This window comes from Amblyomma mixtum, chromosome 10 (genome assembly GCF_055824585.1).
Source record: "Amblyomma mixtum isolate Tamu chromosome 10, ASM5582458v1, whole genome shotgun sequence".
Classification (NCBI taxonomy): Eukaryota; Metazoa; Arthropoda; class Arachnida; order Ixodida; family Ixodidae; genus Amblyomma; species Amblyomma mixtum.
In genome coordinates this window covers 124652172-124713119 of record NC_143021.1, presented here as the reverse complement: position 1 = coordinate 124713119, position 60948 = coordinate 124652172, and the positions used below count along the sequence as shown (strand labels likewise).

The window sequence follows — 60948 nt, the reverse complement described above, 5'->3', positions numbered from 1 at the left end:
AAGGCTGTTTATCAATGTTTCGATGTTAGATATTTGGACTTTCATTTCCGAAATATCGTTACGGATAACAGCTTGACCCTCAAGCAACTCTTCAAACATTTCCTTCTGCGTGGGACCTGGGTTCGTTTCAATGTCCCCGCTGAGAAGCAACTTCCACACAAGAAGACATTCATAGTCAAGGTCAAGACACTTCCGTGGGCACGGCAGGACAATAATGCCACGACAATCAGTCCGTAAAGAACTACTGTGGGGACTAACCTGCAGAACGCAGAACTGGGTCCTGGTTAGCGTCATTGCCAATCCGCGTCCACCGTGCCCACAGAAGACGAACTGGTGAGGTGCTGCTTTTATAGTGGTGTTCCAAGGTGACGTCACACTGCGACTACCAGGTGGTGTCGCTAGCAGAGCCAGGTTGCCAGGAAATAAATATTCTGTCATCTGTCCAACATTGCAATCCGGATGAAGTTGATTGACGCCGACGATATCGCTTTCGTACCCGCACGTGTAGCCGCTCGTTGCCGTAGGTGCACCGATCTGGAAAATGCCCTGCAGAACGCAGAACAGAGTCCTGGTTAGCGTCATTGCCAATCCGCGTCCACCGTGCCCACGGCGGAAGCGGCCCCAATTTACGATTGCGTACGTACGCATGGGGCGCGCCTCTTTGGCTGTGGGCTCTATGGTGATGGAGAAGTGATCCGAGCCCCAGAGGAATGGTGCACGACGCCAGGTCACCTCGATGCCGCTGGACGCGTCGATGGTCGATGCGGGAGCCTGGCGATCCACGTCGTCGGTAGGTGGGCTGGCCAGTGTCGAGGGGAGTGAGTCCCAGCTGCGTTGCTGTGTCATGCAGGTCGTCGCCGCGCCGGTCGTTGCGCGCACTGCCCCACGCACAATGATGGGCATTGAAGCCACCAACTATGAGCTGGCGCGAGGCACAACACGACGACACTGCACGAAAACACAGCGCGTTCCACGCCACAGCTAGGCGCACATAAACAGTGGCCACTGATGTGTCAACACCCCCGACGCTCACTGTCCCTGCCACGCACTCCTGAACGTCACTCGTCGCCGCCGCCGTGCCGACGAGCGCGTGCTGGACGTCGCGCCGAACATAAATGGAGGCCCGCGATTTTCCGGGTCGATGGGCTGGGTCCCCGCAAGGGATTGATGCACATGACTCCTCCTCACACTTCGTTGGTGAATGGTAGCCGATGTAGCCGGGCAGCCGCCTTTGGGGCTCCCCATCCCGCAGCCGGACGTAAGTTTCGTGCAGCGCGATCACATCTGGTTGTTCGGATGTTATGCGTGAGCGGAGCTCAGCGTATCGCGCTGCAAGGGAGCGGACGTTCCATTGCAGGACTGTGGGACGGGGTGCTGCCCGGCGACTAGCCATGTTGTTGGCTGTTTAGTGCAGGAGAGCCTGTCGCTTCCTCACAGATGCGCCGACCCTCGGAGCCCTCTGGCAGGAGCACGCTTAGTGCTCGCAGCGCGGCCTGCAGGCGCTCGATTAAGGCATAGCGTGCGTCCAGAGGGGAGCCACCGGAGGTAGTGGGTGCGGGCCTCACTGGTGCGGTGCGGGAACCGGCCTGCTGCTTGGGATGTTGCCCCCGCAGCTTCTGAGGCCGGAGCTGCTGAGAAGGCTGCTGCTGCTGCTTGCTGTGGCCCGCAACCTGCGCATAGCTGCGCTTGCTTGGTTGGTGCTGTGCAGCCTGCGGCGCCGTTCCTTCACGTACAACCGCGCGCACAGCCCGTCTTGAGAGACGCACCTCTGACGAAGCCAAAATCGTGGCGACATGCCTCTCTCGTTGCCAGTGGGGGCATGAAGGGTCCGTGGCAGGGTGTCGACCGCCGCAGTTTGAGCAGCGCTATTTTCCGCTGGTGCACGCTCCAGTGTCGTGTGGTACACCGCAGCGGGCGCAGCGGACAGCAGCTCTGCTGGCCTTGGTGGCATGGCCCAGGCTGGAACAGCGGGAACACTGCAGTGGGCGCGGGCGGCAGGGCCGGACAGCGAGGCGCCGCCTGTAAATGAACACATGCGGCGGCGGGTTCGTGGCCATGCCACTAACTCGCGGGACTGCAGTGCTAAATATCGGCATACCAAGCCAGCCGCCCCTAGGGGCGGGAAATCCAGCGGGACGGGCAGGCAGCCACGTCACCCAAGCAGCGATGCTTCAAAACGAGAGACGCCTACTAGCGGGAAGGACGTCAACAGCTGTCCAGTGCAACCAGCGCCTCCACACGGCGGCCAGGAGAAGCAAGCCCGCTCTGAGGACAAGAATGACGCGGCCGGTTCCTGGGCCAGCGTCGTCAAAAATGGCAAACAGGTGAGCGGTTCAGGCAGGGTTGTCTCCTCCTCCCACCCCCTCTCCCCTCCCCCTCGCTCGGCGGCTGACGCTGAGCTCCACAACCTTGTAGCTTCTCTCCGGGCACAAAACGAGATGCTACTTGCCAAAATTGAAGCCTTAGAAGCTAAAACAACTCCCCCTCCCCCTAGTACCCCCGACGCGGACGCTATGGAGAGCGAGACGGCAGTGGCGCCGGCTCTGGAACCTTCCCTTGCCGAACTCGAAGCCCGTCTTAATGCGAAATTTGACACCCTGTTGGAAACTGCGATGGAACGCCTCATCGCTAGAGTCATGGAGGCCATCCCCTCTATGATCGCTCAACACGTCGCGACTAATACCCGCCTTTCTCGCAGAACCGGTCCTCTTAAGGACGTATCTGGTCGGCCCTCCAGATTGTCCCGCCGAGTAAATGACCTTGACGATGACGAAGACAGCTGCCCACTTCCAGTTGCTGAGCTTCAGCCCCTGGTATCTGGCTCGGGTGCAACCGCACTTCCACCTCTCACCTCTAAATCTGATCATGGCGGGATACCACCGGTGTAGGCGCTCCCCTCTTTCCAAATCGGCTTCCCCCATTACGATTACTCAATGGAACTGTCGGGGGCTCCGGTCCCGTTCCAAGCGGGCCGACCTCCGACTTTTCCTTTCAACCTTTCAGCATTTGCCTGCCGTAGTTGCCCTCCAAGAGCCAGGGAAAGGCGCCGTACTAACAAATTATACGACGTTCCAGCAGGATCCCTCGTCTTCTCTATTAGTCCATAGAAATTATACAGCCAAACAGGTCGACTTAGACATGCAACTTGAATACTCCTATGTAATGGTGACCCTCCTCCCACTCCGCAAACAGGACCCACCGCTACACATACTCAATGTATACTGCAATCCGAAATTGCCGAATGTATCATTTGCGGACCGCTTTAGCCGCGCACTGAGAGTTGCGGGTCTTGACCCCCTCCTGATTGTGGGCGATTTCAACGCTCCCGCTCGGATGTGGGGTTACTGCCGTGAAGAGAAGCGGAGACGCAAGTTGGCGGAGCTTGCGTCAACGCCGGGCCTCACTCTTCACACTGACCCGATCCATCCAACTCGTATATACAACTCCGTGACTAGGGATACATGTCCGGACTTGACCTTCACCCGCAACATTCAATATGCAGACTGGGTCAACACCGAGGAAACCCTCGGCAGCGACCACTGCCTCCTGAATACTACGATTAGGACCCTTCCTTTCGCGCGACCAACAACACAAGCCCGACTCCCAGATTGGACCAAGTTCAGGCAGAATTATAACAATGTCACACCCATACATGAGCAGGGCTACCAGTCTTGGTCACAACAATTGGTCTCTGGCCTTCGCTCCTCCGAAACTCAAATTCAGCTCTCAGAGGCGGTCTCGGACGTGGACAACCACCTCCTCCAGCTCTGGGAGGCCCGGCATTGCCTCGTCCGTCGGTGGCGCCGGCAAAAGCACAACCGGAAACTTAAAGCTCGCATCGCCGAGCTCACTCAACGAGCGGCTGAGTATGCGGCCCAACTCGCCGACTCCAACTCGGTGGCCCTATGCAATACGGCCGCGCGGCAAATGTCCAGCCGGAACACATGGCGACTCTTTCGCGCCCTAATTGACCCAACGCAAACACGCACGGAAACTCAAAAACACCTCCAAAGAGAAATACACAGCTTTCAGGGCAACACAAATCAATTGGCGCACAAGCTCCGGGACCAGTACTTGTGCACAACCCAGGACTCCCGCGGGCCGGCGTACTCTTATGCAGGTTCTGAGAACGTTGAGCTGGATCAACCGTTCCAGCTCCATGACCTGAGGGCGGCCCTGGCAAAAATGAAGCGTGGCACCTCTCCGGGTCGGGACAAAATTACAGTCAAATTGTTAGCCAACCTCCCCGACCCAGCATACCTGTCTTTATTGAATTACCTTAACTCAATCTGGCTTGGGGAAGTGCCACTACCCATCGAGTGGAAGACCGCCCTTCACCTTCATTCCTAAAGCTGGCAAGGCCATCAACACGGACAACCTCCGCCCCATCTCTCTGACTTCCTGTGTGGGCAAACTCATGGAGACGATGGTACGTGACAGGTTGTCCGAGTTCATGGAATCCAAACAACTTTTCGCAGACACCATGTTCGGGTTTCGCCCACACAGATCTGCACAAGATGTCCTGCTACAACTCAATCTGGCTGTCCTCGACCCCGTGGAATACCCTCACAATGACAAGGTCGTACTCGCCTTGGATTTTAAGGGTGCATTCGACAACGTTACCCACGAGATCATTCTCACCCGCCTCTCTGAAACTAACTGCGGCAGAAATGCCTTTCAATACATTCGGCAATTTTTAATTGACAGACAATCTTACATTCTGATCCAGGATAAAGAACATGGCCCTTTTCATTTAGGAACCATGGGTACACCCCAGGGCGCGGTGCTCTCTCCCCTCTTATTCAATTTGGCTATGATGCGCCTACCGGCCCAGCTGGACGCTGTCGCCGGTGTGCAGCATGCGCTGTATGCTGATGACATCACCCTGTGGGCCACGCAGGGTTCCCTTGCAGACATTGAGGCTAACCTGCAGGAGGCGGCGACCATAGTGGACCGTTATGCTCGCCGCTGCGGCCTCCAATGCTCCACCCAAAAGTCTGAATTTGTGCACATACGCCCCTCACCAAAGTGCACAGCCAAAATTTCATTGTCTCCGAGACCGGTCCAATCCCTGAAAATATCGAAGTCCGGGTACTGGGGCTCTTTATACATCAAGACAAACGGTCAGAAACAACATTGGCCAAACTCCGTCAGGTGGGGGACCAGGTGAGCCGCTTGGTCCGCCGGGTTTCTAACAAGCGCGGGGGGTTACGATTTAAGGACGCCTTGCGGCTGGCGCATGCATTTGTAACCAGTCGAATTCTATATTCGACTCCATACCTCCACCTGCGGAAGCAAGACGAGGATTCACTCGAAGTCATCCTCCGCAAAATTATTAAGCGGGCTCTAGGCCTCCCCGTGACCACCTCCAACAAGCGCCTCCTAGGGCTAGGCATGGTGAACACATTTCGGGAGCTCCGGGAAGCCCACTTGACTAACCAATACACACGTCTCTCGAAGACATCATCGGGTCGCCGCCTCCTTGCCCGACTACACATCTAACATACCACTCTGATGGAAGAGCGCGTACGTATTCCATCCCAGTGGAGATGCGCCCTCCACGTGCGCCCTCTTCCCGCGAACATGAACCGTGAGGACCATAATGGCCGGCGCCTGGCGCGGGCGGAAGCCCTGGCCCGCCACTATGGATCGAAACCCAGCGTATTCTACGTGGATGCCTCAGGCCCCCACCATGGGGGATGGTACACAGCCGCAGTCATCCACCAATCCAAAACAGTGAACGGCCTTACTTTCCGAGCCCCTGACATAACACACGCGGAGGAGGTCGCTATTGCGTTGGCTGCATCTGATTCCAATTCAAAAACAATTATTTCCGACTCGCGAGGGGCATGTCGGAACGTTGAGCAGGGCTGGGTACCGTATCTAGCCTACCGCATTCTTCAAAACAGCGTCTACACCGGTGACCCCGCGCACCGGCGTATCGTTTGGGCTCCCGCTCACATGGGCCTTGAGGGAAATGAGGCAGCTGACGCCGCCGCCCGCGCGCTCTCTCACCGGACATTCCCCTCCGACCCTGACGATCAGGAACTCGAATTTATTCCAGCTTACACCTTCAAAGACATCATTTTACTCTATCAATCTGGTCATGGTCTTTATCCCCGCCCGTGTAAAGGTCTGTCAAAGGCGGAGGAGCGGCTTCTGTCCGCCTGTATACTAATACTTTCCTGTGCCCGGCAGCTCTGAAACACTTCGACCCTTCTTTCTCGGGCAGCTGTCCGCACTGTGCGGAGAAGTCTTCGGACATCTAGCACATGGTGTCGGCCTGCCCCTCCAACCCTGCTATCCCCCCTCACCCCAACCCAACCCGGGAGGACTAGTAGGCGACCCTGCTCGGCTGCTCTGACCTGCAGGCCCAACGGGCCTTGGTCGGGCGAGCCTGGGCGGCGGCCGGTGCCACTGGGGTCCCGAACTAGGGACCTCCACCTAATATTTGTAAGTGCTGGCCCCCTCTGGGTCAGCTCATGCCTAACCTCCTGTATTATACCTGTACATAAATGTTTTTCCACCACCACCGAAAATCGGAGAAGCAGCGTGCTTCCCGACAGCGACGCCGACGTCACTGCCACCGCCGACTCCACTACGGCAAGCAGCTGGTCCTCTGAGCGGCGCGCGTCCACGCCGAACAGGAGCCCACTGGACTGGTTGCGAGGGGCTGGCTCCCTGGCGCATACAGCCAGGCCACGGATGACAGTTGTGGCCAGAAGCGAGCCGAAGGTAGCTGCGCAGCCGGTGTCCACCGCCACCACGTTCCGCCGCGTATTAACGCGAACCGCCAGCACGCCTGGGCGCGGGCCCAGCTCCTCAGCAATCTCCCAGCCCCGTTCACTGCTTATGGCCACGCCGCGTTCCGCTAGCCGGAACAGGACTGTCCAGTGGAGCTCCTCATGGACCGCCACAGCAGCAGCAGCTCTCTGCAGGGCAGCCTTTCGCCTTCGCTGTGCTCGGGTTGAAGCCTGGCGCCAGGGAATCAGGCTGGCGGCCTCCGGTGAGCACGAGGATGCCAGGAGGGCGTGGCATTCGTTGCTGTCAGGCACGCTGGCGGCGTGCGCCGCGCTCCGTCTGGGAGCCGTAGCTGCGGCCTCTGGGTCACGTGCCGGGTTTGCTGGCTTCTGGGCCGCGTCAGCCGTTGTCGTCACCGGCAGCTGCTCCCTCAGGGTGGGGGCTTGCGTTCCGGCGAGAGCAGGGGGAAAGCAGCCAGCACTGGCAGACACGCTGTTGTCGGCTGTCACCTCCCTGGCTCTTTGTCCTGTGGTCGCTCCCTCTGGACGCGGAGGGGGAGGTGAGACAGGGGCAGTGAGCTGCAGCGCTTCGCGCTTAGCAGCAGATTCCTCGCCCCCGCTGCCTTTGTTCCCGTCCCCCTCCTCAAAGTGGGTGGAACGGCGACGCTTGCGATGGGTGCTTTGATTCATGGCGTCGTCCCCCTCTTCCTCTTCTACAGCTGCTCCCGCCGCTGCTGGAATGTAGCCGCCGCCGAGTGGTGGCTGCTGGACCGGGCTGGCAATGGCGGCTTCCACGTGTTGGTCCGCGCGCGCCGCCATCGCAGCAGCACGTGGCGGAAGGACCAAGGTGCGTAGCGTTGCCTTCGCCGTCTCCGGAGTCAGGGCAGCGTGCTGTGTTGCGCGTTGCACGCACTCTATCCACCTCTCTAGCAGCGGAGATGATTCCATAGACTGCTCACGGCGTGCGCTCTGCGAACGAAGTCCGTCCGGCACAGTCCTAGGCTTGCGCAGTCCGCGGCCGCGGGCCTCCTGGAGGGGCTCCATAGCCGAGGGCCACGGGAGGTCGTTATCCTAGGTCCAGGTCCGTTGCTTGCGGGTCGTACGTGCAGGCGATGCGGGCCCAACCCGGTTGCTGCACGGCGTAGCTAGGCCAGGCCGAAGTCGAAGGAGCGTCAAAAAACACGTCCGACTCGGTCAAAGGTCAGAACCGGTCTTATGACCAAGCTCCACGTTTCCACGTTTGGGGCCTGACGTTGTCGTTTCCTTGCCTCTTTTCGCCTTCTCAACCACCTATGACGCATCCCCCAAACATTCCGTCATCCTTTGGCTCCTTTCTATCCTCCCTTTTTCCTCAAGTCCTACACAAACGCATTTTGCTCCAGCCGAGCCTCTTTTTTGGAACTGTGCTGGCCCCCACCATGCTAGGAGTTATTTTTTCTTTGTGATTTTGCGTGTACTGACCTTCTCTAACCTGTTTTCCCCTCGAGCCCAGCTACGCGCAGCGCCGCTTATCCACCTCCCTGGATTTCACTCTACCCATTTTCAGCTGCTCTTTCTCTTGCTATAACAAATTCTCCGAAAAATGTAAGGAACCTGACGACCTGACCCATCGTCGTCTTCTCCTCTCCCCGACATTTGCCCAACGAGTATCGCCTGCAGACAGCAAGCGGCGAAAAGCCACACAACCAGCGCGCCGAGGAATGATGTCCGCGCAAGTTGACGACGTTCGTCCTGTCCGCATTCGAAAATCCACATCTGATAGATACTTTGTGACGACTATGACGTAATTCAGTAGCCTGGCCTGCAACATTCTATTTGTGAGTACCACCATACTTTTATCTTGAAATGTGTTCGGAAATGAATATGGTTCTTGGCCTAATTGGTGTTTTGACTCAGTGCCGACCTTTTTTTTTCTCCAGCAGGAAAAGCGAAAGCGGCAAAGCAATGGGGCGACTTCTGTAAGCTGATTTTCATTGCGAAATGTGCAGTGCAGAGGAGTGCACAGAATGGTGAGAAGTTTATTTTTCATACTTGGTGTAATGAATTTACCGCACGCTGACTACCTATTCAGTCAGCGAGGTAGAGTGTCGTGTGGCCCGACCCATGTTGCGTTCATGACGACATTGGTCGTATATCGTTTGTGCAAGATGAGTCTGACAAGCCTTTATTCTTCCATTGCAGCAAGCCTGTCGGAGCATATGTACTATTTCCGTGCCTTTTCCCTTTGTCGTGGCCACTTGCAGGCGTACCAGAAAATGCGGAATTCCTACCCCATGTTGTCTCCAAATTAATCACCCGTGGACTATCGAAGAGTGCTTTCGTGTGGTTTTTCAAGTAAGTGTTCCGTCTCACATGTTATATGCATGCGAATAGCATCGATATTCTGCTTACATATTTTTAAGGTGTGCTCAGTCTTCTGCGTTCAGCGCACTTCGCAAAAATACGCATGCAGTATTTGCGTAGAATATATTCGTCCACACGGAAAAACTTTCTTCGAGCTTCTATTGACGTCCGCAAGGAGATAAAATCTGTGCGATAACTTCTTTTTAACAAAAAGGCAAGAACCCAGCTCGTAATTTCGATGCAGTTTTGATAGTAAATCTAAAGATATAATTATTTGTATTAAACACTGTATCTTATTTTGTGACTTTTAATATGCTTTTCAGGGTGTGGCCCGGCGGATTAGGTTTAGAAATTAGCCATACGGCACAAGGAAAATTTGGTAAATTCGATACCACGTTTTGCAAATAATGTGGCGTATTTATAAGCATTATTTAGAAATTATTCTATAAAGATGTGTTGCGAGTATCTTTTCTCGCACACTCTGCGCCACAAAATTCGCTGTGTTACTTCAGTTATTGCATTTTTCCTGCGGTGGTCCTACTTACACTGATGATCACATTGTGCATCTCTTTGCAGCTTCGATCTACAGTGAAGTCGCCGTGCAAGAGCTTCGCGAGGAATTGGTTTCAAGGCAGCGCAGAAGTTCTCTCAGAATAAGAGTGCAACGATTAGTGCCCATATGACTCATCAGTTCGGTGGCTCCCAGCACAGTGCATCTCAGAATGTACTGGCACCGTAGACGCAATAAATTTGGCTCCTTGAATCCTTATTACTTTCTTTTTTTTGCTTGTATGCTGGCTGCTTACATGTAAAATGTGATATATACAAGCACCGACAGGCGGAATACCAGCAGAATAACTCTGTATTTTCTTTGGCGAGCCCACACATATCAAACGGCTGCTGGCAGTCTTGCATGAAAGCTTGGCTGTTGTGACCAACAACAAATTGCAGAATACACAGAAAAGAGTCTGGAATAAAACTAGCAAGACACGCCATTGCATACACTTTCCACCTGGCCTTGCAATTTATAACCCCCATCTAAATGATATTGGCAGTGCATTAGGGATGAATCTTGAACCAGGGAGGAAAAACTGGCTCATGGGCCTAGTCCTGGCGCGAACTCGAGACCATTATTCAAAGAATGGCTGAGCATGGGCATACCCCTGGCGCCAACGTCATGCCGTTATTATGCGAGGCATATTGCTAGAGCAACCACTCACGCCGTCGGCGTGGCACCCCTAGACGTCACACCACGTGGCACCGTGACGTCACACCACGGGACACCGTGACGTCACACCACATGACACCGTGACGTCACACCACGTGACATCGGATGAGAGAGGCGGCCTCCACCTCGCGCCGTCGCCGTGGGACCCCTAGCCGTCACGCCACGTGACGCCGTGACGTCGTCATGACGATGCCATCGCACAGACGCCGGAATGTCCTCGAGCGGCATTCCCGCGCATTTCGAACGCGCGTTCACACTCGGTGTAGGTGAAACGCTCGCTCCGCCGGGCAGGCAGACGCGGTTTCCGTGGCAATCCAGGCGCTCACCCAACGCGCGTCTCGGGGTTAGTCGGCGTTCCGCTGTAGCCATGCCGTTGTCTTCCCCCACGACGAAGGCTTCTAGTGGTTGTATTAAAATGACCAAGTATGCAACCAAGGAAAGCCATGTATTACCAAGCCTAGCCACCAATATGCTTCGCATCTGACTAGGCTTAACCTTAGCTAAGCCTCAGCCATAATTTTTTGTACACCGGCTGAATATGGGCAAAGTGTCGATGTGAATGGTGTGTCATTATTATTAGACTGGCTGAATGTGGGCACTGTCTTGGCGGAACTTCGGACCTTTGTTGACAAACTGGCTGAACATAGGCTCAGCCCGGGCAAAGACGATGGGCAACTGCCGGTAGTAGACTGGCTGGGCATAGGTGCTATCTTGGCATAAATGACGGGCCATTGCTGGAAAAAGTCTCTTTTTCCCCAAACGCCGATGTAGGACCTATATTAATGTCAATTTTCGCCACTCTTTTTCCACTGTCGGTCCAATCTTGTTGTGCTGCTTGGGATGTTTCATATTCTGTTCTTTTTTATTTTTGCTCCTTTTCTTAAGTTTGTTTTTATTTTTATTTTCATATCTTTATCTTTAATAAATATGCAAGGTCTGACTCCCCAACCACTTTAATGGAGATTAATAAAATTGAACTACTTGAACATCGGCGAAGAAAGCTTAGGTTAGAATTTATTTCTCTCTTATTACATAACAATTTTGGTTTGGATCCCTCATCATACTTAACGCCGGCACCAACCAGACAAACTAGTCAACACCATCCCAGTTCTCTAACCCCTATATCCGCTAGAACAGACACTTAGAAGTTTTCGTTTTTTTCGCGCACAATAACAGATTGGAATCAGCTAGTAAACCATTGTGCCATGAGTTTTAACCAACTTTTACTATATTGGGTTTTTTTGAAATATTACGTTTTTTTCTCTCTTGATTCACTTGTTCGCCCACCCTGCTTGGACTCAGTGTCCGCAGTATTTTGTAAATCAATAAATAAATATCTTATACTTATTCTGTTTTTATTTTTGATCATTTTCTTATTTTTATGTTTCATTTTTCCTTTTCTTGACTTTATTCCTTTTATTTTGTTTACGAAACCCATGCATTCACTGGATGCGCCTTTATTCATGCTCGAACCTTTAGCCTTCGTGCCGGAACGGTAGCGTCTCCGCTTCAAGTGCCAAATGCCCTGGTTCGATGCCCACCCTCGGCGCAGTTTCTTTTGGGACGTTAAACCCCATAAATAAACAAACAATCTTTTTAAGCAGTGACGCCGAAAGGCGGACAAATCTGCCGACACGGCTGCCGATGCGTCTGTCGACACGGCTGTCGACACGGCTGCCGGCGCGTCTGCTAACGATAGTATGAGGCATTAAAGGCGTTCGCCTTAAAAACCAGTGTCTGGAAACCGGACGACACAACGCGCCAGCTTCTGCGCTGTTTTTCAGCATGCGCACTGCGTTTTCAAAGAAGTCAGTAAGCAAGAAAAATTACATACTCTTACTGGTTAACTGTGCACAGGTGCCCTCACTGAGCTGTAGTCAATCAGCATCACATTACAGGCGCTGACTTGTTAGCAAGCAGAACGCAATAATTGCCTATTAAAGTCTCTAGCGTACAGAGCGGCAGCCTTACCTGCTCAGGGTGGTGTTTGTAACCAGAGCAGCCACATACGCGTATGAATCTATGTGGAGGCTTTAGTTACGATAGGGAGTGTGCTCATTGCAAGACTTGCTCTCGCAAAACACCATGGTGCTCTGGTCCGCGAGCGGCAGAATCATTGTTCCATCCCGTGATGGTAGAAATGAGCGACCGCGATATCGCTGCGAGTGCTACGTCGAAGAGCAGTCTTTCCCTGGTAGACTGTAGTGAAGTATTATCCACGTAGCAGCTGCAGTTTACGATATACGAAACGATCTGACACGGTATATGTACACCGCGGCCAGACTAGCTTATATCCGCTTGCCTCGCTATCCTGCACAATGGCGGCGCTGCACAGTGTCGCCAGAGCTCGCCGTCGCTTTTTAAGGCGTTGCTGGAATTTTTGCGACCCGCCTATCACGTCAAAGATTGAAGCAGCGAGATGTATTCCTTCTGAAGCGGGCCAGCAGTGCGCGTCTTCTTCTGAACGCACGCTGTAACGTTTATCCGTGCAGCGCTGTGGTTTGGGGCGTGCGCACGCCCGCTACACCCGGTGGGAGGCGCAGTGTTCTGAGCTGATCATGTATTATCCGCTGAGTCGCTGCGCACGAAAACTCACTGCGTACGTTCAACTAAAAGTGTCTATTAGACGCTTTTAGTTGGCCGTACGTAACGGGCTTACGTACGCAACGCTCACTACGTTGCGTACGGTACGAATGGCGCGTCCATGACACTTTTAGTTAGCCGTACGTTAGCGTCCTTCCTATTGGACGTACCAAACGCATCCTGAAATTATCCGCTGTGCTCTTCCGCGCCATCTGGCGTAAGAAACTAGAACTGATGCTTGAAAAGTTCTTGACAGCAGCCAAGCCAAGCCTCTCGCCAATCTTCCTCCAGCCGTTCTCGCTGTCTTGTTTACTCGTGGTTGTGATCAGGTTGTGATTCTCGTGTGCTCCGCGACTACCGCAGCAGCTTTCGAAATGCCGAGAAGCATTCTTTCGAATCTTTTGGTGATTTCCACGCTGCAGTGGGATGACATTGACGCTTTAATAATGCGCAATGTGGAGCGACGGCTCTTAGGGAGCAGTTTGATATCAGAAGAGATGGGCCATGGAATACGTGAAGAATATTTTAGGTACCGTTCGCGGCACGGGCTGTTTGACATAAACAAGTGTGACCCAACGGTACTCAAGCAGATGTGCCGATTTGAGAAGAGCGACTTCGACGAACTCTGCAACGCCCTGCTGGTGCCGCAAATGCTCACCACTGCCCAAGGTTTAATTGTACCAGGTCAAGAAGCATCGTGCCTGACGTTGCGCAGGTTGGCATACCCCAACAGGTGGTGCGATCTCGAAGAGATTTTTGGCCGGCACTCTTCGGTTATGTCAAGTGCGGCAAGCATAATGCTCAGTCACATTTTGCACAACTTCGACCATCTGCTCAGTGATTGTAATAATCACTTGTGACTTTCGCCTCCTTCGCTGCGGAGCTTTGCAAGGGTAAGTGAAATGTCAGCATGCAACAGGCACGTAGCCAGGAATTTTTTTCTGGAGGGGCCCAAGGTAATTTCTTCTAGGTGGAGGAGGAGGGGGGGGGGAGGGGTTCTTCAGGCCCTCTCTTGGATACGTGCCTTACATGTAACCGTATCCGATGTTCGAAAATAAGCTTTTATTCGTGTTCTGCATTTTTGTGTTCACTCTGTATGCCTGATGATAACCTTTTAGGAGCCAATATTAGCCTAATAAATTTCTATTTCCATCGTAGGCGAATAACAGTCCGTAGTAGATGTTTGTGCTGAGACAGCAATATTTATTAGGCCCTTATTTGTTTACAAGAAGTTCAGGCTGTATTAGACTCCACTGTGAAATGGAAATCTGTATCATTAGCAATATTACCGTCATAGCTATTACTTTCGTGTATTGTAATAGCAGCCATCTGCATTTGGTATATTTGTTTTGGAACTCCCTCACTTGTCTAGTGTGAAGAGTAATAGGCATATGTTGTGAATTACTATAAAAACAAACATGTCATCTTTTTTATGAACAAGTCTTTTACGACTAAATGTTTGCAATGTGCCCATTAATTCATTCAGGCTGATGCGCTGACCGACAGCTTTCTAGCAACACATAGGGCCGGTCTGATTGCAGTACAAATAGGCACTTGTTGCTCTATTTTTCTTTGTGGTGTTGTGGCTTTTCTGACACGTTAGCGTCCACGCATTCGAAATAGGGAACCCTGCCAGTGTTTGCCCGCCGAGGGTACTCCACTGCACCACTACATGAACTGCTCATCAGATTCTCTATGGAAATATTTTGTTACACTTACAGCAAATAGGCTTTTAATCCTATTACAGTTCTGACTACAGTAGTCATATACTTCAACTCGTGCCTTTTTTTTTCTCACAGGCTGTTCAGAGGAAAGGTGCTCCGCTACCAAACTGTTGGGCTTTCATCGATAGGACAGCTCGTCCAATATGCCGGCCTAAAAGAAATCAAAAGTTGTATTTTTCAGGCCATAAAAAGATGCATGTGGCCAAATATCAATCTCTCATGTGCCCAAACGGCATTTTTTGCCAGCTTGACGGGCACTACCCTGGAAGTTACCATGACGCAAGTGAGTCAATATTGCTACAAAACTTCAACTTGCAACTCTCTGAAGCATAAACCATGTGTACCTCAGACAGAAGCTAGCAGACAGGACAAGCTGTAGTGGGGCTCCTGTAGCAATCGTGGGAAGTCCTACGCATTGTAGGGGGTAAGACGAGAAATCTTACTTTCAGAAGGCTTGGAACACTGGGGCTGTGTTACGCTTGGGCTCTAAACTTTAGACAATGGCTCTAGACATATTTGCACTGCTTATCTTAATCCAGAAATTACACACAAAGTTCAAATGTCCATGCATTTTCACAGAAAGCGTAGTGTTGCATTGTGAGATGCTTTTTTATGTATATTCTTGCTTTGAATACAACACACTCATTGAAATAAAAAGGAGGTGGTTATTGCATTGCTTAAAAGTTGGTGCTTTTGTGGCTGTACTTTATGCAGGAATATTCCTAGAGAGCGGCTTGTACTCAAAGCGGAAAAGAGTCGTTGCAAATGAACGCTTGGTGATTTACGGTGACCCAGCTTATCCGCTCCGGCCTCTGCTAAAAAAGCCTTAAGGTGGCTGTCGTCGGATCCCAACCCAAGATGCTTTCAACTGCGGGATGAGCAAAGTCCACCAGGCAGTTGAGTGGGGTTTTGGAAAAGTTGTGGCAGAATTCGCCTTTCTTGACTTAAAAAAAAAAGCAGAAACTTCTGATGTACAAAGTGGCAACAATATTTGCCAACTGCCACACTGCTATGTACGGCAGTCAGGTGTCGGACTACTTTCACCTGGTAACACCCAGCCTACGGGAATACCTAAAGCCGCAGCAAGCGTAATGAACTGTTTGTGCACAATTTTTTTTCTTCATGTTTTAATCGTGTTTGTCTGAAATTGATTTCTTTTCCTTGATTTCTTCTTGCATTTAATATGCGTCTGTATATAGTTTCTTATTATCTTGTTTATCATATGCTTGTATTTTGTTCCTTATTACCTTGTATTTTTTGTGCTTTTGTGCTTTCACTTTTTCACTTTTTGTGCTTGTGCTACTATTTGCGCTTTCACTGTACATGTGCCCCTTTACACAGTGCTCCACCTTGGGAGCCTGTATGTTACACTGAATAATAAATAAGGAAATCATTTTCCACACCAAGCTAATGATTTATTTTTGACAGCAGTCCCTCAATGAGAGCTGTGAATTCCTGCCTTTCCTGTGCACGGGCTTTGCGCTCGACTTCTCTTTCCCTCGCGCGTGCCTGCCGCTCTTCCTCTCTCTCACGGAGTTCCATGAGCGTTCGCTCCTTCTCCCAAGCAAGCTGGCTTTCATCCAGAGCAAGCCGGCGTAATTCAACCTGAGAGGTCTTTTCTTTCATTATCATTTCATGCCTCATCCTCTTCAGCATGAACTCATCATCGGCTTGTTCCTGTTTCCGTTTCCCTGCAAAATGGCAACAAGATTCCCAACATGAGCAAAGCATGCAAAATATGCCATTATTTAGGTAGATTAAAAGATAGTTGTGCCATTTCCAATCATGGCTTACATAATGTTTGATGTGCACTGCAAAAAAAGATATGAGAGGACAGAAAACGTGGGACACAGTGCTAACAACTAGTCTTCATTGTGGTGAATGCATGTACAAAAGAGCAACGCCAAGCAGCAATCTCTGCAATACAGCCCAGGATGACAAAAGAGAACTGGTGGTGTTGGAATTGTAGTCCACAAGCCCAGCGTTCAGGCATGGCGAATATGACCCACAAAGCATGAGTCGCACGTCGAAGAATACAATGCACCAGATTTGACTAACATAATGCAAAGCTCTGCAAGTGCAAACTCGAAGGGATAGAGAGATACGCCTGAGTCAGCTACGCAACGTCAACTAGAGGGCTTTTGTCTGTCCCATTCTTGAAACTTTTGGTCAGTAGGCTGATGCTGTCCTTCACCCTTTGTTTGAGTCGGTACTTTGAGAACCACGAACTTGCCACTTTTGTATGTTGAACCGCTTTAAGTTGTTCTTGGTGCACTGTTTTCACTTTCCAGAAAACATGCCAACAGAATGGCACATCCCCAGCAAGTGACACAGCTTTACACTAGGGGTACTCATAATCTTGTTTTTGTGATGATTTATACTCAAGGTTGTACTCATTAGCCAACATTGCGCCTAATCTGTGTTCTGTGCTCTGGTCCCTGTTCTCTTTGTGTGCTGTATGCACAAAGATACTAAACCAAGCAGCATGATAAAACGCTTCCTCCTGATTTTTTTTTGTTTCCAGGATTAAAATTGTAGAGGCAGCAGCAAGTAGTGCAGGGCTGATATTTAATTATAATTCTGAACTACTTTTTATGATACTATAATAAGGGAGTAATTACTCATTGGCATCCACCCAAGCGCAGCCATACGGCTTCAAAGGAAAGCTATAATCTTTCTCAGAAACTTCGTAGTTAAAGAAAAATTCGTCCTGGTCCGGGGTTCGAACCCGGGACCACTGCTTCACCGGAGCAGTCGCTCTACCAACTGAGCTAACCGGGACGGCAAGCTTATGGTAGGGCGAGAGCGAATTGATCAATAACTCGAAATGGGAACAGTGTTGGTCAAATGTTTAGGGGAATCCCCCAAGGTTGAGTTATACTTATACTGTTCACGTGTACCGTACTGCACAAGCACAAGGGCTAGGTATTGAGGCACTTAATACAACCCGTGAGTATTGGATTTGCAAACTTACCTCGCACTATATACCTTCGAGCTTCTCCACTGCTCGATTCGTCCCCTCTCGGCTGCCCTGTGGGGGTGCTATCTTGCCATATTGAATGCACAGGCTGGTCTTCATCAGGTGTGCTGCATGGCGTGCTTGAACCCTGGTCAGCCGTACCGGCAGCCCCCGACATCATCGAAGCGAACAGTTGCTCGGTAATGGGCGTCATACTAGTGCCTGCAAAGAGGTTATACAACTGCAATCAGGATGGAAAAAAATTGTCAGAGTTTTAACTTGGTTAAACTGATTATAGAGCAAAAAGCATGGACACGTCTTCGACTTCATCATAGTCAACAGATTTTGCCCAGGTCCAAAAGAGTACAATGACCGACACATAGGCAAAACAACTTCAATAAGATCTCTGCAAAGCTGTTTTTTTTTGTGACACTATTTTCCATGAAGAATCAGGTACGTAAGAAACTGGATGTTTGGTCAATTTCACGGAAATAACCATATGTTCCACAAGTGATACGACAAACAGTCGGTGCAACAAACATCAGCAAACCTCTTGCCAAGCATACCTGACAAACTGTGCGTACAAACTGATCCTCCATATCTCGCAAGAAGATGAAGCAGTTAACTACTTGATGCAAGAATGAGTGCAATACAGAAAGGCCACCAGAGAGTTGTGTATCTGACTGGATGAATATGCTGGAGAAAATGACAAATTTGAATTGTTTTAGTGTGATCAGTTGTCTGTAAACCACATCACCTGTCTGATTTGACCAGGGTGTATTTGTTTAGTGAAATAAAGGTATTGAATTAAAAAACTGCGGCGATAGCCTAGTGCTTCTGCGCAGCGTCTTGCGAAGCTGCTTGGTTCGCGTCGCCGCGGGTTCCGCTTCCATACGTGGATATTATTTTTTTTTCGCTGTTGCTAGTCAACAACACCAGATCCAAAGATAAGATTCTTGGCGTCGCTGTTGCTAGGCAACCGCACAAGATGTATAAGTGACAAACTTCGTCGGTGGTGTTGGCGTCGCTGTTGAAAGGGACAAGATCCAAAGATGACATAATTCTTGGTCGCTTTTCGTGAGCGTATAAGTGCTTTTGCACTAAAACACTTATGTGTTGCATAACGGCCATACGTCACAAGTACGGCGTACTTACAGTGATCTCCGAAGTCCGGACCAGCGCTGCCACCACTTGGCTCTGTCGGAGCATAGTGTGCAGCATGACCATCTCTCTCAGAGTTAGCGTCTCTGCGCTCTGCTGCGGCACCACTTGGCACAGGGCACGTAGCCGGGCTGTTCAAACTTTCTTTGCGCCCATTCAGAGCACTTATTTTGTATTCCGTGCCCTGCACCAAGCCCATTACGTCCTGCAACAGCCGGTCCCTTTCAGTGTACTCCTCCTCAATGCCGGACCTATAAGGCAGCATTTCAGCGAGTTAGCTTTTCCACGACAATGCAAGAAACAAAAACTTATTTTTGCAGGTTCTTGCGGTCGTTCGTCGCATATCGCGACACCAGGAAATCGAGGCGTTCGCGCACCCCGCGCGAGCTGCAATTGATGCCCAGCGTTTCCCTCAGCCGCAGGGCTATCAAATCCCACTGCTCCGTGTTGCGGAACGGGTCACTCGCCTGAACTTCGAGCAAAAGCGCAATGTGCATTTGCAGAATGTAAAACACACGGCCGTTGTTTCCGCTGGCACCAGCATCTTCTTTCTTGCGGCTAGCCATGTTAGCGGCCATACTGAAAGACGTTCTGGCCTGACGCGAGATCTCGCGAGACCCTCCCACAAGAGGTCAAAGCGCATCAACGCTGGGTTGCAGAAATTTTCACCCGTAATTACTGGTAACGAAGCTGGCTGCATAGCGAGTCTTTTTTTTTTGTTCCAAGAAAAACTATGCAAGCAGAAGAAAATGAAATAATTGACTAATAGCCCGAGAAGTGCTCCGCCAGGTGTCGTTGCTACGAGGTAAACACGGTTAGGCCTACAGCTTGAAAATCGCCAAATTATCTGAAACACAGGGGCTAGTTATCGCTTATACTTCTGCGTGTGGGCAAGAGTGTGCAAAATAAAAGCGAACCGCTACCATTTGAGCGAGCTATCCCGTCGGAGAATGCAGCGGCAACATGTATTTATTTCGAAGCGGGCGAGCTGGGCTCCGCCATCTTGTCAACGCAACCCGTAACGTAGCCCGTAGCGCGCGCACGCAACGACACCACGCGTGCGTACGTACGTACGCAAGCGGCCCAGCGGTACGGAACGTTCTGCGCATGCGCACTCGCGACCCGCAACGTTCCTGCGTACGTAACGCCGTTCCGTACGGCCAACAAAAAGTGTCTATTGTGAAGTATGCGGCGGCACCGGTCCGTCCAGTTTCAGCACCACGCACATACCTGGTTTCCCGTTCATCGCCCACAAGCATAACGGATGCATAACTCACGGAAGAATCGATGACCTGGAGGTGGGACCTCAGTGCGAGACAACAAGACTCTCTTAGCTGCAGAGCGAGAGGCAGCCTCAGTGTCAGCTTTTGAAATGGTGTACTGTGAAGTTCGCATTGCGAACGCTGGTGGCGGATTATTTATTGATAGAGGCCGCGCAGTTACTGTAAATTGCGCCATGAAGTCGAGAAACTGGTCAGTGATGCCGGCTACTACAAAACAACAGCAAAAAAGAACTCTTCTGAGACGCCAGAGCTGTTTCTCAATCTACCGTCATCATTAACATCTGCAATGCTCTCCTGACGCTCCTGGAGAGCGCATTACGGCGTTACGGAGCAGAGAAGGGAAGAGAACCTGAATGTCGATACTCACTGCCCCGGACCCATTTTCGACGCGCTCTTTTATTTACTTCACCATCCAATGAATATTAGACATGAAAAAAGTCACGCGACTGTCGCCCTGTGCATCCTGCCCTCTTGCACACCCTCTCGCCGGTGTTCTGAACACACAAAGCCTGAACAGCCGGGCGCAGCATCGTCTTTCGTGTATTCTAATTGGCAATGTGGAGCTGCTCCTAGTTTCCGTCACGGCATAAGATACCCATCGGGTCTCACTCTGAACTTAGGACCTGAACAGTATCACTCGTTCGAAGTACTTTTCAGTTTCGCGCAGCAGGAATACTTGCTCCGGATAGCGGACTGGAATACGCTGCCACGCTACCAAGTTCGGAGAACGAGCCACCGGCGTCAAAACTCAAGTCAAACAAAATCTCGCCGCGCCGTCACTGGAGGGATGCAGTTTCGCGCACTGAAAATGGCTGTGCTGCCGACGGCTCCGACTTGAACTGTCCGAGAAAGATGAACGAGGAAAGAATAGCTAACAATCTGAAACCGCACTGTTACACTTGACAAGATCTGTTGGGCTCGACGCGCCGTCTGCAGCGACGACAGTTGGCGCCAGCGGGACTGGGCTACGTGAATAACGGCCGGTTTTAGCACGCTGAGTGTGTGTGTGTGTGTGTGTGTGTGTGTGTGTGTGTGTGTGTGTGTGTGTGTGTGTATTTGTGTACGCGTTTGCTTGCGGTGTCCCGTTCTGGGAATTGTTTTGGTCGCGCACACGTGCGCCCGCCGGTGGCTCCTTACCCTCTCCTTCGAGGTCGAGAAACGGCCGTCGCCCCCTCCTTCACGGCCGAGAGACACTGCTGGCTAACCTTTGCGGCAGCTGTTATTAGCGGCTGCTGCGGGGGGAAGCAGGGCGGCGCAACCAGGGGACGGATGCCTCTAAATCGGCTGTCGGCGGAAACGCGTCTGTTTGGATTCTCAAGTTCGCTCAAAACCGACAGCGGACCGACAGCGAAAGGGAGTCCATCACGGGGCGGAACGGCTCCGACTTGACAGCAAGAATGTGTATATCACCTTAGTTGCCGCCAAAGGACTCCTAATTCCACGGAACGATGGGTGAACAAAATACACAAATCGACCATCTGTGCGTGGGAGGACCGGCGAGAGTGTGAATGTCCCGCCTTTTTTTCCCGGTGGGAGGATCGGCGAGAGGGTGATGTTCCGCCCTTTTGTGGGCGGGCTTCGTCAAGGAATGTGATTGGCGATGTACGAACAACCAAGTTTCCCCAGATAGGTACCTGGGGAATTGAAAATGTATAAAATGTGGCTTCAGTGTGCTTATAAAGGAGAGACTACTGATAACCTGCTATGTAAATAAAATCGTCTATCTTGTCTGGCAGTAACCGGCTGCATCTTATTCCGCACGTTGCTGGAGAGAAGAACAACTTCGGAGACCATCCCGAGGTACGAACCATATTGCACTAACCTATCTGGAGCAGTCGACAGGATCTCCAGCGATGGGCGAATGAGAGCAGCAGCGGTGGACGGCGGACGAGAGTGGTGGCGTGGACGGCGGACCCGAGAACGTCACTGAGGAGCCAGCGGCCTGCCAAAGCGAGTCCCTCCAGTCCTGTGGAAGAAGAGAGCACCGCGGAGCGACTCTTCAGAAGTCAGGCGAGTGCCTCTTGGTTTCCTGTCGGGCGCAGTTGATGACAATGCCATATAACTTGCGAGACAGGGAGGTTAACACCACAGATGCGGAGTCGGACGGGGTTGAAAGCTTGCAGGAGTTGGCGGTGACCAGTGACGCGGTGGGGGATCTGAGTAGCGCCATGGCGGAAACAGCGTCGGAACAGCAGATGAAAATGCTGGAGCTTCGATTTAAAATTGCTGAAGCAGAAAAAGAAAAGCAACGCCTTATTCTGGAGAGCCAGAAGTTGCGAGCCCAAGAGCGGGCTGAGTCCGACGAAGAAGGTAACAGCGGAGCGCTAGCTGTGGATAGGTCAGAGGAGGATAGGCGCCTAAAATATGCATCCTTATTGAAAGGAGTACTAGCACCGATGCCGAGTCGGGAATTCCTAGTGCCCGGGTGGTTTGAGGATATGGAGGCGACTCTTGATTCATATGACGTCCCGTCTGAGTGGCGGGCCGGGCTTGTCTTGCCACAGTTGAGTGAAAGAGCACGCGGATTGCTTTCTACGTTGACAGCCGAAGAAAGAAAGGACTATAAAAAAATGAAGCAAAGTATTCTAGATGGATTGAGGTTGTCAGCAGCAGAATATAGAAGGATGTTTGAGGGGTCGGCAAAAGCAGCAGATGAGACATGGGGCCAATTCGCAATCCGGCTGGGAAACTATTTTGAATACTATACAAAAACCTCGAAGGCTACCACTTTTGCAGAATTAAAGCAGTTAATGGTCACAGACAGGTTGAAGGAGTGCTTAGCAGCTGAGGCACGGGCTCATATTGTTCTCAATGAGAATCAGAGGTTCCTTTCTCCGGGCGAAGTGGCCAAGCTGGCGGAGAGGTTCGACGAAAGCGTGAGATGCAAACCAGGGTCAGCAGCTCATTTCGGAGGCTATCGAAAGAGGCCGAGTGGGGACCAGAAGGAGCGGGCCGGTGCAACACCTCATCAAGGGGAGAATTTTACTTTAAGAGGAATGAAAGGACCGTGCTTTGAGTGCAAGTCACCAAATCACTTCGCTAGAGATTGCCCTCTCAAAAGGACAGGGGATAAGGCAGGCAGACGTGGCCAAGAAAAACCAGGAGACCGCGCCGTGGTGGCTAAAGTGAATGCTCATTTGGAAGAAATAGCTCCCGCGAATGAGGTTGGCATGCAGGAAACAGAGAAGGTAGGTAGGAATTGCCTCGAAACAGTAACATTGAAAAGTTCGGAACAAAGCATTAATGCTGTAATTGATTCCGGGACTGAAATGACTGTTATCAGGCGAGCTCTAGTTTCGAAGTATGAGGCAGCTGGTTCCACAATAAAGCTGAGGGGAGCTTTCGGCGATGAAGTAAGAGCTGAGCTTGCATATGTGCCTCTCAGAGCAACAGAAGGTGCACCGTTTGTCTCGTTCGACAAGGCACAACCAGCTTTGCTATGTGCGCTGACAGACAAACTGTTGTCCGGAATAGACGCGCTCATAACTCCCGCAGACTACAGACAACTCCTTGAAGAAAGGGCAGTTGTAAACGAAGTTGTTTCAGAGGCAGAGATCGAAGGCGGTGAAAAGGAGACGACAGAGCATAAAAATCAGCAGACGGGTGCGTCCTTGGCGGTTACGGGAACAGACGAAGAAGCCGAGAAAAAGCAGAGCGCGCGGCAAGTTTTCCGTGAGGCTCAGGAAAATGACTCGTCGCTGCAGGAGGCATGGAAGCAGGCTAGAGCTGGCACACATGGAATGATAATCCAGGATCAGTTACTCTATCACCAGGAGCACGTAGTGGGACGCATGTGCACACAGATGGTGCTGCCATCGCATAAACGACAGGAAGCACTAGTGAGGGCACACGATTCGCCTTGGGCAGGCCATTTGGGAGAGCGAAAGACTTTGCAGCGCATAAAAATGTCATTTTATTGGCCGACCATGGGCCGGGATGTCAAGGAGCATTGTCAGTCCTGCCACCAGTGCCAAATCAGGGCCCCCATGAAAACACAGGACCGCGTACCCATAACGGCATTGGCCAGGCCTAGTGCACCATTCCAGGTGGTATACATGGATTGTATCGGTCCACTGGATCCACCATCAGCAAGGGGGCATCGCTACGCACTGTGTGTAGTTGATTTGCATACTAGATGGCCTGAGGTTGTTTGTTTGAGGTCCTTAACAGCTAAGGCTACCTGTGACGCGCTCACCCAGATATTTTCCAGAATGGGAGTGCCAGAGACCATATGTTCCGATCAGGGAACAAATTTTACATCAAATTTAACGCAAATTATGCTGCAGAAAATGGGAGGGACTCCCAGATTTTCCACTCCCGATCATCCACAAAGTAATGGACTGGTAGAGCGGTGGAACGGCACTTTTAAAAGGATGCTGTTTCACATTGTAAGCGAGCATGGACGGGAGTGGGATCGAATGGTGCCATTTTTGCTTTGGGCTTATAGAGAGGTGCCACATGCCATCACGGGTAAATCACCGTTCGAGCTTATGTATGGTAGGATGCCTGTCGGACCTCTGGCTATACTGCAAAAGACGTGGTCAGGAGACTGGGTTGTTCCCGACTCACTGGCAGTGCCAGCAGCCGACTATCTCGAGAAATTGAGAAAGGATCTCGAGGAAGCCAGTAGGGAAGCGGCAAAAAGTAGCGAGCTCACGCAGCATGCTTATGTGGGGAGGTACAACTTGAGGACCACCGACAAACAATTTTCTCCAGGTGACCAGGTTCTTTGGCAGGAGTAAGAAAGCGATGGGAAGTTAATGGCACACTGGAAAGGTCCAGTAACAGTTGTGGCAAAGGTGCGGCCATATAGCTATACGATTGAGCTAAGTGATGGCACGCGCCGATCAGTGCATGCAAATAAGCTTAGGCCATACAACGCGAGGGTCAACACTGTAGGTATAGTATCTGAAGGCGACACGGAGTTTGGAGAACTTCCCGCGTGGTCAGATACAACGACAGCAGTTGAGCAGCTGGAACGGGTAACTCTCAGTCATTTAGATCTGCTACAGCAAAGGCAGGTAAAGGAACTAATCGGGAAGCACTGTGGGGTGTTCAGTGATAAACCTGGCCGCTGCAACTGGGGAGTGCACAAAATCAAGCTAAAAGATGGGGCGCAGCTGAAGCGTGCGTACCCTTACAAGGTGCCCATGGCACTAAGAAAGGAAGTTGACCGACAGGTGGCAGAGCTAAGGTCGTGGGGTTTGATATATCCGATAGAAAGCTCCCATGCACATCCCGTGGTGTGCGTTGCTAAGAAAGATGGCAGTGTCAGGTTATGCTGTGACTATCGCAAGCTGAATGAAGCAACGGAGCCTGATGCGTTTCCTATGAACCTGCCAGGTGACCTAATTTACGAGGTAGCGCAGGCAAAGTACATAACCCTGCTCGATATGCTAAGAGGATATTGGCAGATTCCGTTGGACGAAAAATACCAGGAGTACACAGCATTTGTCAACTCATCTGGACAGTACGCTTGGAAGGTTATGCCATTTGGACTGAGAAATTCGGCGAGCACCTACCAAAGAATAATCAATCAGATCCTTGTACCACATCGTGAATATGCGTGCGCATATATAGATGACATGTGCGTCTTCTCGCAGACATGGGAAGAGCACCTCGAACACCTCGGAAGGGTACTGGCTTCGCTAACGGCCGCAGGGCTCACAGTTAATGTCACTAAGTGCCATTTGGCGCAAAAAGAAGTGCGGTTTCTGGGTCATATCGTGGGGTCAGGAAAACACGGCGCAGATCCAGAAAAGCTTAGAGCCATTCAAGAAATTCCTGTACCACAAACAAAAAGGCAGCTGCGTAGCTTTTTGGGGCTAGCAAATTATTACCGGGATTACGTTCCGGAGTATTCAAAGGTGGTGCTACCACTAACGAACCTGACTGGAAAGCGCGTGCCTCAGAAGATACCGTGGAAGGAGGATGCCGAGGGTGCTTTTATAAAGGTGAAGGAGTGTTTGACAAAGGCCGCAGCGTTGAGCGCACCCGATCTGAACAAAGAGTTCATTCTGGCCACTGATGCTTCAGATTATGCCGTCGGAGCATGTCTAGAACAGCTGGATGACGAAAGAAAAGAGCAACCCATTTCATTCCTGAGCAATAAATTAAGCTCGGCCCAGTCACGATGGGCTACAATCGAGAAAGAAGCCTACGCCATCATTTGGGCGCTGGGAAAGCTTGACACGTGGCTGTTCGGTGCACGAATCAGGGTAATTACCGACCACAATCCGTTGAAATTTCTTACTCTGACCACGCCCCTAAGCGCGAAGCTGACAAGGTGGGCGCTGGCTCTCCAGAAGTATAACATTGTAGTGGAGTACAAAAAGGGGTCTCTAAACGCAAATGCCGACGCTATGTCGCGTATGGTCGCCAATGACGAAAGCGAGTAAGATACCGTCGTCCGTTTTCGCGGCCTCGGTTTGCGAGAGGTATGGCATTGTTGGGTGCTGCGTTGGCGGGGGACCGAGGGGTCCTTGTTGACAGATGAAGTGGGAGCAATGCGTCGAGCTCCTGTGATTGTTGTGTGCAGCAAGTTCGAACACTGTGCCGCACAGTTTTGTGGGAGATGTTGGGCTCGACGCGCCGTCTGCAGCGACGACAGTTGGCGCCAGCGGGACTGGGCTACGTGAATAACGGCCGGTTTGAGCACGCTGAGTGTGTGTGTGTGTATTTGTGTACGCGCTTGCTTGCGGTGTCCCGTTCTGGCAATTGTTTTGGTCGCGCACACGTGCGCCCGCCGGTGGCTCCTTACCCTCTCCTTCGAGGTCGAGAAACGGCCGTCGCCCCCTCCTTCACGGCCGAGAGACACTGCTGGCTAACCTTTGCGGCAGCTGTTATCGGCGGCTGCTCCGGGGGGAAGCAGGGCGGCGCAACCAGGGGACGGAGGCCCCTAAATCGGCTGTCGGCGGAAACGCGTCTGTTTGGATTCTCAAGTTCGCTCAAAACCGACAGCGGACCGACAGCGAAAGGGAGTCCATCAGGGGGCGGAACGGCTCCGACTTGACAGCAAGAATGTGTATATCACCTTAGTTGCCGCCAAAGGACTCCTAATTCCACGGAACGATGGGTGAACAAAATACACAAATCGACCATCTGTGCGTGGGAGGACCGGCGAGAGTGTGAATGTCCCGCCTTTTTTTCGCGGTGGGAGGATCGGCGAGAGGGTGATGTTCCGCCCTTTTGTGGGCGGGTTTCGTCAAGGAATGTGATTGGCGATGTACGAACAACCAATTTTCCCCAGATAGGTACCTGGGGAATTGAAAATGTATAAAATGTGGCTTCAGTGTGCTTATAAAGGAGAGACTCCTGATAACCTGCTATGTAAATAAAATCGTCTATCTTGTCTGGCAGTAACCGGCTGCATCTTATTCCGCACGTTGCTGGAGAGAAGAACAACTTCGGAGACCATCCCGAGGTACGAACCATATTGCACTAACCTATCTAGATCTTTTAAAATCCCGGGAAATTTGCCGACAACTTTGACACAAACACCAACTTTCAGCCTGCTAGCCACTCTTTCCACCGCCTCGCCAGGCCGTGGGCGAGAGAGGAGTGAATCATCGCTGTTTATGGGCGTAGGCTTATTTCTCTCAGATATTCAAGAGCCGTGAGGCGGTATTGACGAAAACGGTAGCTACGAGCAGACAGAATCGAATCTTTGTTTTATTTAATGCTGACCTGACCAGGGGCGATCATAAAAACTCTGGAAACATTTAAGTTCACCTCAAGAGTATGAAGCAATCCCGTTAAAGTATCCCTACGCCATCTTGGCGGTTCCCGGCTGCACTGCTTCGCAGACATCGACACGCTTGTTGTCCTCATATGCTCCTTTATTTCACAGATTGTTTCATGTTATTGGTGGCGCTGATCAGGGACCCTAAATAACTTAGTGTTCCTGTAGTGTAAGTCATCAAGCGTGCGATTTGATGTGCCCGTAAAAGGTCTCTATTTATGCCGCTGAGTGAACGTTCCCAACTGCTGCACAGGTGGCGAGTTGGGCTCCTCTCCTAAAGGACCGCGGTTCAATTCCGCTTGACCCCCTCTTTTGTTCCCAGCAAAGCTTATTTCCTACATGAGTACTGCCATGACCATTCAAGATTTTACATCTACAGCGACCGAACAGCAGCCGATCATGTCCTTTAATGATATCGATTCCAAGAAGAAAGATGCTATTTTATGTTGCCTGAGAAATTCTCATCCCTGATTAAGAACAAGGACAGAAGCGCCGTAAGCAATCCAAACACGCTGTCGAGAAACAATGTTCTATTTGTACAATGTTTCATATTTTTACGTGACGGCAAGCCGATGATTACAGCACGATGTGACACATGGCTATGACATTATTTTATGACGGACGGCCTAGCAAGAGTGCTCTAGCCCGCGCCACAGCCCACTTCGTCCTCTTCTAGTCAGTGACTCCACTCCGGGCCACCGAGTGACCGTCCCCTTCGCGCGGACTAGAAGAGCGCAGGCCATCGCAAAAAGGATGAACAGAGAAGAGGAGGAGATGAAGGGCTTCCAGGCACGGCCGATGAGGGTATGAATTCATTACTTTTCCTTTTACGCATTTTTTATTTTGCACAAATTCTAGCTCTACGTCCAAAAATTCTCAAAATACTCCATTCCTTGTACATATGAGGATTTGTATCCGCTATGCACCCTGACCAATCCGCCGCCGTGGGTATGTGCCTTTAAGCCTGAGGACATCGTTACCATAATCTTCATCATGATGATGGGATGAGCCCTGGTATATGAAGCTTTCGGGACTAAAGGGCACACCGCAAGCTTACGGCCGTGGTCGATACAAAAATCAAATGATATGGGCAGGGGGCTTTGTGCTCAGTTGTTTCTGATCTTTGGGCTAATGTTATCACGTAGTAGTGATTGCAGTCTAGTAAGCCTGAAAACAAATTGCTTCCAAACCAACCTCGCTGCTTGGACTGACTTGCTCCCGCAAAGAACTGAATGACTCAGCGGCGGTGTAGCAACAGACGTGCTGGGTGGTCGTCGAACAGAATACCAGCCGCTCTCGGCCCCGCTCAATTTCAAGCTGATACCTAACTTTTGACTTAAAAAGTGAAATTATCTAAAACATTGTGGAACAACGTGTAATTTGTCATATGTGCTCCATCCCAGTCTTCTCCTCCAAGTTATTTCCCTTTCATGATCCAGATCAACGGTCACTACCTGCCCTAATTAAGTGGACATATTCCCTAACTATTTCCTTCCCCTCACTTCCAAGTGTGAATTGCTGTTCTCTTCTAGACTGTCATTACTTTGGTTTTCTGAAAGTTATATTTTAGGCCCACCGTACTCCTCTGCCTGTCTAACTCGTTGATCATGTTTTCAAGTTCATGTCCTGAGTGACTTAGCAACACAATGTCAGTAGCGAATTGTAGATTTCTTAGTTATTCTCCATTAACTCTTATCCCCAACTCTTCCCAATTCAGGCCTCCGAATACCTCCTGTAAACATGCGGCGAATAGAATTAGCGAGATCCTGTCTACCTGCATGACGCCTTTCCTTATTGGAATTTTATTGCTGATTTATGGAGGATTATGATAGCTGTGCAGTTGTTATAGACATTTAGAAATATTCCAATATTAGCACATAACGCTCTTCTACACCATAATTCCGGAGTGCCTGCATGGCAGCTGAGGTTTCCACTGCGTCAAAGGCTTTCTTATTATTAATGAATGCTATATATAGGGGCTTGTTTTATTCTACTTTCTGATGGCCCTCCGCTATTCCTTGCCATTGCTTCACGGCTGCTTTCCTCTGGTCTTTCAGAAACTCACGATCTACCAACAGCCGGACAGTTTGGTGTCTCCTCTACTTATGCTCGGATACGGCGCCGTTTCTTTTGGCCAGGTTCATGTTGCTTCGTCAAGAATTACGTTACCGCTTATGCATATATGTCAACACAGAAAGAAGCCTCCCATATTGCCTGCTGGTCTTCTAAAACCCATTGATGTCCCGCTGGAACCTTTTAACCGTGTTGGCCTCGACATTCTCGGCTCTTTTCCTACTTTTCTCTCCGGCAACAAGTGAATTGCTGTCGCAACGGACTATGCGACTCGGTACGCCATCACATGTGCCTAGCCTACGACCTGCGCTACCGATGTCGCGGACTTTCTCTTGAAAAATGTCATTCTGCAGCATGGCGCTCCTTGCCAACTACTCGCCTATTGCGGCCATACTTTTCTGACCAGAGCCTTCGAGGACATCCTCCCTTCATAATCCACGCAGCACAAGCTCGCCCCAGCATATCACTCACAAACCTATGAGCTTACTAAGCGGCTTAACCGAGCTTTGACCGGCGTCTTGGGTATGTATATCTCCCCCGACCACCGTGGCTGGGACAGCCCCTTGCGTTATGTGGTTTGGTTTATTGGGGTTTAATGTCCCGAAGCAACTCAGGCTATGAGGGACGCCGTAGTGAAGGGCTCCGGAAATTTCGACCACCTGGGGTTCTTTAACGTGCACTGACATCGCACAGTACATGGGCCACTAGAATTTCGCCTTCATCGAAATTCAGCCGCCGTGGCCGGGATCGAACCCGCGTCTTTCGGGTCAGCAGTCGAGCGCCGTAACCACTGAGCCACCGCGGCGGGGTTGCCTTATGTGACCTTCGCATATAATTCTTCACAGCATGACAGCCGCCGCGGTGGCTCAGTGGCTATGGTGCTCGGCTGCTGACCCAAAGGACGCGGGTTCGATCCCGGCCGCGGCGGCTGGAATTTCTTTGGAGGAGAAATTCTAGAGGCCCGTGTACTGTGCGATGTCAGTGCACGTTAAAGAACCCCAGGTGGTCGAAATTTCCGGAGCCCTCCACTACGGTGTCTCTCATGGCCTTAGTCGCTTTGGGACGTTAAACCCCATAAACCATCTTCACAGCATGACACCACGGGCTATTCCCCTTTCTAGATTTTGTCTGGTAGGCACCCCACTTTGCCCTTGGACCCTTCATGCCACCTTCTTCTGTCTCCCCCGCCACCTACGTCCGTAATGCGATCGATCAAGCCACCCAGGCGCGCCAAATAGCCCGCCATCGGGTCCAAGCATCTCAAATGTCCAAGAAGTCTGCCTTCGACCACCGACTCTGTGAAGCTAACTGCGACCCTGGTTCACTCGTCCTTCTGTGGTCGCCGTCTCGTCACGTTGGACTCACCGAGAAACTTCTTTCCCACAACAGTGGCCCTTACCGTGGGGTGCGCAGAGTGACCGAAGTCAGCTATAAAATCGCTGCCCATGCGTCCTCACCGTCGTCCTCTGGCCCTGTCGCCAACATCCTTCCCGTCCGCCGCCTTAAACCCTACCATGCCGCTGACGCCTCGCCCCCCTAACGCCGGGGCGGCGGTTCTGCAGCACGTGGTATTGTAGCGGGCTGGCGTCGACAATGAAGAGCTGCACTATGCCACGAGTTGACGAGGAAAGAAAAGGAGAAAGATCTCTCGCTTGGTCCGGTCGGCGCTGCTCGCATCTATCCCGACTGCTGGTATATGTCCCTGTAGTTACCTGTAAATATATTCTTCTCTGCTACAATATTGTTCTGAAACGTCATCTCGGCAGCATAGAATATCGTATCCGTGTACTTTATCATGAAACGGAAAATAGTAGGAAAAAATCTCTGCCTCTCCCGTAAACGAGAGTAGAGTAAGCATGAAATGTTTACGGGCCTAATGTCATCTCGGTGGACACCCGAACCGCACCGTACAGGAAGGGAGGAACGCCACCACCCGTTCAGCGCGATGCCTTGCCATTTGAACACAAGGTTTTTTGAGGAAAGGAAAATGGCGCAGTAATTCTCTGCCATCTCGGTGGACACCCGAACCGCACCGTAAAGGAAGGGAGGAACGCCACCACCCGTTCGGCGCGATGTCTTGCCCTTTGAACGCAGCGCTTCTCCCCCGGATCACGTATGACAACGAAGTGTAACATGGCATTTATGTGCTTTTTGCACGCGTTATTAGAAATCGGAAATTATAATTCCGTGCATTATCAAACCCACAGCTCCACTGATATCTTGATAAACATTGAGAAGGCACTGGCAGCAGTTATTTTTTGTCTCGTTTGGAGATCAACCGGCGCTTGCATGCCGGTCGCGTATGAGGGCTTAGAGAGTCTCGTTAAATCTCGTTAAGTCTCGTACGGTGCCCGGATGTTCTCGTTTTAGAGCCCGGATGACTGGAATTCAGTGCCCGGATGAGTGGATTTCAGTGCCCGGATGACTGGAATTCAGTGCCCGGATGAGTGGATTTCAGTGCCCGGATGAGTGGATTTCAGTTCCCGGATGAGTGGATTTCAGTGCCCGGATGATGGCTCTCGGTCTCGGCGTGACGTCACTACACTGCCGACAACGGGAGTTAAAAGCATTTCATGCTTAAAACGGCGGCCCAAACCCCGTCCGACAAAATCTCTGCCTCTCCCGTAACCGAGAGTAGAGTAAGTATGAAATGTTTACGGGCATAATGTCATCTCGGTGGACACCCGAACCGCACCGTACAGGAAGGGAGGAACGCCACCACCCGTTCAGCGCGATGCCTTGCCATTTGAACGCAAGGTTTTTTGAGGAAAGGAAATGGCGCAGTAATTCTCTGCCATCTCGGTGGACACCCGAACCGCACCGTAATGGAAGGGAGGAACGCTACCACCCGTTCGCCGCGATGCCTTGCCCTTTGAACGCAGCGCTTCTCCCCCGGGCCCCTGTGCGCCTGCGCGGCTTTGCTTCGATGCGCGAAGCCCCTAAGAGATCACGTATGACAACGAAGTGTATCGTGGCATTTATGTGCTTTTTGCACGCGTTATTAGAAATCGGAAATTATAATTCCGTGCATTATCAAACGCACAGCGACTGATATCTTGATAAACATTGAGAAGGCACTGGCAGCAGTTATTTTTTGTGACTCCTTTGGAGACCAACCGGCGCTTGCATGCCGGTCGCGTAGGAGGGCCTACAGAGTCTGGTTAAATCTCGTTAAGTCTCGTACGGTGCCCGGATGTTCTCGTTTCAGAGCCCGGATGACTGGATTTCAGTGCCCGGATGACTGGATTTCAGTGCCCGGATGACTGGAATTCAGTGCCCGGATGACTGGAATTCAGTGCCCGGATGAGTAGATTTCAATGCCCGGATGAGTAGATTTCAATGCCCGGATGAGTAGATTTCAATGCCCGGATGAGTGGATTTCAATGCCCGGATGAGTGGATTTCAGTGCCCGGATGATGGCTCTCGGTCTCGGCGTGACGTCACCACACTGCCGACAACGGGGGCTAAAAGCATTTCATGCTTAAAAGGAAAACAACACCATGGTAGCGAGTCAGTTGCCTTGCACAAATGACTGCCCTCAAAGTTCTCTCGCATTGCTGCATTACAAGTAGCACTTGTGCAACATGCCGGCCCCACATACGACTATTTCCTTTTATTTTCTGCGTGTCATTAAATAGTGGCAGCGTGATTCTTGCCGCACTTCTCCGTCGAGCGCCGTTCATCGGAAGTAGCTACCCATGACTGCGCTAGGAAACTGGGATGTGAGCATTGACCTTTGCCGCCATGAGGTTCCCAGTTAAAATCATGGTTTCTTGCGCCTGAAGCGCCCGTCCTGAGCACACGTGACTTTCTCAGCCACTAATCGCCTCGAGGGAGAAGGAAAAGCTGGAAAGTTATTTTCGTGCCGGTCAAAAAATGTTGTCCTGTGGCACAGCACGTATCTTCCGGTTGTGTAACTTGCACAAGGCAGCAGCACGCAAAGAACCACTTTTCAGATGTGATATGCTTTTGACAAATCGAATAGACCTGTTCCTCATGCTTGATACCTTTACCGTCCGTTTTCATTCTCGTATATTTTGCCCCTTTGCAAATGCTTTTTCTGCGATAAGTGCTTCGGTATTGTTAAAGAGACAAAACTTGAGAAGAACTGCAGATTGGGCTAGTTGGTGTAGATTCATAGTGATGGTTCAACAGCGCAAACACACACAGACCAAGCGCTGTGTGTGTCTTGTCTCCTTCTTGGTCTGTGTGTGTTAGCGCTGTTGAACCATCACTATAAAACTTGAGAACCACACGTTGCAAAATTATTGAGTGCCGCTGCATAATTTAGTTAGAACACTGTGCAGTGGAAAAGTTTTCTTGCCTTTCATTGAAACATGCCAATGCTAAATACGCTACAATTCAACTAGGATGTTCTGAACCAGCGTTGCCACCTATATTACTTCTGAAGCTACCGAAGCCTCTCCTTTAGTAGCCTGATACTGAAACAACGGTGCTAGTGAACGCCTCATCAATAGGGCTGCGCATTTCCACGCATCGTCGTAATGTCATTTCAGCAAGGCCACTTGTCCATGAACCCTATAGCGGTTGACAAACAGCTTTTAAATCTGCACGTTTTATTGACAGGTTTCAGTCCAGCGCAACTGAACTGTCTCGACGACGAGAACGCGTGGCTACCGCGGCTGCGGGAACTTCCGCCGTCCGACGTCTGCCGTGCCATCTGTCAGGCTGCTCAATCGGCTGTGGACGACGATTACTGCCTCCGGCGAATAGCGTGGCTGCACCGCTGCCTGGTACCACAGCAGTGCCTTGAGATATGGCGGCACTACCGCTTCACGGTTGCGCCGTCTTGGGCGGAGTGTCCCGGACTCATCAGGCGTATTTTAGCCGCGCTGCAGTCTGGTGACCAAGGTGCAGCGGTCGCTTGGAAAGTGCGCAAGGGTGCAGTTATCGTTTGTTTCTTGGTGGAAGAGCCGGAGATTCCCTCCCTGGAGCACAGTGTCGTGTACATCGTCCTCAGGCCAGGGCATCGTTTGCTCGCTGTTCATTGCCTGGGGATCGCCATTCAGCAGTGAGTGATGGGCGCTCTGCGCACGGCACTGGGTTACGACCCTTAGAGTCTACGCAGCGTGCTTGACGACGACATCGACGAAGCCTTCCGCGCCGCAGACCGTGTCCTGTGGGAGCCATTGGCGCGGCTAAACCTCGACAGTCGACTCCGACGGACCCAACATTTTTTGATGGCTGCCCAGTATAGAAGTTCCATGGCTTCTTCGGTCGAAGCAGGTAAGTATACCCTTGACACTGAGATTTCGTTCATCTGGAGGATCTTGCGGTCTTCGAAACTATTTTTTAAAGTAGGTGTTCGAATACATCGCCCTTATTGCTAGAAGCGCGATGAAATCACAATTTTTCGCTCAATTAACATTGCAGTGGCAGTCCATAAACCGCTTATAAACTGTCTGAGAACTGTCCGGTGCAACATTTAAGGCATAAAAGGAACATGAACAGTGGTGAGCAGCCTTGTCTAGAGCGCTTGAGCAGTGCGCACTTGGTAACAAAAACCGAAATTAGAGTGCAGTCCTTCATTACAGGGCAAAGTTTTCGTGCCTGCTTTGTTTACGAGGCTATCTGGCGCTACTTCCGTGCAGGCGTTGCAGCTGGACCCTAGAGGCTGCCACAAAATCTGGATTTGTTTGCAAGGAAGTGCACCGCCCGAGCGTTCTAGACAAGGCTGCTCACCACTGAACGTCCAGTGCTAAATTGTGCACACAGAAGCAGATTTCAAGCTCGTTCCTTCTGCAAACACATAAAAGCTTTATATCTGGGTGGATTCACAAACATCAACCACTATAATTTCTACGAAGCTGAATTTTTTTTCTAACCTTGATAACCATTTGAATACCCGAACATCCAGTAGCTCGTTTTCAGCGTGCAGATTGATGCTCGTTGACGGAGAAAATCGAGATTTTCAAGCCGCCATTGTGAATTGTGGTGACATTTTTTCAACACATGAACTGACTGCATTCGACAAACTCCATCCTGTGACGGCATTCATAGGATAATTAGAGAAAAGGTTCGGATTACAGAATTTCGCCATCATAATTTTTTCAGTAATTAAAAAAAAAGGAACTTGGTGTGAGCTTCTGGATTTTTATATTCTTCGCTGCTGTTCACATTGCTAACTTCTCCTGGTGTTACCCAGTATAAAAAAACGAGAGATCTCTGTCAGAAATCTAACAGAATCTTTGGGAATTTTTTCGTGATAAGGTTTTTCTGTGTTTTTGTCTCTTCTGCAGCAGTGTAGATTTATTTTTGTAGTTCCTTTTTGTGTCTGCAGTTCTGTAGTATCTAGGAGTGTGTGATGAGAGGCTAGTTAGTAAGACATTCTGAAGAAATAAATCTACGCAGGAGACAGGACACAGAAAAGATGCAGACAGGACAAGCGTAGACTAACAACTGATTTATTGGACGAAAAAACGACCTTCCTTCCTGTAGTATCGTTTCGTGATCATTAAACAAATTTCTTTGTTACTACAAGTTCACCCCCGAAAATGTTCAAGAAAATCTGTTGTAATGGCAAAAACTATACTGTTGTTTATCGACCAGACATCAGGTAAGTTACAGAGCTAGAAAAGAGCTTAGCGACTGTGATGAACAGCAGCAGGAGCAGCAAAACAACCACAAATGGTGCCGTGGTGTATGTCCCGAGTACACCGATGGCAAGGTTGTCTCAGTGGTTTCAACATTTAAATAAGAGAACGAGGCGCAGGATAAGAGCGCTATACCGGACAGCCTCACAGCTCTTGCGAATATGCTTTGACGAACAGCAGACTTCGCACAGGATGAGTTGTCGTGCGAGGCTAAGGTTTGTTATTTTGTGAATGCTCAGTATCCCTGGGTTCGAGTGTGTAATGTCTGCTCCTATTACGGTTGTTATACAAAAATGCTTTGCGCTTTGCCGGCGAAACTGGTGAAGCATGCGATTTTAGTCGGCACAGATTTCTTAGATCTGGTATCACTCTTCTAGCTGGCTTAAACATGGTTGCTGGTGTTTAGTTGATGTCTAGCGTTTTTCCTGTCCGTATCTTTTTGCTGTCCCTTGCCTTTTTCTAGCTCTGGTAACCATGTTTCAGCCAGTGAATCGAAAGCACCAACTGTCCCGTCTTTGTTTAATCATGTACTCTTTTCGGTTTGGCGTGTTGTATTCGGGGCGTTACGATGACACACTGAATATAAAAGTAAGCAAGATAAGAATCTGGGTGCACAATCTGACGTGGCCAGAGACAGTACGAGCGCTTCTCGAATGGCTGTCATCTATCAACCTCGCCTCTGCACCGATGATGGGATTCATCGCTAGTCTCGCCGCCAGTATTCATTCTTTGCAATAACGTCTCGTGTCGTCCTGTCTCTGTGCTGATAGGGCGTCAATTGTCCTTATTATTTTCGTGCACTCTGTTATTTGAGCAGTAGCGGGACAGTGTGGGTGATTGCATGGCGCAGTTGTAGAAACTGTCGCGTAAACGGCGTGCGTAGCACAAAAAATTTACATTCGTGCCGAGATGTCTAGAGCGGTAACACGATGCACAGCCAGAAAGTTTTGTGAGTATCTCGAGAACGTGAATCAGATGGTGCGTCAGCGCTTTGTAACGCAACAGAGCGGATAAACATACCAGAATAGGGGCGTTTAAAGAGGGCTCCGTGTTTTCAGGGTCATCTTAAAGGGACCACCCACTTACCAAAACTTGTCATGAGATTACGTCGGGGATGAAAAGACCGTGTCGCGTTTTGTAAGAACTGAGCGTATTGTAAGAATGAAGCCGCCTCTTCATTCGGCTGCCCTGTTATTAGACGAACGCGTGGCCAACGTTTGAGCAGAGTTGTCGGTTGCTCCCGCGCATTCACCACTGAAACATCGAGATAAAAAAAAGTAACGATCGTACGGATCATTTTCGAACTAACATACATTTCTGCATTCAATTCACCTGCAGAGGAAGCCCCAGCGTGCGCACTTGTCATCTGTGAAAACTGCGGCATGGCGTTCTCGTCGCTGCAACAGCTGGACTGGCACCGGTGGACGAAGCATCCTGAGGAAAATTTGCTGGATCGGTGCCATAGTGCTGGGAACGAGCAGTCCTAGTTGAACTGTACTGAGGAGAAACAAGTGCAAAAGGTTTCTCGACGCTTGTATTCAAACTCACTTTAGTATGCCACCAGTCTTTTTTTCCTGAATGTGACGATGATATTTGTCTAATAGCGCTATATTGTCACGTTGTAGTGACGGCAGTCCAGCGGTCAGGAAGACACGAGAAATACTTGCAAACGAAGCTCTTTATTTGGGCTGACTTGCGCCCGCAAACAAACTGAATCACTCAGTGGCGGCGTAGAAAGAGAAGTTTATTTTATCTGTCATAGCATAGAAAATACAACAAAACAGATGAACTTAATTCTCTGATCATTCAAGCACATGCGCAGTGACGCAGCACTGAGCATGTCAGTAATGCAGTAAAAATGCCGATACTCGACCGCCGCGCAGGACGATAAAGTATGTCGACCATTTGCGCAAGAACTCAGCCTCGCTCATTGACAGAGCGTCCATGCATGCTTGTTCAAAGAGGCGCGTGCGCAGGCGCTGCAACATTGGGAACATTGTTCTTTGCGGACGCCCATTTAAGGATGCCACTCCACGCTGCCGCCACAAAACGAACATGCCGACACACAAGAGCATATTTTGAAACACTTCGGGAGAACTAGTGCGCGCTTCCAGGCGGGTTAAAAACATGCGTGACACTAATGTCCAAAAAGTGCGCGCAACTACACACTCAAACATTGCGTGGTGCAAAGTTTCAAGCAGACCGCACTGCGGGCATCGGGCGGAGGGCGCCACGCCCCACGCCGCAAGGCGGTCTCTTGTGGGCAGGACCCGCCAGCCTCGCAGCCAGCCGAAGTCCCTGACATCTGCAGGAAGCGTAGCTGAGGTCAGTTGGCGCCAGCGTGCCCGTCTCGTTTTCTGGAGTTGTTCGCGGGTCAGCGCAGCGACCGTTAGTGCTTCACACATTCTGGAGGGTGGGGTTTCATCAACATCCAGATCGGGAACGCTGGCAGTCAACGACGTCAGTGTGCGACGCACATTAACGAAAAATGCCGGCGGCTGCTCGGCTGTAGGGCCAACCACGTGTTGTGAAAAAAACACGTTACGCGCTGTACCCAGAAAATATGTGAGGAGTGTTCTCCCGGGATAGTCTGGGTTGCGTACAAGATCTCGTACTCCTCGTAAGGCGAGCACATTGCACATCGTGCGGATACAAGGTATACCAAACCCACCCATGTACGATGGAAGGCGCATGAACATTCGTGACACAAGTTCGGTTTTGCCCGCCCAAACGAAAGAGCCACAGGCCGAGGTTAGCCTGCGCGCAAACGTGCGCGGTGGGTTTGCGACGCGGGCGACAAAAAAACATGCGGCTAGGATTGTGGACTTAACTATATAGCAGCGCTCTGCCATTGAAAGGCGGAAAGTTGACGCCACCGAGAGGCGTTTCTCAGCGTTCGTGCGGAGGTTAGTCCAGGTTTCGCGGGCTACTTCTCCGCTGGCGAGGAATACTACTCCCAGGACTTTCACTCCCTGGACCCACTCCACCTCGCCCGCAAGGTTCGGTGTGAAGGTGCCAAACCTTAGTGCCTTGCTTTTTCCCCTGTTCAATAGGGCCCCAGATATCTCGCTGTACTCGAGAAACAGCCGCGAAAAAGCGGCGTAGCTATCCTCGTCCTTGAGGAAAAGCGACACGTCATCGGCGTAGGCCGATACCTTGATTTGGCCCTGGCCAGGCAGAGGGAAGCCGCGTATGGATGGGCTGTCGTTAATGCGCCGGATGAGTGGATCCAGGCACAACACGAAGAATGTTGGGGAGAGAGGGCATCCTTGCCTTATGCCCCTGGTGACTGAGAAGGGAGCGCTCTGGTGGCCGTTTACGGAGAGACGAGCATTCAGGTCTGCGTAAAGTAAGCGCAGCCTGCTGACAATTTGCGGAGGAAATCCGAAGGCTTCAAGGACTCCGAACAGATACGAGTGTTCCACCCGATCGAATGCTTTCGCCTGGTCTAGTGAAACAAAGCACCCGCTGAAGCCCGTCCTGCTGGCAAATGTGAACAGGTCTCTAGTGAGTGCCAATGCATCAAACACAGAGCGGTCAGGCACGCTGCTGGTTTGAGCCCGGTGGATTAGGTGAGGTAGGATCGTCCGCATTCTTGTGTTCAGTAAAGATGTGACTATTTTGTAATCTGCGTTTAAGAGGCTTATGGGCCGCCATGCTTGCGGGTCGGAGGGGTCACCGCCCGCTTTCGGAATGAGTATGATGCGACATTCGCGGAAAGAGTTTGGACGTAACCCATCCGCGAGGAAGCCGTTGACCATCTTCAGGAGCGCTCCTTGGATCTCGTAAAAAAGTTTGAATAAAAACTTGTTGGAATGCCGTCTGGACCGGGGGCAGAGGCTGCATTCATACTCTGCAGGATGGCGTGCAGCTCTTGGCTTGTGGCTGGTGCGCAAAGGTTTTCATGCAACTCTTCAGCTACTCGTGGCAAGTTTCCAAAAAAACTTTGTAGAAGCCCGTCATAACCATCTTGAAGATGTAGCCAACTGTCCGTAGAGAACAGGTTCGAAAAGTGGCTTGCGAAGATCGTGCAGATATCGGCCGTGGTTTTGCTTTGGGTGCCGTCTGGGAGTGTCACGAAAGGCACAGTAGCGGGAGCGAATTCCTCTGCCGTGCCTGCGCGTACGTGTCGTAGCACAGCCGGGTCTGATATCGGCCGCCCGAGCGGGTGTGCACGACTAGCTGCCCGTGATGACTGGCAGAGCAACACGTGGTAACGTGCTTTAAGTAGACTCAGGTAATCGCTCATGGCAAAGGTTAAGGGTGCTCCCCTTTGCACTATACGGATGCGCTTGAGGGTGTCATTCAGTGCATGAGTTACCCGGCGTCTGCGGTCTTGACCGGCCGCCACCTGGGTTGCTTGCCAACGAGCCTTGAGTGTGTCCCATGAATCAGTCGCAACGAAGCTCCTGCACGATGCTGCCAACGCCGTACGCAGCGACGCCACGCTTTCCGGGTCCGCCAGTAGGCTCGTGTCCATGCGCCACGTAACAGTACGTGGGGTGTCCTCACCAAAGTCGAGCCTGACTGACAAGGGGTGGTGATCGGAAATCACCGGCGTGCCTGCAGGGAACGCGAGAACTTCGCAGCTAACGACAAAAGAAGCTAGCTCTGGTGGAAAATAGAATTTGTCTATCCGACTCGCTGACTGTGCTCTCTCAAACGTCGCTCCAAAGGCATCCCCGTGAAGCTGCACCCACGCGTCAGACAAGCGGAACTGAGTCACGAGATCGCGGAGCGCGGGGGCACCGCAATAACGGCGACCGTGACCCTGTCCGCGGACGTCACGGTCGATGTTAAGTACACAATTGAAGTCACCGACGATGAAAGTGGGGTAGGGATCAAGGAGGAATGAGTCGAGGCGCTCAAAAAAATCAGAACTATTAGTCCGCCGTGCTGGCGCATATACAACCAACGCACGCACCCGCCGCTGGTTTAGTGTGAAGTCGACCGCAAGAGTGCGGCCGTCCAGCCCGAAAGTGCAATGAGCACCCGCGCGCAGGCAGGGGTTTACAAAAACGACACCAACACCGCACATATGAAAATCAGTCAACGAAAAATAAGCAAAAAGAGAAAACCGGGTGGTGAAATTCAGCACATCAAGTGAAGTACGGAAGTTGCATTCCTGTAAAAACAGGATGTCGACGCCCCTAGCCCTGGCAAAGTGCATCACCTCTCTCTGTCTGTCTACGGATTGAAATCCCCGAACATTCAGGGAGAGGAGATGCACAACCGCCATGACTGCCAAGAGCACCGACGGCATAGCATACAACCTAAAGAGCGCTGCCATGGGCGGCGCTTGGCGCGCGCGGCACTTTTTTGCTAGAACGTTCGTTAACAGTCCCTTCGGATTCCGATGATTGGGGGTGGGCACGTTTGAAGTCTGGTCGGGAAAAGTCCATGTTTTCGGGGCCGTCGGCGCTTGTGGCCTCGCTCACCGGTTGCTGCGTGGTCTTGGCGACGCTCGCAGCTGAAGCCGATGCCGACGCCAGGGTCGCCGATGGGAGGGTGTGGCTGGCTGGTGACGGGAAGCGCGCGTCGTCCGCACCTCCAGGAGTCGTCGTTCCTGACACCTGGCCGCACGTCAAGTCGCCTGTCAGGCGACGCGGCGTGACTTTGTCCGGTACGTCCACCAGGTCGCCCGACGCCACGCTCGACTCATCGCCGCTGCTGCTCTCGGTGTTGAAGGAAGCTGTGCGGGGTAGCGGCGGCAAGGGTTCCGCGAAAACAGCACCGAACGGCTCCACCTCGTTTGAAGGCGTCCCCTCGAGCTGCTCCTTCACGGGCACCTCCGTCGCGGGGGCGGGTTCGGGCTCCCTCGGGCGGCTGGTCGTTGGGTGCTCGTCGGCAACAGGCGTCCGGACGGTTGGTGGGCTCCGCGTTTCTGCGGCCACGTTGTCCTTACTCGGTTCCTTCCTCGAGGCGGCGGCCGCCGCATAGGACCGTGGCCGCAGGCAGTCCGCTGTGGCGTGGCTTCCACCGCAGCGCCTGCAAGCCGCTCCGCATCCGGCCGTGTCGTGGCCGAACACCTCGCAGCGAGCGCACCGCGGCGTTCGACACGCCGCGCCGATGTGGCCGTCCTGCCCGCAGCGGGAACACACCTTCCGGACGCCTCGGTAGTCAAACATGACGCGGTGGCCCTGGACGGTCAAGAAGTTCGGCACCGCCTGCTTCATCTCGATCCGGACCACGCGCGTCCCGTTGCCGACGTGACGACGGCCCTTGAGGACGGGGTGGGTGATGTCCAGCACCTTGCCGAAAGAGCTCAGTGCCGCTGCCAGCGCCGCGTCTCCCACGAACAGCGGCACACGAAAAGCCGTCACGTGGACCACGGCAGGACCCACGCAGGCTACTGGGACGGAAGTGCCGTTCACGTTGAAGGCGCCTTCCACGAGCATCTTCTCCGCCGCCGCAGCCGAGGCCATGGCGACGCAGAACTTCATGCCTCCATGGTGCTGGAGGCTCTCTAGCCCTTTCGGGCCGACAACCAACTCGATGCCGTCGACGATGTCGTCAGCTGTCGCGTCGGATGTAACTGTGAACGAAAAACAGTGCGCCTTTGGGGGCGGCGCACGGAACACCGGAGGGGCAGCAGGTCCCGGGCCTCCCATGACGTCACGGGCGGCCGACTGGGCTGCTGCTTGAAGGCCAGGAAGTTGCCCGAGCACCGGCAAAGGCACGGCGCCTGGGCTGGGAGGCTGGTTGCGGATCCCCGGGGTCGCAGTGGATCCGAGGCCCGCCTGCACTTGTCAAAACTTCTCAGCAAGCCAGCGCCGAAAAAACTTCGCTGGTTCTGGACGAGCTCGGGCAGCAACAAGCGTGCTCGTCGGTCGTCGAACAACGAACGTCCGCCGCTCGCGGCATCGCTCAATTTAAAGCCGCCTAGGAAACTTCCAGATAACAGGTCAAGATCATCTACGGTAATCTGGAAAAACCTAGATGCAGCCTTTCATGGCTGCGAACAATCGAGATTAGTCTGGTCGCTTCTCGCGCCACGAACAAAAGTGATAACGACCCTTTCCTGCTGCCTTGAGCGTGAAGGAACATACACTGCAATGATACGTGGCATTACCCCCCTTCCAAAGAAGCATCGTCTCGATGCTTTAAAATGAAAATAAACACGGACAATGAAAACTTCCAGTCCTTTAGCGTTCATATTATGGCTTCAGGCGTACGACATGTACGACTTCCGGGCGTGTGCGGCGTCGCTGAGATGCTGTCGTGCCGTCGGGGATGACTTCGTAGTCGAGGTCACCGATGCGACGGAGAACCTTGTACGGGCCAAAGTAGCGTCGCAGCAACTTTTCACTCAATCCACGGCGGCGAACTGGCGTCCATATCCAAACACGATCACCTGGCCTGTAATGCGTGTCTCGTCGGCGCAGATTGTAGCGTCGGGCGTCGGTGTGCTGCTGGTCTTGAATGCGAAGCCGCGCAAGTCTTCGGGCTTCCTCGGCGCGATGAAGGTAGGCGGCGACGTCGAGGTTGTCTTCGTCGGAAACGTGCGGGAGCATTGCGTCGAGTGTTGTCGTGGGCTTCCTGCCGTATACAAGCTGGAATGGGGTAAACCTGGTTGTCTCCTGGACGGCAGTATTGTACGCGAAGATCACGTAGGGCAGAATGGAGTCCCAGGTCTTGTGTTCGGCGTCGATGTACATGGAGAGCATGTCTGCGATGGTCTTGTTCAGACGCTCTGTGAGTCCGTTGGTTTGTGGATGATAGGCAGGCAGTTGTCCTCCGATGGCTTGTCTGGCTGTAGTTTAAAATGGCTTGCGTCAGCTCCGCCGTAAACGCCGTTCCTCTGTCTGTGATGAGCACTTCCGGGGCGCCGTGTCGCAGGAGAACTTGTTCGACAAAAAATTTTGCGACTTCTGTTGCGGTACCACTAGGCAACGCTTTTGCTTCGGCGTAGCGGGTCATGTAGTCGGTGGCCACGATGATCCACTTGCTTCCTGATGAAGAGGTCGGAAAGGGGCCGAGGAGGTCCATCCCTATTTGCTGAAAGGGCTTAGTTGGCGGTGGTATGGGGTTCAGGAGTCCGGCTGGTCTAGTCGGAGGCGTTTTGCGTCGCTGACACTCACGGCACGTTTTCACGTAATGGGAAACGTCGGTAGCTAGCCGTGGCCAATAGTACTTCTCCTGGATGCAATGCAACGTGCGAGCAATCCCGAGATGTCCTGCAGTCGGCTCATCATGACATGCCTGCATAATTTCTTGCCTGAGATTTTTGGGCACGACAAGAAGATGCACTGTCCTGTTCGGCGCGAAGTTCTTCTTCAGGAGGACATTATTGTGAAGGACGAAGGACGACAGTTGGCGCTTGAACCCTCGGGGAGGCGATGCGGTCTTGCCTTTCAGATAATCAACTAGGCTTTGCAAGTCAGGATCCGAGTGCTGCTGCTGCGCGAAACTGCTGGCGCTTACCGGTCCTAAGAAAGCGTCGCCGTCTTCCTCTTCGGGTGCAGCGTCGACAGGAGCTCGTGACAAGCAGTCTGCATCGGAATGCTTGCGGCCAGATTTGTAGACTACAGTTATGTCGAATTCTTGAAGACGCAGGCTCCAACGAGCAAGGCGGCCGGAGGGATCTTTCAAATTGGCCAGCCAGCACAGAGCATGGTGATCGCTCACAACCTTGAATGGTCGTCCGTATAGGTAGGGGCGAAATTTGGACGTGGCCCAAATAATGGCGAGACATTCTTTCTCTGTCGTCGAATAGTTGGCTTCGGCTCTCGACAGTGAACGGCTGGCGTACGCGATAACTTTCTCCTGTCTGCCATTTTTCTGAACGAGGACCGCTCCTAAGCCCACCCCGCTTGCATCGGTATGAACTTCGGTTTCGGCGTTTTCATCAAAGTGCCCGAGCACAGGAGGCGACTGTAAGCGGCGCTTCAGCTCGTTGAAAGCTTCCTCTTGTGGCCTTTCCCTTTTGAAAGACACGTCAGCCTTGGTAAGTTGAGTCAAAGGTTAAGCGATGCGCGAAAAGTTCTTGACGAATCGTCGGTAATAAGCGCACAATCCAAGGAATCTGCGTATAGCCTTCTTGTCATTAGGCTGTGGAAACTCTGCGATCGCAGCCGTCTTCTGGGGGTCTGGGCGAACTCCATCCTTGCTTACGACGTGACCAAGGAACAGCAGCTCCTCGTAGGCGAAGTGGCACTTCTCTGGTTTCAGTGTCAGGCCTGAAGACTTGATCGTATCCAGCACTATCCGAAGCCTTCTGAGGTGGTCTTCAAAGCTTGAGGAGAAGACAACAACGTCATCTAAGTAGACTAGGCAAATCTGCCACTTCAAGCCTGCGAGCACCGTATCCATTACTCGCTGGAACGTCGCTGGGGCAGAGCAGAGGCCGAATGGTATCACCTTCAACTCGAAGAGTCCGTCTGGCGTGATGAACGCAGTCTTCTCGCGATCTCTTTCGTCGACTTCAATTTGCCAGTAGCCGCACTTCAGGTCCATCGATGAGAAGTACTTAGCGTTGCACAGCCGGTCCAGTGTATCGTCGATGCGGGGGAGGGGGTAGACATCCTTCTTCGTAATGTTGTTCAGGCGGCGGTAGTCGACGCAAAAGCGAAGGGTGCCGTCTTTCTTTTTCACTAGGACGACCGGTGCTGCCCAGGGGCTCCTCGATGGCTGTATGACGTCGTCACGAAGCATTTCCTCAACTTGCCTGCGGATAGCTTGGCGTTCTAGCGGCGATACGCGGTAGGGGCTCTGTCGCAGTGGTCGCGCGTGTTCGTCTGTGACAATGCGGTGCTTGGCAAGTTGGGTTCTTCGCAAATTTGATGCTGATGAGAAGCAATCGGTGTACCTTTGAAGAAGACTGCGTATTTGGTCTTGTCTGCTCCGGGGTAATGCCGGGTTGATGTCGAACGTGGGTTGATGGCCTTGGTCAGATGGTTCTGCGGGTTGATCGGGTAGGGCAAATACGTCTCTGATGTCTGCCAGCTCGTCGAGGAAAGCGATCGTCGTACCTTTGTTTAGATGCCGGTATTCTTCCGCGAAGTTGGTTAGCAACACCTGGGCTTGGCCGTTTCGGATTTCGGCGACTCCCCTCGCGACGCCCAATCCTCAATCGAGGAGTAGCTGGGTGTTCCCCTCGATAACGCCTTCGGCATTTTCGATGTCTCCAGTACCTATGCCGACGAGAATACTTGATCGGGGCGGCACGCTCAATGCTTCATCGAGGACGTTTAAGGCAACGTCATGAGTCGCGCCCGTCGCAACCGGTATGGCTTTTTCCGTGGAAAGCTTGATCGACTTAGATCGAAGGTCGATGACTGCCCGATGTTCGTTCAGGAAGTCCATTCCCAAAATCACGTCTCTCGAGCATTGCTGTAGGATCAGAAAGGTTGTCGCATAGGTTCTCCCATTTACAGTAACTCTCGCGGTGCAGCGTCCTGACGGCGTAATCAGGTTGCCACCTGCGGTGCGGATCAGCGGGCCATCCCAGGTTGTTGTTACCTTCCTGAGTCGGACAGCGAGTGGGCCACTCATGACAGAGTAGTCAGCTCCCGTGTCCACCAAGGCAGTAACCGCGTGGCCGTCGACCGTAACTTCAAGGTCACTTGTTCGCGTTCTCGTATTGTACGTTGTCTTCGGTGTCCGATCACGGCTTCGTCGATTAGTGAGGCTGCGGTGGGCGTACTGCGACGTTACTTCACTGGGCAGCGGTAAAAGCTTCAAGTCTGGTCGCGTCGTCGTCGTCGGTGTCGTCGTTGTCGGTGTTGTCGTCGTAGTTGATGCATGGTCTTGAGTATTCGTCGATGGAGGATCTTTGTCATTGCGCTTAGAAGCAACCTCACCTCCAGAGGCTGGTTTATTTAGTTTAACCTCCGGGGGCTGGGGGAGCGTCCACGCACGGCGTAACCTCGGCTAGGAGATACAAAGCGCGGGGACGATGGCGACGGGGAACATGATAGGCGGCTCGGCGATGAGTATTCTTCCCGACGTAAAAACTCCTCGATTTCGGCTGGTCGCTGGCCGGGTCGGGGTCGTGGAGCTTCGTAAGAGAACCCTCGGATGCCCAGTCGTCTGTATGGGCAGTGCCGGAGGACGTGACCGGCTTCGCCACAGTGGAAGCATAGTGGGCGGCGCTGGTCGGGAGTTCTCCACTCGTCGCATTTCCTCGGCTGCGCGCGTCGCTCGTAGGACGGGCGGGTTGGGGCGAGTGGGCGGCGGTCCAACGCAGCTGGCTGAGGGCGATAGGGGCTTGGGTCCCGTCGTCGAGGTGCAGGACGTCGCACAGCTGCGGCGTAAGTCATGGCTGGGGGCTGCAGAGGCTGCAGAGGCTGCATGGGTGTCGGCGTCACACCCAAGGCCTGTTGAACCTCGTACCGGATGACGTCAGTGAGCGATGAAGGTTGCGGCTGCGTTCCCGTTGGCAGAAATCGTCGGAGCTCCTCTCGCACAACTTGACGTATAACCTCCCGCAGGTCATTGCTGTTAGCGGTGTCCAGGCAGCTTGCTGAGAAAACGCGCTGCTGGCGGTCACACTGGCGGGCTCGGGCATCAAGAGTTTTTTCCATCGTGGATGCCTCTTCTACAAATTCCGCGACAGTTTTCGGTGGGTTGCGGACGAGGCCGGCAAAGAGCTGCTCTTTAACTCCTCGTATGAGCAACTTCACCTTCTCTTCTTCCTTCATGCTCGCGTCGGCACGCCGGAAGAGACTCTCCATTTCCTCAGTGTACACAGCAACGGTCTCGTTTGGGTGTTGTATGCGAGACTGTAGCAGCTGCTGGGCTCTCTCCTTTCGAACGATGTTCGTGAAGGTCTTTAGAAGCTGCTCCTTGAAGGTTTCCCAGTTCGTGAGGTTAGCTTCCTCATTCTCAAACCAGACTTTTGCTGGTCCCTCCAAGGCGAAGAAGACGTACCTAAGTTTCGTGGCATCGTCCCAGTTGTTGAAGATAGCCACACGGTCGAACTGCTCCAGCCATTCTTCGGGGTCGGCGCCAGGCGAAGCGTCGAAGGTTGGTGGCACCCGGGGCTGCTGAAGAATGATTGGAGTCATCGTCTCGGGCAAGCTCATGGTAGACGTTGCTGCTGGCTTTCGCTTCCGGGTAGGGTCCGGCAGAATCCCGAACTCAGGTTCGTCCCCTTGCAGGCGTCGGCTTGCGCGGTGGACTGGACTCAGGTCCTGCGGTAGATGACTCAAAGGGCTGGCGTCACGACTTGTAGGGGGTGTCCGGAACATGCGAGGGTACCCAGCACCTCCACCAGATGTCACGTTGTAGTGACTGCAGTCCAGCGGTCAGGAAGACACCAGAAATACTTGCAAACGAAGCTCTTTATTTGGGCTGACTTGCGCCCGCAAAAGAACTGAATCACTCGGTGGCGGCGTAAGCAACAAGCGTGCTCGTCAATCGTCGAACAACGAACGTCCGCCGCTCGCGGCATCGCTCAATTTAAAGCCGGCTAGGAAACTTCCAGATAACAGGTCAAGATCATCTACGGTAATCTGGAAAAACCTAGATGCAGCCTTTCATGGCTGCGAACAATCGAGATTAGTCTGGTCGCTTCTCGCGCCACGAACAAAAGTGATAACGACCCTTTCCTGCTGCCTTGAGCGTGAACGAACATACACTGCAATGATACGTGGCAATATTAATACCGCAACAAACAAAGCCGACGTATACTCATCCTTGGACATTGTACCAGCCGCAAATAAAAGTTACACTCGACGAGGCTGACGACTTTTTACTTTCACTGCTAAATGCAAGATACCTTGGATATCTTTGTTCTCTTTTTCAAGACTAAAGGGCACCAGGAATCTTAAAATTATTATTTTTAATTTTAAGGCCATATAACTTGGTAACCGTGATTTAAAACTGAAGCATTTTGAATATTGCCCAAGAATTTTATGTTCATTTCAAACGAATCATTTCTTTTATAAAGTTGGATCCTGGCGATCGTGAAGAAATAAAATGCCTCCGAGAAAAACTTTCACATTTCTGCTCAGTCAGTGTTGGATTTCGACTACGTCCAGAGTGGCGACAAAACATCCATTCGCTTCGAAGTGCTCGGTAGTAGCAATGTTGTTGGGTCAAGAAGGCAGAAGTGGTAAGGGATTGCTAATTGGTTACGGAAGTTAAAATAAAAAAAATAGACTTCAGTTCGTACAATGCGCTTCACCGTTCTCTTTCGTAGTTAAATGTGTCCATCCAATTCCAAAATGTGCCTCGCTTGGCCAATGCTATTCCACGCATATCATGACAAAGTCAGCGTTCTAACCAACAGTTGGTATGCAAACGTGTAAATCCAACCTCTGCGTCTTTGCACCTTTCCTCGCCAAACAAACACAAATATATCTCTAGTAGGCTGCTCTGAGGAACTGCTCGTCTTCCAAGATGTCTCTTATTCAATTTGTCCTGCCTAAATGTTCTAATTAAGAGTCAGGAATTTGTTACGGGTAAAAAAGACGCGAGTGACTACCTCACTCGGTGGACCTACGAACCGCGATACTAGGCAAAGGATGAAAGCAGGTAGTGTAAGGAGGTGGAAAAAATGCAGGCAATGTAGTGTGGGAGGCACTCTGGATTATTATCGAAGAGCTGGATCCTTTCTAGTGCTCTGAGGTCACACGGCAACCCCCCATCGGAGGTATTTGTTGTGTGCTGTCAATTAACGTTCCACCTTAGGCTTACTTTACCGCACAAACCCTGATGGAAACGAAGCCGATCAGAGTGTTCCTGCCCAACCTCTCCTTACCTGTTTAAGTTCCTGGCCGGCGATTTTTAATGGCCGCAGTCTCCACATCTCTTCTTCGTGAGAAATGATGGATAGAGCGAATCACCAACTTTCGAAAAGTCGCAAATAACAGGACAGCGGCAATGGAAGCCACCGTCAGCTTTTATTTACCTGGCGGTTTATCGTTCGAAGAATACGAAAAAAAGAAAAACAAACACAACAACTGCGCCCACAATGACCTTTGACGGTTTGAAGAACACGTGCTTAGCCATGCTATTGGAAAAGGAAGATTAGCGCTATATTATTGAATGTCCATTAATCTTATGCAAAAATAATTTTTCATAAAAGAAACATCAAGAATGCATTCCACCATAGCGTACGAACAAGTAATCACATCCCTAAGTAATAAGTGGAGAGGTTTCCTAATCTTCCCAGAAATACGCCGCAAGGAAAGCGATTAAAGACAAAGCAGGTTTAGCTAGCAGCTTGATATGTAAAAGCGGAAACCTTTTCTGCGCCATTATTATAAGAAACTTCTCAGGTTTTGAATGGCGGTGCAGACACCGAGTTGAGCCCACTCTGCTATGGCTAGTTTGGCCAGCTGGCCGTTTACTGTCGGCAGCAGAAGTTTACGGTTCGCGCGTTGTTAGAAAACAGCTTACTGTCGCGTTGCGTCGGGATCAACTGACCTGGAATTCTTTGTCATGGTATAGAGAATACAAGTAGGATTTGGCCGTCAGTCATTTCAACCTATCTACTTACATGACTAACCTATATAATTTTTTTCTCCACGCCCGCGTCCAAGTAAATGTTTGATGCCGATTGTACGAGCCCAGGTACTGAGTAGTCGTCAGCCAGTGCTTCACAGGCTAGAAGCCGGTCGTCGCACGGATCCGTACCACGCAAAGGTACCTCTACACTTGCTGTTGCTTCCAAGCAGGTAGCCGCAAAATTTATCCTCACATCCTCCCTGACCTCTTATAATCGAAGCGCTGCACTGAGCAGCCCTAAGGGATTTCATAAGGTTTCAAAAGGTGCCTCTTGAGCAGCTCTGAATTTTTAGCGCAACCGGTCACGTGCCTTGGATATCGAAGAGATTTTTCTATGCGCAGGAAAGGTTGACAGTCTTGTTCTATAAACGCGTCACGATATCAGCAACTGTCATTGAAGGCATAGAATAGATTTAAAAGTCCAAAATGCTGGAGCCAGGAATGATTTGTCCCACATATCCGATGCACGCGTGCTTTTTCGAAAAAATCCGTCGGAGAAAAAAATAACTGTACATTTAGGGTGTCAAGGCGCAACGTGTAATACAATACGCTGGTGCCTCATAGCGTTAGCAAGACGAGATCAGTGCATATCGTAGGTAAGCGCCAAGAGTTTGCGGGCGCCGCTGTAGCGATAACGACCCTCATATGATGCGCTGAAGCTCCGTGCCCTTTTTTTTCATGGCTTTTGTTTCCTGAGGATGCTCTTCTCTTTGCGCAGGGTCTTCCCTTTGGTGCTTTTGTCCTCGGCTGCGCTCCTCTCCTGCGGCAGCACAGGGTCGGCGTCCACACCTCGCTCCTCGGTTCTCGAACTGTCCATTGAAGGGCCGGCGCTTTGCTTGCGGATAATGCGCGGTGGTCTCTTTGCAGGATTCTGGCCGTCAGCCGCAGGCTTGCAGCCGTCTGCCGCAGGCTTTGTCAGTGACGTCAGCATCGCCTCGTCCAACATAGTCGTGGTGCGGCTGTAACTCTCTGATGCAGCCGCAGAGGAAATTGAGGCCTTTTCGGCGCGTTCCGCGGCATCCTTGTCGTACACGTCCTTGATGATCGCCACCATGCACTGCACGTAAGCCGGCAAAAGAAAGGAATACGTGAGCCGGTGCAAAATGGTAGGGTATCTGGGGAGGGTCAAGTTCGTGAAGTTGACACCTGCTGTGATAGACGTCGAACTGGAGCGCTCGAGTTTGACTTATGACACCTGGAGTTCTTCAACAAGCACTCACACCCCAAATCTTGCGGACGTTCGTTGTGTTTCTCCTCCAGATAAATTTAAAAGTGACATCGATCTATTCACCTAAGGCACCTGAAACACCAACAGCCATCTCAAAAGCCGTGAATGTTGAATGTTTTGGAGCGCTCCGGTCTCATAGCGATGTAAAAGGCCAACGCGTCGCCAGCGGTTAACAAGGTGCGTCACCAATTAACCATAGAAGAAACTAGATAACTCTTCAGGAAATGTCTTCCACTAAAGAGCTATCGTTTCCGAAATTGGCACTGACAACGAAGGCCAGTGAAAGAAGTAAAAATGCAAATAATGAACGTTCCTTTGATGATTTGCGAGCATTATCATTGAAGATTTCTATCATTTACATCGCCACTTATGTTTTCATCCCATGTACCAAATAGGGTAGCGCGAAACGCATAACTGCGTTCACTTTGTATTTCACGTACTCTGGTGATTTGTGTCGTCATTCTAATTTGCTTTTCTGTCAGTTCATGCCACTCATCTTTACGATGTGGCACTCTTGCTCCTGCCAAACCAAAACCGACGAGGAACTGTCAGCTGGTGACAATGTTTGCGAACAGCTTGTCTCTCGCAACCCTGTCTTGTAATTTCAATGCATTCCAAGAACAAAAATTGAACCATGTGATCACTGGCGCGAAATCAAAGCCCGCCAAATTGTTTTTTTTTTATTTTATAGCTGCCTGACACACCGTGAATTGCATTACCTGTCTCTAATAGCCTTCTTTGCGCTGATATGACAGGAAGGGTAAAAACAATTTAAAAATAACCTGGACATCAGTGAAAATGCTCTACCAGCGGCCAACGTCCGGACGACGCAACTTAATCACAGAAGTCCTGCCCTTGTCTTCTCCTGACACGTATCAAAGCAAGAACTGTTTTTACCTATCACCGAGGCACATTCTGATGAATAACGTCGGGAACCTGCTGTGAAGCTCACGCCGACGACAGGTCAGCAAATTTGCGAAGTGCGCGAGGCGACAGCCTTTCCACGCAACTTTGGCTGCTAACGAGACGGCGGCTGTAGGCACACACGAGGCGGCTATGGGGCGACTTGGATTGGCTACACATGGCTAATTATTCATGACTAACTATTCATGATTGGTTAATGACTAGCTAGTCATGATTGATTAATGAGTAACAAGTCACAATTAATTAGTTTATGACTGGTTAATGACCACTTAGTCATGACTAATTAGTTAATGACTAACTGGGCATCACTCATGGTTTATTGGGGTTTTAAAGTCCCAAAGCGACTGAGGCTATGAGGGACGCCGTAGTGAAGGGCTCCGGAAATGATTCGTCAATGACTCTAGTAATGGCTGGTTAATGACTAAAGAGTCATGACTAGCCAGTCATGGCTGGTTAATGACTAGTTATTCATGATTGGGTAATAAATAACTGGGCATGGTTGCTTAATGACTACCTAGTCATGACTAATTAGATGATGACTGTTTACTGAGTAGTTAGTCATAACTAATTAGTTTACGGCTGGTTAACGACTTATCACTAATAGTGACTAGTTATCACTTTCACTTGAGATGTAACGGACGAACAGAGTCATGGCCGTGAGTAATGAGCCAATAAAGGCTTTCGCCTTAATATTAAGGGCAAAGCCTTTAATGCCTCGTACTTTCGTTAGCAGACATGTCGGGAGCCGTGTCGGCAGACGTGTCCGCGTTTCGGTTACGTGCCTTATATGGGCATATGCCAATCATTACTTAATCGATACTTAATATATGGCCTTCGAATGATATCGGAACGCGATTTAAGGCATTATATGATAATTGCATGATAATTCATTACTGATTGAGCAGTAATAGGTAAGAAATTAGCCTAATTAACCTTTATAGTCAGACCACATAAATAAATAAAACCGAGTAAGAAATTGGTCGAGTTGGGGAATCGAACCAAGTTCTCCGGAGTTCGAGACGAGCGCGCTAACCACTCCACCATGCCAGCTCCAGTGAAAGGCGCGTCTAGTGAATACGGTGTCTTCGTTCACTCCAATCTTCCTCCCTCCCCGTTACGGCGAGGTTCAGGTGTCGACCGAGATATGCGAGACAGATACATTTCCTTTCTTAAAAGCCAATTTATCGACGATCAAGGCGAAGAGCCGAACGGGCGATGACGTTCTGTGGACTCCCTGGCAGTGTTGCAAGGCGCTGTCGCGTTCCACTCTTAGAGGCGAAGCTTAACATCATAACCACGCATCACTGACACAAGCAGCAAGACAGCGCTTAAGGCTTTCGCCTCACCGCACTTTAGGTCAGCAAAGCGCCCCCCTGAATTTTTTAAATCCGATTTATATTCGGTTCTAAGAGATTTGCATTTCAGCGTATCGAGGGGGATCCATGCGTACGTCGGCGAAATTAGTACAGCTCCACTTCGCGACATCTCATACACTGTACCATAGATTGTTTAAAAAGTAAATAACAGTTAGCTGCGAAAAAATATACTTTTTTTTGCACCTGATCTGCCGAGAAACTCGGCGCCTTGTTACACTCTCATAACGGGCGTTGCAGTGGAATCTGCTGACCCGGATGGTTTGCAGTTAATTTCTTTGCAAACAAAGAGGATTAATTATTCGCCAAAAACTGTCATTCAAACGGCTTCCCGTTCACCGCGAACTCAAGTGCGAGAAGTTTACGAGGATGAAGCGTTAAAGTTGCGCACTATGACTTCGCTCCAAGCAAACATTGTTCTGTAATTGAAACATTTCGCATGCCTTGCCACGTATACTTTGGAGTTCTTTTGGTTTACAGCCGTTTCACCTGACCTGTGATTCCCACTTTTTTTCTCCGCACGCTTTTTGGAGCAAAGGAAAATAGCCGCTGTCTTTTCGTACAGTGAGCAGAACAATGGGGAACACAACAAATCCTCATTGCTTGATCTCCGACTGCTGCATCAGACTCACAACTCGAGCTCACTTCTAGCAAAGAAGCGTAGCCCAGTCGGCGAACTTTCATATAATTTGCCTCGATTTTGCGTATTTCGAGTGGTCTCCACTGTTTTTCTTCTCCAGATTGGAGACACATCTCTATGCAGCAGCCTCAGTACACTTCGAATCTTCTGCGCACCAGGCTGTCAGAAGTTGCGTGTTTTGTCGAGACCCCTAACACGTGCGCCGTTGACGTAGGCCAGTAAAGCTGTAATGGTCCTGCAGTGTATTACGGGAAGGGGAGGCGAGGATTAAAACCAGACAGGCCGCATCCAAATTTTCCGAGCGTTCCTACAGAACCTGACGTTTCCCAGTAAGGCTCATATCATTTCGGCGGCCTCTCGCTGGCAGGCGAGTATGTGAGCTTTCGTCAGGCATTTTGTTCAATTTATTTATCTTTTTGTCACGAAAGTATTGTACCACCCCCCCCCCCCCCCCCCACCTGTACCTCTTTGCGAGAGCTCACTATGAACATCGTGGCGGCGTACCTACATTTTGTGCGTCAGTAAGCAAAGAAGTCACGACTGCATGACGCCATCAAAAGGAGCCTTTTTTTTTCTCCACTGCAAAAAAAAAAGCCCCTTTCCTCTGTGTCACGTTGCCACATCAGTAAAATTCGTTCTACATGTTTCTGGGCATGAATTTCGTACAGTTTGCGTTACTTATTTTGCCTCTTTTTGATCACAGATGTAGGTGTGAGAGCTTGCCTGTGCTGTGGACTCGTCCATGTCTTTCGACGCGCTTTACGTTGAACGCGGTTTTCCAACTAGCCTAGACCCATACCCTAATGAGAGATCTATTACCTTGCCCAACTACTACTGAGTGAGACCTCAAGCCAGCGTCTTTTAGAAAACGGAGCAGGCGGTTCCTTCGAAACGAGGAAGGCGGCCGACGTTGCTCCGACTCCGCTTTTTTTTTTTAGTTTAGCTTGGCATGAATAATGGCATTCAAAAGAAGTGGTTCTCAGAGGCTGCTTTTTTTTAGGTTACTTTGTGAATCTGTTGCTTTTAATAATTTTTTTTCTTGAAGTTTTGAAAAGAAAAATCAATGTGTCAGTTAAATTTGTCCTGGAATAAGGCTACTTATCAATTACAAATCAGCAAAACGTCGCCTCACCGTATGATCAGTCTACATGCAGTCAATGCCATGCAGAGAAAAACTCAACCGTCTGCATGATTCTTGTGCAGAACAAGCAGTTGAGAAAGTATGAACAATAAGTTTCAAACATGTCACAGCTGTACCGCTCAGACCAGTGCGGCGACGCACCGTTTGGAAGAGAACTTTGCCATTACTGCGTGAAATTCTCCACATATGGAATAAAATGAAGGGATCCCAAGAATGTTGAAAAATGCGGTGTTAACCACGCAGTAATAGTTATATTTGGTAGGTCATACTCCATGCTGCTGGCCTAACCGAGAAAATTAGCGCCCTGTGAACAGTCCTTACGTACGAACAACAAATGCAGCATAATACTACTGAATTGGGCGACCATGACACTTAAAGTTACAACTATGAAGGAACACCAAATAACCGATTTCTTTTTTCATGAGGGTAGCTGATTGGGCAAGTCTGCAACGCTCGAAAAGACGGACAAGTGATTTTTCAACATAAGTCATTCTTCAGTGCAGCCAGAGACTGGAGAACATAGTAGTTCCTCATTACTTTTGGGTCGCCGTGTGGTTAGAGCGACTGCACCATGCGTAATACATTCAAAAGGGCCGGAATAGTATTGCTAAGAGAGAAAAAAACTATGTACTTCATGTTTCCAGTTCAGTGGCATTATTCCAGTCGCCACTCAACCGCATACAAACCACGCCACACGCCTAATGCACTGTACGCGACAGGCGCGTGGGAACCAACATGCCGCTGCGAGGGGGAAATGGCGGTGCGGGGTGGTATAATGGGTGTCCCCCACCCTGAAAGCTGTGACGGGCAGATATTAAGGCGCCCTATAACACTACGGAGAACAGCGGCACCTACGCGACGCATCAAACGCAGGAGCGGAGCTCACCTCCCGTTGGCGTCACCTACCGGTTCTAGCCAACTTACTACGGCGCGCGGCGCCGCTCCCGCGGCTTTCCCCGTATCGCCTCGTGGAGACAGTAAAGAGGTATGGCCGCTCGCGCCGCTAGAGGAGCCGGAACGTTTTGAGTTGTACTTTTTTAATGCGAAAGCATTTCTAGGCTATGCCGGCGGAGTCGCGTCGCCAAAACATGTCGGCAACAGTTGTGACGTTCTCAGAAGAGATAGCATCAAAGGAGTGGTTGTAGTCGAAAGAAGATGATGCGAGAATGCTGCGCGAAAAATGTCGATGAGACGATTACTGAATTACAGCCAAAAATGTCTTCTAAATAGCGCTTACGTCGGTATCGTGAGTGGACGGGAAAACAGTCATGGAGGGCAAAATGGTGGAAAAATAGGCAAACGAGGGAAAATAAAGTTTGAATTGAATTAAACTGCATTTGATTAGTGATACTTAACGTAACAAAATATTTAATTGACGTAGGTTAATTATCATCAAAAACCATTGGAGGGTTGAACAGGCTGGACGGCGTATAGTAAGTGGACGGAAAAGCAACCATGGCGCCAAATTTGAATAATCAAAATGGTTGAGACAAGAGAAGGTAAATAAATCGATCTTGAATTAAAGCATAAGATAAATACGCTAATTGAGCAGATAAATTAACTAACAAACAAAAACAAAATGATAAAGATAGGCAATGAAAGGCGACCAGTAGCGAGGAGGCGTCAATGTTTTCACATTCTCGCAATGCGGTTCGGCGCAGTGATCTCTAATTGTTGCTGGGTCGATGTGATATACCGTTTGCTTAGATTATAACGAAACCGCCGGAGACTCGTACTTATGTGAAGCGCAGTATATGACGAGAAGGAAACAGTTGATAAGTCCCATAGCAACCACTTCACTCGTATTGCTTGTGAAGCGGGGGGCAATGTAGCTGCATGGAGTTGTGCGCCGTATGGAAGTATGTCTGCAAGAGTGGTGCCCCAAACGATAATTTCGTTCCAACTGTCGAGCGGCGCACACCACGGAAAACGGCACTTCTCCCCACGGGCCCGTCGTTTCCCTGCCGGCGGGCTAACAGTTGCCACAGCCTTCTTATCTACTCGTCCCCTTCTCTGGTCGCGCCAGCCATGACGCACGCTGTCGTGGGACCCCATCGTTTTCTGCGCAGCTTCAGCTCCGCTGTTTTCATGGACCTCACCGCGGCCGCCGCGGCCCTGTGCGCAGCAGCGTTTGCAGCGAACAGCGTTCCTGCGCTGCGACCCTTTTATTTTTATTTCTCCTCCCATAAAAGGCAAAAAAAAAACATAAAAGCAAGGAATAAGGTGTCCGGACCAGCAACGCTTTGCCAGGCTTAACGCCAATTCAAGATGAATGAAAGAGAGCTAAATGCTCTAACTATATAAAAAAAAACAATTTACACGAAAAATAGGAGCGGTAAAAGAAAGGAAAACTAAAAAGAATAGGGAAGGAAAGGCGCATCACAATCAAAGTGACAGGCAGACAAAGCACAGCGGGCAGTCCGCGAAATAAGTAGACAGAAAATGAGAAAACCAAAGTCGCAGTATAGCCATGCTCTCAGCAACAAGCAAGACAATGCACAGACTGCGGGCCACAACCAAAATCATCCCGCGGCGGCCACGATGAGCGTCTCGCAATACGCTTCCTTCCTGCGCCTCTGTGCCCGCTACACAGCAGCCTGCATCGCTCGTCCTGCCGTGCTACTAGCCCCTACGAAGGACCGTTGGGTGTGTACACCCCGCTCCGTTTCACGCATACATCGGGGTGCTCATTTTATTGGACTCCCTCAAAGAGCTTCTCGGAGCGTTCGCTCTACGGCTCCGGGCGATGCGGCAGCGTTGCGGTGCGGAGGCAGTCTGTGCTTCTGGTGGTTGCCGCATACAGGTGCAGCCACAGTGTTGGTCTTTAGCTGCGTGGTGGGAAGCGAATGCTGCCTGTGCCGAGACAGTAGTGTGTGCAGACATTCACACTAGCCAGGCGCTGCGGATTCCCCAAGCAGCTGTCGCTGCCGCTGGGTTGTAACGGATAATACCTGCGCCACGGCTCGTTGTCGTCGGGTCGTTCTGGCCATAGCGTGTAGTGTCTCCGTCCTGCGCGGACTAACCTTCCTGAATTATACCGCTTGATGCTCCATGTGACATTTATCCTCGTTTTATTCTCCCTCTATCCCCCTAAGTGTGCGAAATGTGTTACTACATTTTATTACTGTAAATCGTGCTCGAACTGTACAGTACGCAACAAAGGCCAACATCCCGCAGTGTCGTCAACCGGCGCGAGAATCGACGACGCCAACGCATGCGCAGTTAGTGCGAAGGTCCAGCTAGCTTCGCCTTCTCTGCTGCGACGCCCTCTTGGCGCCTGGCTTGCGGAGGAGAAAATGTTGAATGCGAGGGCTATACTACAAAATAAGAAGCAATTATTCTCGCAGCTATATAACAGCGCAGTATTTCTGCGATATATTATCCTTCAATTTCCAATTCCGATTAAACAATTTTTCCTGGATGGAAAAGCCCCGACGCGGTGGCTCAGTGGTTACGGCACTCGGCTCCTGACCCGAAAGACACGGGTTCGATCCCGGCTGCGGCGGCTGAATCTCGATGGAGGCGAAATTCTAGAGGTCCATGTATTGTGCGATGTCAGTGCACGTTAAAGAACCCCAGGTGGTCGAAATTTCCGGAGCCCTTCGCTACGGCATCCCTCATAGCCTGAGTTGCTTTGGGACGTTAAACCCCGATAAACCAATAAACCAAACTGGATGGAAAAGTAATGCAAGGGAGACGTCTCTTCTAGTTCTGTCCACTTTCTATTCAAAACCCATGGAAACCTGCGGGTTATTATTCAGCGAATCCATAAGGAGCCTTTCGTGGCACTTCACCGCGCTTTGAGCGTTTTTGTATCGCTGTCACACTCGGTCGATGCTGGGTGTGTTTTATAGAAATCAAAGCATGTGTGATCCCATTCCCATTCCACGTGAATCATGGTCGACGATTATCATGTACTGACATGATAGTCGTCGTGGTATGAGGCATCACGTTTATATTTGCTGATAGTTGTTTGGTGTGGCTGCCGTTGCCGTGTATAACGACGAGTGCGTGCATGAGGATGATGAAGTATGCGAAGCATGACACATGATGTGTGATCACGAAAAGCGTGTGATGTCGTGAGTGATAACATAGCGTGAGATCACATACAGGTGAGGCCACCAAGCTGTAAGTGGCGTTACTAAACGCAAAAGACGCCCGGAAGTTAGCCTTCGAGCCACGAGTAGCAACAGGAAGTGTGGCGCATTGAAGCTACGCTGTCGAACTAGAGGAGGCGTTACCGAACCGGAACTGTTACGACAACCGTTCGACCAGTACCTGGTGGTATCGAAAGCAAGCCTGCGCATTGTCCGGCGTGCGTTTATTTTAATAGGATAGCAGATCGAACCCGTAGAGGCGTTGCCAGAATTATTCGGCCCTCATGACGTCACTTCCGGTCACACCTTCAATCAGACATCCCCGTTGGCACTCTGCCGAGTTCGCGCCGTCGACCTCAGCCGGAGGTCGTGCACGTACTGCGTATGAAGCCTTACTTTACGCAGCAACTAGCGCTTCTTCCGCCTTTTCTTTTTATTTCTGCCTGCAGCCGTGAGCGCCGCGAGACCGTTTGTTCGCTTGCTTATTTCCTCCCATTCGCTCAAAGTGCGACCACGTTTCTGCTCTCTTTTGGGAAGGGAGGGGGAATAATGCCGCCAGGTGTCCCCGGGCGGCGCCCAGAGGACGCGGAAGTGAGGGACTCGTGTGGTCTCGCAGCTGGGACTGCTTCTCTGCTTGCGGCC

At 51.0% G+C, this 60948-nt stretch overlaps 1 protein-coding gene, 1 long non-coding RNA gene, 1 other non-coding gene and 2 pseudogenes across 3 annotated transcripts in view; 3 read left to right on the top strand and 2 right to left on the bottom strand.

Annotated features, from left to right (window-relative positions):
* Nucleotides 1-8659: 8659 nt before the first annotated feature.
* LOC149326862 (uncharacterized) lies at nucleotides 8660-9789 on the top strand. The gene is made up of 3 exons (XR_016286333.1): nucleotides 8660-8749; nucleotides 8984-9074; nucleotides 9660-9789. It is a non-coding gene; the product is annotated as an uncharacterized LOC149326862 (long non-coding RNA).
* Nucleotides 9790-13376: 3587 nt separating this feature from the next.
* LOC149326861 (uncharacterized) lies at nucleotides 13377-14951 on the top strand (annotated as a pseudogene).
* A 2374-nt stretch (nucleotides 14952-17325) lies between these two features.
* On the bottom strand, nucleotides 17326-17399 carry TRNAT-GGU (transfer RNA threonine (anticodon GGU)). The gene has a single exon. It is a non-coding gene; the product is annotated as a tRNA-Thr (tRNA).
* A 4598-nt stretch (nucleotides 17400-21997) lies between these two features.
* LOC149326859 (uncharacterized) lies at nucleotides 21998-37936 on the top strand (annotated as a pseudogene).
* A 13643-nt stretch (nucleotides 37937-51579) lies between these two features.
* The window catches only part of LOC149326858 (globin-like), a 10203-nt gene continuing 834 nt past the window's right edge, over nucleotides 51580-60948 (bottom strand). The window contains exon 2 of the mRNA XM_089564707.1: nucleotides 51580-51960. Coding sequence (XP_089420833.1) covers nucleotides 51580-51960 — 381 coding nt within the window. The remainder of the gene's footprint in view (nucleotides 51961-60948) is intronic.